The sequence below is a fragment of the Hemicordylus capensis genome, chromosome 1, assembly GCF_027244095.1.
Source record: "Hemicordylus capensis ecotype Gifberg chromosome 1, rHemCap1.1.pri, whole genome shotgun sequence".
NCBI classification, from domain to species: Eukaryota; Metazoa; Chordata; class Lepidosauria; order Squamata; family Cordylidae; genus Hemicordylus; species Hemicordylus capensis.
The window spans coordinates 203506696-203578784 of NC_069657.1; the positions used below are offsets into that span (position 1 = coordinate 203506696).

The following is a 72089-nucleotide window of genomic DNA, read 5'->3' on the forward strand; positions in this document are numbered from 1 at the left end:
GAAATGTATTTAACCCTTGCCTGATTTACACTGTTGAAAGGCTGAGTGGCCCTTAATTGTAGTGGGAATATGCACCACAGTAATAGAAGCGTAGTTGGTAGTACTACAGTGGAGGCTTGCATTTTCAGGATCCAAAGCTGAAGCTCTCTCTTTTACTCCCTAAGGGTCAAAGTGGATGAAATGGCAGAGACTGGATCTCCTGTAGGTTTTGGCAAAAAGCATACCAGGGCATCAGTTCAGGTATGGTACTTTGGGTGCCAGATTAAGGTAATCCCTTGAGTTATTTCCTCAAAGAAAATCACTTCCCTCAATCTGCTATGTGTCCCCTTTGGGAAAATTCATTTGTACCCACAAATTCAGTAAAAGACACCAGAAGAGTTCTGGGGCTTTATAACAAAAGCACAAACAACCTGTTCTAAGAGTTTTTACTCTGTTTTTTTTTCTTTTGTTTTAGCTGCAGAAGCTTAAAAGAAGCAAAGTTTGTCAATAACGATTTTTCACACAATCAGGGTTCCAATGAAATGTCACTTCATGGCTCCAGGGCACTTTCCAGATGACAGGCTACAGCCACTGTGAAATGCTTCAGCTTGGCGGGAGTGAATTGACAATGTAGTTAAAGGGTGTTGCACAAATCCACCAGCAGGAGGAGCAGTCTTTGCTAGTGTGCCCAAAACTCCCTAAAATGGAAAAATACCGCCATTTTAAAACAACGTTGTAGGACTTAAACACAAGAATAAAATCCAAAACAAGCCATCAGAAATGTAAACGGCACCTTGCTGACAGCACAGAGACTGCGATGTCGATACACGAGCGATACAGAAGCACACTTTGCATATCTGTAGTGACACTGTGGTAAGGGTTAAAATCGGGAAAGTGCCTTGCAGGGTTTTCCTTGTTCCAAATATTGTTACACTGCCTTGGGTGCCCCAGTTTTCCAAGTGGTGGAAAGTTCCAGAGGTTTGGAGAGTTGCTTGGATTCTGGTTTCCCTTGGAAGGAGAGTCACTGGAGATTTTGAGTGTTTTTGTAATATTTGATTTATTTATGTAAATATACAGGTTAAATGAATTGCAAATAGCAGAACATTCATAATAACAAGTTGCATTAATTTCCAAGAGAGCAGAAACCTTGCACTCTGAGGTGTATCAGCTTTCTTGCTAGCTCATGCATTTTCCAGGCTTTTTAGATTGTTTCTTAATTTCCCTCTTCTAAAAACCACTTGCTGGGCCAGTTCACACATACACTTAAACTGCAGTTAAAGCTGTCAGAGCTTTTAATTCTAGTACGCCCGAATGCACAAAACCCCTGTTAAGTCTCAAAAGTTAACTCCAGTTTGCCTCAACAAACTCCAGTTCGGACCTGAGTTTTTTTCAGTGGTTCACTGCTGATAACTGCGGTTTTGCCGCCAAAGCGTTATGTCCAAAAATAGACTCTTCCTTAACTGGAGTTAAGCGCTTCTGTCTGACAGCAATCGCCTCTCGGAGATTCAGCACCACCCCCACATTCTTCCCTCTGTTCCCTGAAATCTAAAGATACACAAAGAGATATCTTAGAGAGCGCCTTCTTTTACATGACCCCCACGGCATGTTAAGGTCATCTGGGGAGGTCTGTCTCCAGTTACCACCGGTTCGTTTGGTGGCGACTCAGAGGCGGGCCTTTTCTGTAGCTGCTCCTGGGCTGTGGAATGCACTCCCAGCAGAAATTCGTAATCTTAATTCTTTATTGTCTTTCAAGAGAGCCCTTAAACCTCATCTGTTTGGCCTGGCCTTTCAGGGTTTTTAATTTGTTTTAATTGTTTTAATGCTAACCTGGCTTTTAGGGCTTTAATTGTTTTGATAGTTTAATTGTTTTTTAAGATGTTTTTAAATTGGTGTTTATATTTGTATTTCTTTTTAAATTGTTTTTAATGATTTTTGTCTTTTAGTTGTAAACCGCCCTGAGCCTGCTCGGAAGGGCGGTATAAAAATTGAATAAATAAATAAATAAATAATAGTAATTCCTGCTGCAAGGCACTGAAAAGACTTTTGTTTCCCAGTAAAGTAAAATTATTCTTTCTATATCCATTGTATTTCTTTCAGATAGAAATGCGGAGCTGACATACACACACCTCTAAAAGAAAGCCACACTTTTTAGTCAGATCTATGTTTTTATATTCTAGTTTAATATTTTAATTGTGTAATTTTTATAGTCTTTTTTTAATTTTTTGGTGTGAACCGCCTTGGGATTGTTTTAAAGAAAGGCAGTATACAAATGTATCAATCAATCAATCAATCAATCAATCAATCAATCAATCAGTCAGTCAGTCTCCTTAAAAAACCAAACAAAATAGACAGAAGAAGATGGAGGAAAAAAGGAGAGGAAAAGTTAACTGCTTTGAAGAGAATAAGAAGGGGAGTTTGCATGCCATTTTCACCACCACCCCATTTCCTCTCCTTCCTCTCCTTCACCACCACCCCATTTCCTCAGCACTTCATGGAGGAAGCAGCCCTGGACTCATGTGTGATCTGCCACATAAAACCCTTTTGATTTACTCACATCTATTGGTGCAATGGTGTTATTCCTTCTCTTCTCCCCTCCCTCCCCTTCTAGCTCTCCTTTCTCTTCTCACCTCCCCTCAGCCAGTGCAGTGGAGCGGTGGGAAAGGATGGGGTGGGGTGGGGGGAAGCTGGGAAAGATATTTTTAAAATTCAAAATGTCAAAAAACATTAAATTTAAAAAATTAATTAGGATAACATAACTAGGAGCAGATTGAGGAAAGGGTTAATCCGTCGTCTGCCTGAGGAAGCTAGCGGAGCACAATGGACATGCTCCCTTTGAGACTGTGGCAAAGAAATCATAGCCGCTTTTGCTGACGCTTTGCTCATAGCCGGGCTGCGAAGCTTGCTTGTATGTCTGCAGCGTGATTTGGAGTTTGGAATTTTAACTCCAGTTGGTGTTAACAGCTGTTAAAGTGTATGTCTGAAGCCAGCCGCTGTTTCTTTCACATACATCCCGGGTAGGAGAGCAAGCGGGATGAAGTAATTTTACTCCTTCCCATGAACCTTTGTCATGAGGTGGGAGAAACATGACATTTGTAAGATTCCTAATGGTGGCTGCTTTCTAAAATGATAGAAGCTATTAAGAGAGCTAATCAGGAACACCCTCTGAGCCACCAGGGAGTGACTAACTTACAAAAGAATTGCCATCCAGCTAATAACCTGCCATTTCCTAACAGTGGCTGACATCTGCAGACGCAGTGGAGTTTGTCCCCACACAGAGAGGCTGCTTAGAACTCAGCCAGGCTTCCTGAGAAGCAGCGCACAAGTGGAAGGAAAGAGGGAGGGATGGTTTTCACTCCCCTCCCCTGCCGCCACAAGCATTCTTTGCCTTCCAAAAATATATACCCAAGGATTTTATATAGGGGTGTGTGAGCCAGCTTGATCTGAACCGTGGTTCAAATCAAACTGGCCCGGTTCAACCAGTCTGAGTTCGAACTGGACTGGCCCCCCAAGGAGGGATGCCAGTCTGAGTTTGAACCAGACCAGCCCCAGTTCTAAGAACCAGTTTGTGAGCCAGTTCAAGTATATTTGTAAAGGAGATATTCTCTAATTCTCCCTAAAGGCAGTGGGGGGTGGCAGTGAGAGAAAGGGGCCTCTAGTGGAGGCTGCAGCATAGGTGGTGAGGTGGTGGCAGAGACGAAGTGGTGGGGGTGGCGATGGATCCTTCAAGCCCTGCTCCCACTGGCTTCCCAAATGACAGCCCAGGACAGCTGCAGCCTGGTTCTGACTTCTGCGTATAAGAACCTAAGAACAGTCCTGCTGGATCAGGCCCAAGAATGCCCATCTAGTCCAGCATCCTGTTTCACACAGTGGCCCACCAGATGCAGCTGGACAGCCCATAGGCAGGAGTTGAGGGCATGCCCTCCCTCCTGCTGTTACTCCCCTGCAACTGGTACTCAGAGGCCTTGAGTAGGCATGGAGGCTGTTTGTATCACCATACAACAACTCATGGAAACAAACCAGGCCAGTCGGTTCAAATCTAGTCTGGATTCGAACCGAACCAGCCAAACTGGTTCCGTGCACATCCCTAATTGTATAGCCCTCAGGGATATTTTTCTGGAAAACCAAGAGAACTTATGGAGGCAGGGGAAAGTAGCAAACATCACTCCCCCCACCCACAGTCCATACATGTGTTCTGCTGCTCAGCAAGACTCTCTGGCTGAATTCAGAATAGCCTTTCTGCACAGGAACACATCTCTACTGCACCCCCAGATGCTGCTCTGGATGTCAGTCGCAATATTTTGTCTGAGTCCCATGTAGGAAAAGTGTGTGGGGGGGCGGGGTTTGTTTTAAATGTCTCCATAATTCTTAGGACTGGATTGTTAGACTGATTTAGAAAGCAATATTGGCCTAGGCAGGCAGAATAGAAAAATGGGGAAGGAGATAGCGAGAACCTAATTAAAATTAATAACAAATTGCATCTAAAGTTTATAATAACTGCACACATACTCATCTCAATATTAGATGACAAAACCTAAAAGAAATATAAAAGCCCATCAGTGTTGTAAATGTTAAGACACAACAGGATAATCAATCATTTTCTCCAAAAATAAATATCTGGATTCCTTCCTTCGTTTAGTAATTGACTACATCTAGGCATTCAATAACTATGGACACTGGTTGGCATGATGCACAGCACTCTGATGCCAGAGTTGGGGCTGCAGGTGCACATGAAGCTTTCTGCCTCCTTGCATGGAAGGCTGCTGTGCACAGTTGAGCAGGCACGGAGGGGGATTTTGCACCTTTCCCCTCCCTTCAAAAGTCCTTTACACTAATACAAATCTGTTCCTGAAGCCTTGCCTCTCAGACTGCCTGTACCTGCTACAGGAGAGAATGCCGGCCTGCCCGGAAGGTAAGGGGTAATCTGGGCAGTGTCAGCATTGGGCTCTGATGGCCCCGACTCCGAGCCTGGAACTGACACTGCCCAACTTCTCCACCATCTTCCAGGTAGAGGCTCTCTCAAGGGGCTGACACAGCTCTGCTTGCTGGATTAAGCAGACAATGTGCATCCTCCGGATTCAATGGGAATCTGGATTCAATTAGAACTAGGTGGTACAGCTAGCATCTGATGGCTCTGCACCCCCATATCAGATGCTGGTGTCTGAAACAACCTTATGGGCAATGTGTGAGCTCTCCTGGGGTCGGTGAGAAGGGCAATCTCTCTCTCTCTCTCTCTCTCTCTCACACACACACACACCCTCTACAGGGGCATGACGGGAGGTGGCAGCATCAAGTGGGGATGGGAGGTGGGGATGGAGCTGCTCTGGGAAGAGCATCTAGGCTCCAAGTTTCTTCCCTGGTATCTCCAAGACAGGGCTGAGAGAGATTCCTGCCTGCAACCTTGGAGAAGCTGCTGCCAGTCTGCGTAGACAATACTGAGCGAGATGGACCTATGGTCTGACTCAGTATATGGCAGCTTCCTATGTTCCTAAGTCTGATGTTTTATGCCTGGTATGGGGCATGGTGCCTGCACTCACTGCCTGAGGCTGTTGCCTCCCGTTACCTTATAAAAGAGCTGCCCCTTAACCTGGGAGAAGTTTCTTCCCATGATTTGAAACACTGGGTGGCCCCTGAACATGGAAAGAACAGAGGGTTTGCCTATGGAGCATATTGGCACCAAGGAGCAAGGCGAGTCAGCACACACAGTTCCTCCTGTACCCTGGTTATCAAACCCCTGAATAGGGCTAGTAAGACTCTTGTTTCCCAAAGACAGCAAAGTTCCATTTGCTCCTCAGAGCAGTGCCATAATGCAACTAATGAAGAATCAACTCAACAGTCATGAATGCTGGAAGGTTCATTGTCAGGACAGTTTAACTATTCCTAAGTTATACAAATATGATGAATATTTATAGACCACTTTTCAGCAAAAGTTGCCAAAGTGGTAAAGAAAGGAAGGAAGGAAGGGAAGGGAAGGGAAGGGAAGGGGGTCCCTGTCCCCAAAGAGCTCACAATCTTAAAAAAACAAACATAAGATAGACACCAGCTATAGCCACTGGAGAGATGCTGTGCTGGGGATGGATAGGGCCAGTTGCTCTTTCCCTGCTACATAAAGAGAATCACCACTTTTAAAAAGTGCCTCTTTGCTCAGTTATGTTGCCCCAAGTCCAAATCCATTTATTAATTTCTCCCAGGACCCAATATTATGGTATCACTAATTACAAACAAAGTTTTTGTGCCACTTGTGCAAATCATAGATGGTGAATAAACTAGTGCTTGAGAATTCAGCTATCTGCAATTCTGTCTTGGAGAAAACTTCCTTTTAGAGAAAAGGGGTTGTGTTTTCATCAATGCTTCTGGGTTTTTCTTTTAGCATTTTCCTTTCATGTTCCATTTCCTCCCCTGTTTCCATTCATGTTCTGCTTTGCAAACCCTTCTTCCGTTTCCTTTAGTTCCATTCTTGAGTATTTATTTTCTCCCCAGAGAAGTTTCCTAGACAATTCTGCAATGTCTTCCTCTATTTAGTTAGACTTGATTTTTAAACTGGGTGACTTAAAATAGATTTTTCATTCTTCAGGCAAAGGATTGTGGCCTATGTCTTTGCAAGGGATAAAGTCCACTGATGGACGAATAACTGAAAAACTACAAGTGATAGGAATCATTAATAAAATATTGGCCAAGTGGTACCAGAGAAGCCCTGGCCTTAAAAAATACAAAAACAAAATCTTGCAAGGGATTTTACTCTAGGGTTTTTGTTTGTTTTTATTCAAGAAGCTTCAAACAAGCAAACTCCAGCAGTAACACATTTTTACTATGGGAATGAGGGACAATGATAGTGCAGTGTAGCCTGTGAGCAATAAAATATTTAGAAATCATGCCCTTCCAACCATAAAATATACATATGTCGAAAACTCTGCTAATGGCTTAGCTGCTAGCTGCAGGCGTCTAACATTCTTGTGGCCAGTCAAATCTTAGACTCCGAGAGAGCATCTCTGTGTTGACTGCACTGCTCCACATGGTCCATATTATAATGGAAGAAGAAGAAAAAGTGAGTGCTCCATTAATTAATTTAGTGGCCATTTAAAACTGACTTATGATTGGTTTTTGCTTTCTCCCTCCCTGCTACCTGCTGCTCCACACTGGATTATTGCTGAGTACCATTCTCCATAAGAATAAGTGGGGCAAATACATTCAGAATAGGACAGTACAGAGGGTGTTTCATCAAGTATAGCTCTTTTCACTCCTGTGTGCAGGGATGGCCCTTCCATGAGGCAAGGTGAGGTGGTTGCCTCAGGCGGCAGGTTATTGGGGAGGTAGCAAGATGCATTCCTCCCCCATCCTGCTTTACAAAAAGAGAAAGAGGAGGAGGAGGGTGCATGCAAGGAGGGCATCATTGGTGCCCTGCCTCAGGTACACAGAAGCGTCTCTAGGGAAAATAGCGCCCAGGGCAAACACTGAAATTGCGCCCCCATCCAAACATCTCATACCCATATTTCAGATAACTTCACCATAATATCAGCTGAAAAATACAAGTCAAGCTTGTTAATCTTTTAATATTTCAAAAACTATTTAGCAGTGGACGTAGCCAGACCAAAAAATGCTGGAAAACTACAAATTTCAGTATGCTGGGGCTCATGAAACACCCAAATACTATGTGGAGGTGTACCTTGGAAAACTAAACAGAAGTGCCTGTATAATTCTCTACTATGTATTGTAGCATCACCATTACATAAGTTTTAAAAATCAATGGAGAATTTGACTTTTATGATAAGTCTTTATTGTCATTGTCCCGTACAGAACAACGAGATTGAAAGAATCTACAACAACCTCTACAGGACCTAACAAGAAATAACTAAATATATCCCAATATACCCCCCCCCTCCATATACCCATTGCTCTAACTCTAAAGAACTGAAAACAAAAACCCCATCAGAAACTGTATTTTGCTGCATTCAGAGCTAACACTGCTTTTGGATAGAAACTATTTCTCAAGCGGCTGGTCCTGGCTTTTATGACCCTGTACCTCCTTCTCGAAGGCAGAAGCTGAAAGAGATAATTTCCAGGGTGCGTGGGATCCTGCACTATCTCTACCGCTTTGTTAAAACTCCTGGTGGCATAAATTTGGTCTAAAGTTGGAAGAGTACACCCAATAATTCTCTCCGCAGTCTTAACAACCTTGGACAGCAATGCTCTTTCCCTGACTGTGCAACTCCCAAACCACACACAGATTCCATAGGTTAACACACTCTCTATGGTACAGTGGTAGAACATCAGCAGTAGATTATTTGAAAGACTATTCTTCCTGAGAATCCTCAAGAAGTATAATCTCCGCTGAGATTATAATCTCTGCTGAGACTTTTCCCAGATACTCTGAAAATAATTAAAGGATATGCAGAGTAAACTGTGTCACTGCTTGGAATATATTCTAGTATTTCACATCAAAGCAAACTGGCTGAATTCTTTGCCCCCCTGAACCTTTGCAATGCTCCCATCACACCCCTAGAACTGTTATGAGGGAGCAAGCAGTCACCTTCAGCAACTTGACCTTTAAAGGACATTTTTTAATGTTCCCACAGAATCCAGGGAATGATGCAACTACTTCTTGGATCTGTAACCTTTTGTAAGGCTGTGGCCATTGTCGCAGTCTCAGAATAGAGTAGAAATTGTAGGGGCATCCACATCATTCCCTGGACTCCATGGGAAATGAAAAGGAAATAAATCCTGTTAGATATGTTGAACTGTTGAGTGAATCTGCAGTTACGTTTCCCTCTGTACTGAAATATGTTGAAACTGTTAAGCTCTTGTATTTCCTAGTTCCACTCAGTGTGTTTATTGCTCAGTGGAAAAGGGCTCAGTGTCTGCCTTGAGGTTATTCACATTTGGCTTCAGGCTTTGGTGTAAAGGTTGAGCGAAGCCACTTCGAAATACACTTGCGGCATTGAGGGAAGCAGCCTGTCCCCTCTGCTCTCGGCTTTCGTTTTTGCAAGTACACATGGCAGGCATCAGTGTTTTCCTTCCTAGCCAATGGGAGGGAGAGGGGAGAGAGAATTCCCTGCAGAGAAAGATCTGCATTTCTGAAGAGACCATACCTCTTATCATGCTAATGATTCTACGTCAGCATCTCTCCCTGTTTCCTCCAGAGTTTCAGAAAAAGTCGCTTAAAACCAGCATTTTAAAAATCCGGAAATACCACGAGATAAGCTAGAATTCGCATCACAAAGCCCGACTTGTGTGTGGAGTGGGTCCAAGGATCTTGTCGGAAGTTTGGGGTAGAGTTGGCTGGTGTGTGAATGCACACACTCTCTCCCGAAGGAGATTCGGGGCAGAAGCCCTGTGTGTAAAACCTCCTGGAGTTATTTTGTGTAAATACTACACAAGATCTTACACATTCTTTAAAAGGTCAAGCCATGGAAGCGGGGTGCACCTAGGTAATTTTGGAGCCCAGACCTGAAGGGTTTCAGAGCCCCCCCCCCCACCGCTTGAGGGCTTGGGGAGGGGGGGTCAGAGGCAAGTTAAATCTTTTTTTATTACTTTCTTCAGCCACCGCTATGTGGCGGGGACAGGGGTGGCCGGCAGCATGTGTGCGGCACTCGTTTGAGGAGAGGCGGTGGAGGCAAGAGCTCTTTCCTTGAGCCCACCTGCCTCCCAAATGAGGTCGTGTACACAAAGAGCCCCAAAATGGGCTGAAAATGGCACAACCTCTCATTTGGGAGGCAGGCGGGCTCAAGGAAGGAGCTCTTGCCACCACTGCCACCTCCCCTGCCTTGGTTTCCCCTCAAATGCGAGCTTGCACACCCCACCAGCTACTCCCATCCCTGCCGCAGCGTGGCAGTTGAAAATAATGATTTTTTAAAAATAACTTGCATGGCGGGGCAGCAGGCACGGGGCAGCGGTGGGGTGGGGGCGGGGCAGTGGGGGGTTCTGGGGAGGCCCCCCAAAATTTGGAGGGCCCCTTGGAGAGAGGAGGCCATGGACCCAATCCCCAAGGTTTGTGGCTAAGTCCGCCTCTGCATGGAAAGCAGCTGCGTGTTCCCTCATGGCAGGGAAGGAAGAGGAGGAATAGAGGTTTGTCTCTTGTCCACTATTAGTTTTAGGGGGGTGGGCTAAAGCAAAGTTTTGGTGGGGTGGCTGAAGAATGTGGCCTGGAGCAAATCGGATACCTTCAAAGCTGAGTTGAATGGGGCTGAGCCATCATAGGGGACCCTTTGGAAGCTCTGAAATGGTCTCTGAAGTGAAGCAGGGCTGCTATATTCAGGCCTGCCCACGGGTCCTTTTGGGAAGACACATTTGGTAGATATATGTGCATTATATTGTGATGTTTAATTTACCCAGAAATCTTCATTTCCTATGGCTGTGTTATTGATTTCTGTCCTAAAACTGAATGCAGTCTATTTGACAATGTATGCATTAGTTTAGCCTTTGTATCTTGCTGAAAATGTCAATTATATCTATCTGTTGATTGATTGATTGATTGATTGATTGGCAGAACATCAATTTCTTGGCATGGAGATGGAGTGATGGGAAAAGCTGGCACACCAGGGCAAGAAATGCTACCACTGGATGAACTCTCTGAGTTGCAGCATCCAGCAAACCTGTTGTTGGGCTATATGAATACAAAAGGAGAGATGGTCCAAGATATTTTGCCATCTGATCTGACACCAAAAAACCAAATGGTGCAACCCATGGCCGTAAAGCTATAATAAATAATAAAGCACAGCCCTATGCACAGTTATTCAGAAGTAAGCCCCATGGAATCCAGTGGGACTTCCTCCCAAGTATGTGTGCATAGGACTATAATATAAATCATGAACATTTTGCTGTCTTTTAATGGTACTCAAAAATTCCCCTCCCCTTCGCCTTGTGCGGTGGGGAGGGAGTTTGTCTCAGCCACCCTGGACATGAGGCCCTAGAAGTGGCCTGATTGGCCAATTTGCAAAAAGGGGCGTGGTTTCGGCTGCAGCACGGTCGATCCGCGCCTCTACTCTTCAGTTCTTTTCAGGATCTGCATGAGGAAGGAGCTCTTTACTTGGGCTCCTTCCACTTAGGCCTGGGGAGGGTTCGCCCTGGAGCGGGCGTGGCAGTTCTCCAGCGGGTTCCTTCAGGTCCCGCTGTGCAGGGCATTAGGTAGACAAGTCTCCAGGCTTTGCAGAATACCAGCGGGGCTCTGTGGCCTGTGGGCCCGATCGCAGCCTTCTCCAGCGTCCCGTTCCGGCATCTGCATCACGACAGGGCTTTGGCCCTTTGGTTTGTTGCAGGCCCGGGAGGGCCGTGGGGTGGGGCATTTTGCAAGTTTTTCTACAGCTTTCTTGGCTCTCCTGATCTTTGGAAGGGGTTTCTGGCTGCTTTTGGGGGCCTTGTTGTGAGGGGTTGTTGCTGGGCTTTCGAGTTGGCTTCTGGGGTTTTTTCCTTGAGCTTTGGTATCCCCTGGGGGTGGCTAAGGTTTTTTCCCTTCGTGCAAACCTCTCCCACATCCATAGGGTTGCTCTGTAGAGCAAGAATTGGGGGTTGGCTTCTCCTTCTAATATTGGTTGAGGGCTTGTGGGTGTTTTCACGATGCCCAGGAAAGCTAAGGAGAAAAGGGGTGGGAAGCCTGTTAGGCAGCCCAAAGCCCCCCCCCCTTCTTCCTCGGATGAGGATGATGAAGAAATGGCCCTTATTAGGGACTTGATTGGTAGGATGGAGGCCTTGGAGAAGTCTCGCAGCGCTCCTTCTGATAAGGGTGCTGGTCCTTCTGGCGGGGTGGTGGTGTCCCTCCTCCCGAGGTGCCTCGCAGGACCAGGGGGGCTGCCCGGAATCAGCTTTTAAAATCACTCTCTAGTAGGTTGGAGGCGTTGGAAAAGGGGGGGGCAGCCGGCCTGGCTCCTCCCTCAGGTCTGCAAGATCCATCCATGCCTGATGACCTGGTTCCTGGAAGGCCTGCTCCTGTGGCTCCATTGCCGTCGCCTGAGGACCCGGCTCCTGTGCTGCCTGCTCCGTCGCTTCCACTGCCTGCTGCGCCGGTTGAACCTCCGCCTGTGGACCCTCGAGTACCGGTGGCCCCGGGTGAGCCAGCAGCACCTACACCTCCCAGCGGCACCGGCCAGTGGCCCTATGTACCCTGGCCGATGCCAGCGAGCGGGAGTTGGGGAGTACACTCATATTGGCCTCCTTATATACATCCTTGGGGTTTAGGTCCCCCTGTTAGTATACCGGGGGTTACTGCTGGCCTGCAAGGGGTGGCTGAGCGGGTATGGACGGGCGCTGTGCCCCCGGGTACTCCGGTTGCCCCACCTGCAGGTGTGATCCCTAGCCCGGTTCCAGCGATTTCTGGTACCACCGGTCACTATCCCATGGGGATTCTCCCCGCCGGTTATCATGCCCCATACGGTGGCATGGGGCTGCTGCTTGGTGACCACTTACTGCCTGCTACCAAGGAAAAGATTTTGAAGGGAGAGTATATTGACATTTTTAGTCTCCTTTTTCGCAAGCCAGGAGTAAAACATAAAGAAGGGGAATCCTTTAAGGACCGCGAGGCCACTAAGCGTAAGCCAGTTGAGAAGACGTGGAATAACTGGTTGTCAGGATTTACCATTTATATGGGCGTCATAGTTCAGGCGCAGCCTGCCTGTGGCCCGGCGCTTTTAAAATACATGGATATGATCCATAGGGCAGTGTCCGATTTTGCCGGCTCCTCTTGGATCCGGTATGATGACAGTTTTCGCATGACGGCTGCCTTGGACCCTTCCCTACCGTGGGACACCCCTTTACAGGAATTGTGGTTAGTTATTATGTCCCCGCCCCGCCCCGTAGAAGGGGATCGGTCAGACAGTGGCCACCTGTTATCTAGGGCAGCGGTCCCATCAACATCGGGCGGGGCTGGCCAGCAGTGGGTTCAACCCCACCTGGTCTGCTGGGAGTACAATACCCACGGTAAGTGTACCCGGTCCCCCTGCTGCTTCAAACGCGCATGCGGCGTGTGTGGGGCCAAGCATCCTAGCTCTGTCTGCCCTAGGGCCAAGTTCAGTAGCTCAGGGTCCAAGTTCCGGCCCGGCAGCAACAACAAGAAGGGTGCCTCTCCTCCACCCCCTGCGGGGAAAGGGCCCCAGCCCCATCAAGCTTGATGTACTGGAGCGTTTGCTCTGGGACTATCTGGATCGGGTTGTGGCTGCCTATTTGAACCGGGGTTTCCGGGAAGGTTTTAGGATACCGTCTTCGGCCCATCGTGGGCTTAGTAGCTCTCGTAACTTGAGGTCTGTCATAGGTAAGGAACAGGTGGTTCTCAAGAAAATCAATAAGCAGGGGGCAGCTGGTAGGGTTTTGGGCCCGTTCGAGAGCACTCCCTTCCCGGGTTTGAGGGTCTCGCCCTGGGGGTGGTCCCTAAGAAGGTACCTGGTGAATTTGGGTTAATTCACCATCTATCTCACCCTCGGGGGTCATCAGTGAATGATGGCATCCCGGATAGTTTGTGCTCAGTACGATACGCATCTTTTGATGATGCTGTCTGGGTGGTTAGGGGCCTGGGACCAGGGGCCCTTATGGCCAAGTGTGATATCAAGTCCGCCTTCCACTTGCTGCCTGTTCACCCCAGTGATTTTGAGCTGCTGGGCTTCGCCTTTGCCGGGCGATTCTATTTTGACCGTGCCCTGCCCATCGGCTGCTCCATTTCTTGCGCAGCTTTTGAGGCTTTCAGTACATTTCTGGAATGGGCAGTGCAGCGGAGGGCGGGGCTTATATCCACCTCGCATTACCTAGTTGATTTTCTTTTTGTAGGGCGGGGCTATTCTGAGGAATGCCAGCATTTGCTTCGCTCCTTTATGGAGCTGGCGGACGAGCTGGGGGTCCCTTTGGCAAGGGACAAAATGGAAGGCCCCATCACGAGGCTCTCCTTTTTGCGGATTGAACTTGACTCAGTTGCTGGTTGTTCAAGGTTACCCCAGGAAAAATTGTTGGCCCTTCTGGACCTAGTTAGGGCAGCTGGCCGAGCCCAAAAAATTACCCTGAGGGATTTACAAGTGTTAGTGGGCCATCTTAATTTTGCATGTAGTGTGGTGGCCCCAGGTCGGGCATTTTTGCGGCGGCTGTGTGATATGATGGCTGGCCTTCGGGGCCCCCATCATGGGGTCAGGATTACTGAGGGCTCTAGAGCTGACCTCTCCCTTTGGGAATCCTTTCTGTTGGGTTTCAATGGGGTAGCCTTTTGGAGGAATGAACTGTTAGCGGAGGCTGACCTACAAGTCCATTCCAATGCAGCAGGTGGAGTGGGTTTTGGGGTCTATTTTAGGGGTCGCTGGTGTGCGGCCCTCTGGCCCGTCGAGTGGGTGAGGCAAGGGTTAGGTAGGGATCTTACGTTTCTGGAGCTTTTTCCTATCGTAGTTGCAGTGCACATTTGGGCCGACGAGTCTTCTAACTCGTTGGTCCGGTTCTGGTGTGACAACCAGGCAGTAGTGCAGGTCATCAACTCACAAACCTCTCGCTCCCGGAGGGTTATGGGGCTGGTAGGGGCCCTGGTGTTGCAGTGCCTCCGGGCTAACATCTTGTTCCGGTCCCGGCATGTTCCGGGCATGCGCAACGACATAGCTGATGCTCTGTCTCGTTTTCAGTTGCACAGGTTCAGACAGTTAGCTCCCGAGACGGCACTGCAACCGGATCTCATGCCCGCCTTTCTGTGGCAGCTTGGCAGTTGGAGGCACAACAGGCCATAGCGGCGTCTCTGGCACCCAGCACCAGAGCCAGTTATGCGGCTAAGCTTCAGGCCTTTTCCTTGTTTTGAGGATCTGAAGCTTTGGAGGAGGTTTGGCCTGTTCCAGTGTGCCGGCTGCAACAGTTCCTCGTTATGTTACGTAGGGCGGGGCGGGCTGTGTCCACGCTTGGCGGCTACTTAGCTGCTCTGGCCTTTACAGCACAGGTAAAAGGGGTTAGTGATTTTTCAGCGGATCCTCGGGTACGGCGCATGCTCGAGGGCTGGTCCAGAGAGAACCCGGGCAGCCTCGACTCTAGACGTCCTTTCACCATAGATTTGGTTGCCGCAGTGCTGCAGCAACTTGAGGCCTGCTGTGCTAACCAGTGGGAGGTAACTCTTTTTCGGGCGGCTGTTTTAGTCGCCTTTTTCGGCGCCTTTCGTCCATGTGAGTTGCTATCATGGAACAGGGGCTCCCCGAGGGACCGTTGTTTGCAATTTTCTGATTTGTCACTCAGTGACGGGGTGGCACAGTTTTTTCTACGCCGTTCTAAGACGGATCAACACGGTAAAGGGCAGTTGGTGCGCTTGGCAGCTGCCTCTGACCCTGGCATTTGCCTGGTGATCGCCTTGCAGCACTACGCAGCCCTCGGGCCTGCCTCAGCGGGGTGCCTGTTTGTCCACGTGGATCAGGCACCTCTTACCCAATACCAGTTCCTGGCAGTGGTAAGAAGGGCTTTGGTTGCAGCTGGGGTGCCGCCTGTAGGGCTCACATTACACTCCTTCAGGATTGGGGCAGCTACTGCAGCTTCCCGGTTGGGCCTACAAGAGGCCGTGGTACGGCGGATCGGCCGGTGGAAGTCCGTGGCGGTCAGGCGTTATGTGCACTGACAGCGGACTATATTATCTGGATTGATCAAATTTTCTTTTTGGCAGGTGCTGGTGGGGCAGCGGCTCCTGTACGGGTCCTGATCTGTGGCCATTCGTTGGTCTTTTGGGCCTTCAAGCGGACCAGCACCTCCCACTGGGGTTCACAGCTGGGGGTTGGAGAAGAGCCCTGGTGTATTGGTTGGGCATGCGGGGCATGCTGTGGAGTCAGCTGCTCCCGGCCATTAAGGATCACTTAGCTAGATTCCCTGTGCCCACCGTTCTTGTCCTTCACTTGGGTGAGAATGACTTAGGCAGGCGGACTGGCCTGTCCATGGTGCAGCAAGCCGCCTCTGATTTGACCGTACTGCGCAGGTGGATGCCCGGGGTTTGTATCCTCTGGATCAATTGGCTTCAGCGCAGGGTTTGGCGCGCTGCGTTTAACGGGTTTAAGTTAGAAAAGGCCCGGCGCAAGGTTTCGGCCGCCATAGGTAAGTTAGTTTTGGCGGCTGGGGGGGACATCATTAGGCAACCTGATTTAGCAGCTCGCTTCCACGAGCTATATCGCCCGGATGGTGTTCACCTTTCCAAGGCTGGGTGCGATTTGTATTTACGCAATATTCGGAATGGGCTTGCTGCACTGTTGGATGGCATGGGGCAGGGAGGCCAAGCAAGGGCTGACCTCCCTGGGTGGCAGTAACAGTGCGGGCTAAGGGGTAAGTGGTTGGTTAGAGTATGGTGAGCACCCTTGGATATTGTAAGGTGGAATGGTCAATCGCTCCTTTGTAGCCTGTGCGGCACGGGGAGAAATTGATTGCCAGGAAACCTGCTTAAGGATTTCATCAACCTTTGGGCTGTGCGGTCCGGGGTGGGTGAAGACCTTGAGCTGTCCAGATCCCCTCTTCTCTGGAGGGCGGTTGGCTTTGAAGGAGACAGGTGGGGTATACCCGCTTGTTTCCTGAGCCAGGGTGTGTCGCCCATGTCAGGTGATGAATAGGATGGTAGCATCCTAGCTCACGCCTAGGGGCCCGCACTGTTCTATGTTGGTGATTAATCACCTGGTTTACAGTCCGCCTATGCCTATTTGTTTATTAATAAACGTGGCCCGTTTCATCCATTTAACGTCTCTGTGTCTTCTTGGGCCGGGGTCTGGGGACAATCTACCACTGTGAGGTGGTCTAGCTCATGCTCACGAATGGAAAGGGAGTAAGTGCTCTTTGGGATCAGATTAAATCTTGTCCAGCATCTTGATTCCCACAGTGGACAACTAGATGCCTCCAGAACAGTGCTCCCTCTAAGGCGTGAGCATATGCGTGCGCTCTCACATTTTTAATGTCCACTCAGTTAATTTTAGATCCCGCTCAGGTTGAATCAGGAAGGCCACATTCTGAATGCCTGTGTGCACACACTGCTTTGATGCTGCCGCCCAGAACAAATCTAATTCCGCACACAGATGAAAAATATTAGAGAGAACACTGCTCCAGAACCCCTTTTTTATATAGCTGTCTGAGAAAAGTATCTATTTAAATGCATGCATGCCATTCTTAACTAACCCAAACAAGGTATTTTGTACTTGGGGATCTAGCCATACCTAAGTACCAAAGGGAAAGTTGAGAAGGGGTTCACAGTGCAAAAATTTGATCAGATTTTATTTTTTCTACTGGGGGAAATAGTTCTGATACTAGCAAACATTTGGAATTTGAGTAAGAACTCTGTTCTGTCACTCTTTCCTAATATAATTAAGGATGGGTGGAAATCTTCAGTTTTATATGGATGGATTTTGGAAGACAGGAAAAATAAAAATTAGGCAGAAAGTTTTTTAAAAAATGTTGTTTCCTAAGGCACGGAAAGGTAAGGTAAGCAGAGCACCTCCATCTCTTTGCAGTGGAATCCTCCTGGTCTTTCCAGTAGGGATGTGCACAAAACCGGTTCGCCCGGTTTGATTCGGATTCGAACCGGGTTCGAACCAGTTGGTGGTGGTTCGGTTTTGGTTTTGTTCGAACCACCCCCTGGTTTGGTTCGGATTTGAACTGGTTAGGACCACTTTGGACCACTTTGGACAACCAAAAATTGGTAGGATGGTAGCTGGCACCCAGGGGTACCTGTCACCCAAACCCCAAAGCAATCGGACACTCGTATTATTTTTTTAATGAATTTTTGAAAAATATTTTTTATTTTTTCTCATAGGATATAATGGGACTCGAACCAGGCCATTATACCTTATTGTGGAGCACCCATGGGTGCCAACAACCACCCAAACCCTGAAACAATAGGACAGTCCTATGATTTTTAATGAATATTTGAAATATTTTTAATTATTTTCTCATAGAGTATAATGGGACCCGAACCAGTTCATATCCCCTATTGTGGGGCACCTAGGGGCACAAAAGCGGGGTGGGTGGTAGACAGACAGGGGTGCCTACCACCCAAAAAACCCCAAGGCAAATGGACACCCCTCTGATTATTGGTGAATTGTTAAAGTATTTTTGAATTCCTCATAGAGAATAATGAGGATTGCAGCAAATGTATAGCTTCACGTCGGGGGGGAAAGGGGTGTCGTAGAGTGGAGTGTGGTGGGTGGTAGTTCCTAGGGTGGGCAAGGAAGCTATCAGAATTATTTGAAAGGAATTGGGCAAAGGGCTGATTTTTAAGTGATTTTTGAAGTTTATGCGTCTTTAAGGTTTTTCTCCATAAAGAAGCATGGAGGTGTCAGCAAATGTATAGCTTCACGTCGGGGGCAAAGGGGTGGCCTAGAGCAGTGTGGGGTTGGTGGTAGTGCCAGGTAGGGGCAAGGAAGCTACCTGAATTTTTTCAAAGGATTTGGGCAGAGGGCTGATTTTTGGTTAATTGTTGAAGTTTACGCGTCATTAAGGTTTTTCCTCATAATAAGTTATAATGGAGCTTTCAGCAGCCCCATAAGTGCACTTGGGGGGTGCTGGGGTGGCCCAGAGCGAGTGGTGATGTAGTGCACATAGGGTGCCAACCACCCCCATGGGTTTCTAACCCATGGGGTACTTGGTTCTGTTGTTTCTGAGGTGTTCTGAGTGTGGATTCTATGATAGCAAATGAGATTTTCAATGAGACACCATGAATCCACTCTAATATGCTATCATAGAGTCCACACTCAGAATACCTCAGAAACAACAGAACCCTGTACCCCATGGGTTAGAAACCCATGGGGGTGGTTGGCACCCTATGTGCACTACACCACCACTCGCTCTGGGCCACCCCAGCACCCCATGCGCACAGAGGGACGAAACAATTCAAGCACCCCCAAGAATAGCCAAATCGATCACCAGACTTATGGATTTTGATTTCCAGGTGGAATATCCTCCAGGTCTTCAGAATACAACTGCACATTGTTTATCTCAACTTCCACTTCCAGGCCGAAAGGACAATCCAGAAGACAAGGATGAAGTAATTGTGCAAATAGCTTCATCCGCTTATGGAGTAATCACTTCTTCTGAATGGAAAGTTGCCCTTAGTGCTAATCAAGTGCTTACTAAACTTAAACCTTACACAACTAATGGATGGTCATGCAAAAACAAGGTACCTGAATATCTTCAACCATACATGCATGATTGTCTCTTCTCAATGAGCTGTGGCAGAGGACTGATCATTTGGTGGTGCCACTGCCAACCTCCTTACAAACAAAAGTAATCCAAATTGCCCACGAAAGTCACCTGAGCATGAGCTTGACTAAAAGGCAAATCAGAGAAAGTTTTGGGTGGCCAGGTATGGACAAACACATTGAAAATATAATCAGGCACTCTATGGCTTGTGCTGTATGCGACAAATCACATAAGACTTTTACCACCCTCTTTACTCTAGTAGAGTATCCCAATGATCCCTGGGAAAAACATGTTCTGGATATAATGGGGCCTTTTGATAACCAACCCACAAACCAAAGATTTGTTATAGTGATGGTGGATTACACATTCCAGGTAGCCAGAAGTTTCATTTGCTGACAACATTACTACAGATAAGATGATCCAATCCAATCTTCCTAAAGTACTAATGACTGACAATGGGACACAAAGCTACCACCAAACTACCCAATCTTACTTACTTATTTATTTATTCAGTCATCTATCTATCTATCTATCTACACACACTTTTATACCACCCCACAAACGTGTCTCTGGGTGGTTCACAATGACAAAACAGTTAAAACACATATAAAAACACATTAAAACAATTAAAAACTAACAATTTAAAACTAACAATTTACAAATCAATCACAGAATTAAAACCTATACATTATTAAGAAGCTGAAAGGGCCTGAGTAAAAAGATGGGTTTTTAAATATTTTTTAAAAATTGACAGAGATGGGGAGGATCGTATCTCAATAGGGAGTGCATTCCATAGTCCCATGGCAGCAACCGAGTAGGCCCGTCTCCGTGTGGCCACCGGATGAACTGGCGGCAACTGGAGACGGACTTCCAGAGACAACCGCAATGAACGGTGGGGGTCATAATGAAGAAGACGTTCTCTTAGATACCCATGGCCTAAGCCGTTTAGGGCTTTATCAGTTAGCACTTTGTATTTTGACTGGAATCCTATTGGCAGCCAGTGTAACTCCATCAGCAGAGGTGTAACATGGTCTCTCCGAGATGACCCAGAGACCAACCTGGCTGCCGCACTCTGAACCATCTGAAGTTTCTGGACTACGTACAAAGGCAGCCCCACATAGAGCGCATTACAGAAGTCCAGTCTGGAGGTTACCAACAAATGTACCACTGTTTGAGGTCATTGATCTCGAGAAACGGGCGCAGCTGGCGTATCAGACGGAGCTGATAGAAAACACCCCTGGCCACCGCCTCAACCTGAGAAACCAGGGAGAGGTGTGAATCCAGAAGTACTCCCAGACTGCGAACCTGTTCCTTTTGGGGAAGTGTGAACCCATCTAGAACAGGTAGATCAAAATCATCCCTGGAGTTCTGACCCTGCACAATAAGTACCTCCGTATTATCTGGATTCAACTTCAGTTTATTCTCCCTTATCCAGCCCATTACTGCTTCCAGGAGGGCATTTAGGGAGGATATGCCAGCTCCTGAAGAGGTTGACATAGAGAAGTAGATCTGGGTGTTATCAGCATACTGGTAACACTCAGCTCCAAATCCCCTGATGATCTCTCCCAGCGGTTTCATGTAGATATTAAAAAGCATTGGAGAAATTACGGAGCCTTGAGGGACACCGTACTTAAGCTCAGATTTTGAAGAACAACAATCTCCAATCGACACCATCTGGAATCTGTCCGAGAGGTAGGAGCAGAACCATTGTAAAACAGTGCCTCCCACCCCCGCTCCCCTCAGAAGTTCCAGAAGGATACTATGGTTAATAGTATCGAAAACCACCGAGAGGGCCAAAAGGACCAACAGAGTCACACTTCCTCTGTCAATTCCCAATTGGAGATCATCCATCAGGCCAACCAAGGCAGTCTCCACCCCATAGCCCGCCCGAAAACCAGTTTGAAATGGGTCTAGATAATCAGTTTCCTCCAAGACCGCCTGGAGCTGAGAGGCCACCCCCTTCTCAATTACCTTGCCCAACCATGGGAGGTTGGAGACAGGCCTATAATTGCTCAACTCTGAGGGATCTAATGCAGGCTTCTTTAAAAGAGGTCTAATAATTGCCTCCTTAAGACAAGGAGGCATCCTGCCCTCCCTCAGAGAGGCATTTATGATTTTCACCAGGCCGCCTGCAACAGCCTCCCTGCTAGATAGAACAAGCCATGTTGGGCAAGGGTCAAGATGGCCAATGGCAACAACTGATAGGGCTTTCTATTCTATCTAGTAGTTGAGAGGTTTGCCCCAGTAGGGATCCTGTAGAGAATGGCAGAGGGGGTAATGGAGACAGAAGGGGAAAGGGAGGGAAAGGAGAAGGAGAAAATGGAGTTGTTTATTTGTGTCTATGAGGGAATGCAATTTCTTTGGCTGGATTTAGACATAAAATGAAACCAGAGATTGGCAAACCCACAGTTTCATTATTAAACTGTAAATTGCACTGCAGACGTTTGTCAAACCACTGTCTGCCAACCTCCAGTTCCAGGACGAGGTGCACATCCCAGCTGCTCAGCCACCGAGGCTGATCCCAACAAGCTCCATGGCCAGACTGCATGTCGGCACTTCAGTGGAGCGACTGTGATTGCCACAGTCTTGAAGGGGGGAGTGCTGAGTGCGATCATGCATGGAAAGGGAATTTAAATTCCCTTAAATACCATACCATACCATACCATACCATGCCAGCGCCTCTTCTGACAGCGATGGCACTCCCCCCAATGGCCCTGCATCCAAATAGTCCCATAGAAGCACGACTGGCAGGTGGGGAGGGGAGACTGGTTGGGGTACTATTTCCCTGTTACTCTGGAAAAGTAGGAGAATATTGAGACATACTAAAAAGGGGTATGTATATGAGGGAGGGCAAAGGATGCTGGGGGGGCTGTCCTGCTGTGACTTAGGATACTGTTGCGAGGGATCACCCCATCAAAACAGTCCATGCATACCAAACTAGACCCCTGCTCCACTGGCAGCTCTCAGGAGAGGGCCAGGCTCCTGGAGAGGATCATGCGGCCATGACCCCTAGGTCTCCCTTCAGACTGCACAATCTCCATAGTAAAAAATAGAACAGAAGCACTGCAAATCCCACCCCCCACCACTTCCCTGTGAAGCATTGCATGCACTCATAGGAGATTTTGACTAGGGATGTGCGAGCCAGCCATGAGACCTGTTCACTTCGAATTTGGACTTGATTCGAACACACCTGGCCCAGGCTTGGGCTCGGCCGAAATGGGTCTGATCCAGTTTGGCCATTGAACCAGACCAAATCAACTTGCAGCCTGGCTCGAAGGGTATACTTGTAATCTGATGAGGATTCTCCTTTACAAGTACAGGGGGATTCCCTAACCTAAGGCGGGAGAGGGCAGAGGAAAATACCCTTTTTACCTTTAAATTGTATGTGCCGGGGTGACAATGGCGGCAACATATAATCCTTCATCCAGCCTCCGAAATGACAGACCTGGCTGGCTGTGGCCCACTTCAGGCCTCTGGACACACAGGGAAGCCATTTTCATGACTTCCGCGCATGCGCACAGGCCATATGCATCACCACACAATTTGTGTGGTGACACAAATGGCCTCTGTGCATGTGTGAATGCCACTAAATGGGCTGCAGCCGTCCTGGGCTGTCCTTTGGGAGGCTGTTGGGGGTGGGGGTTGGAGGAGCCTCCACTGCCCCCATCAGTGTTGCCGCCGACATGGCTGCTTATGAGCCCATCTCTGCCATCCCCACTGCCTACAATTTAATGGTAAAAAAGGACCTTTTCCTCTGGCCCTCACCACCTTAGGTTAGGGAATCTCCCTTTACTTGCAAAGGGGAATCCTCACCAGATTCCCCTTTACAAGTATACCCTCCACGCCCTCCAAGCCGGTCTGCGAGCCAGTTCTTCAAACTGGGGGTCAGTCCAGTTCAAATTTGCACCGCCCAAACTGGGCCAGCTCAATGTCGAGCCCAGATTGATGCGAGCCAGCTTGCGCATCCCTAATTTTAATGCTCCATGTGTCAGAGCCAGACTGTGTGTGCAGCCGGGGGTGTGGACAGATCTTTTAAACCCATTTAAAATTCCTGATCTTGGTCGGGCATTGCGGCATACGCAGATCTGACAGCAAGGGGGTTTGTGCAAGAGGGGTGCTCCAAATTCCAGTGACCCCAGCAGAGCAAGGGTGTGCATGTCCACAAGGGTGCACAAGCAAGGATGCACATGTCCACATGGGCAGATGGGCTGTCAGGGGGCATGTTTTTACAGCTCCTTGGCAGCAGTTGCCAAGACAGGGAGAGCAGTCACCAGGGTACTTGTCGCCATGGCCTTCCTGCATAGAGCAATATTTGCTCGATATAGAGCCCCAATGGTCTGCCACTCTTGTGAGAGTGGTCTGTTGGAGAAGGGGCAGTTTTGTTGTCAGGCATCATTAGAGATTTTGCTCAGCTGTTATCTCCTGTCCCTTCTGATGGTCCTTCTCATGAGTTGTAAGGGGCTGTCCCCATGGCTTGGGAGTCTCTTGAGCCTGGTTTGGCATGCTCCTTCTGTTCCTCTGCTTCTTCTGAGCAGTCCGACAGAAGCACCAGGGGTGTAACGATAGGGGGGGGCAGGCAGGGCACGTGCCCTGGGCGCCACTCTGGTGGGTCACGTGGGGGGCGCCAAAAAGTGGCATGCCCCCCCGACCCCCCCGGATCGCGCGGCGGTGGCGGATCGCCGAGTGCGGTGGCGGCGGCGGATTGCTGAGTGCGGTGGTGGTGGCGGATCGCCGAGTGCGGTGGTGGCAGTGTTGCTCTGCTGCACTCGGCAATCCGCCGCCACCGTCGCACTCAGCGATCCGCCGCCACCGCCGCACTCGGCAATCCGCTGCCACCCGCCACCGCTGTGCAATCTGCTGCCGCCCGCCACCGCTGCACTCAGGGGGCGCCGGCGCAGGTATGTGGGGGCCTGGGGGGGCGGGGGGGCACAATTTCAGGGGCAGTGCTTGCCCTGGGCACCGTTTCCCCCCGTTACGCCACTGAGAAGCACTGCTGACCCTGGTGACCAGTGTTCCCTCTAAGAGGGATTCCCAGATAGTGTTGAAACTGGAGTTTGCTGAAGCAAACCAGAGGTTGCTTTTGCCACAAAACTGCAGTTTCACAAATTTGGACCTATTGGTGTGACAACCTCTGCCCTTTTAACTCCAGTTTCATGTTACATCTGAATCCAGCCTGTATGTCTATGAGGAAAGCCACTATAAAACAGCTTCTTGGGCAATGTATTCCATTCTGTAACTGCTCTTCTCCAAAGAGATCTAAATAGACAATGGAAATATTTGATAGTGCTTGATGTTGTATTGCCTACAATGTAATTCATCATTGTGGAACAATCAATTAAGTTTTTTAAAAATATAATCATTAGTGCAAGGTTTTAGATGGCCTAAATAGGATTAAATAATACTTTGGGGAGCCACATTTCCTTTCATATTGCTTCTCTTAAGTTTTCTCTTGACAGGAAACCAACCACTCTGTAGCTGCAAGCAAATATAATGTCCCCTAAAGCAGGGTTGTCCATTTGGCATTGGGCCCAAACAATGACTTCATCCAGCTTGCTTCTCCTTCATGAATTAGAAATAATGTTTATTAGTGCTTTTTGTGTGTGTATTATTGCAGCTTCAAGGCACAGTGTAGGAGAAACACCTGGAAAAAGCAGATGGTAGCATATTTGGGGCTATTACCCAGAATTCATCAGTTTTATCTCTTGCATCATGTTCTCTCTCTCCACCACCCCCCGCCCCACCCCCATACCTAGAAACCAAAATAACTGAATACAGCCTAAAATTAATGGAAGACATTAGCTGATATTCCCCCCCAGAAAATCAGGAGTGACTGTAAAACCTCAAGAACCTCAAGACCTACCTGTTTTCCCAGGCTTTTAATTGAAATCTTTTTAAAAATGTTTAATTTTCTTTATCTTTTGAGATCATTTTTACTTGTCTTTTTTTGAATTTTAACTTTTTTATTGTTTTTCATCCATTATGTTTTAACTTTGTACAGTGCTTATATTATAATGCCTATATCAGGCAGTATAAAATAGAGTAAATAAATAAATAATAAAAGAGAGAGAACATGCAGTTGAAAGATATAGTTGAAGCTTTGTGTTTGCCATGGAAAAGTTTTCTGGCTAAATTTAGGGCTTGATCCACTGACCAAAGCCTACTGCTGTGCTATTACATCTCAACCCTCATCATGTTGTATGCCACACCAGCACAACACTTGGGCTGCATTCAGACATCACAGGAACTGACTTCGAACGGCCGTTTGCAGTTAACATTCTAAACTGGGGATCACATCACAGACAATCCCCCATTCCCAGTTTGGGAAACTCCAAAGGCAGTTTAGAGTTTCCCCTCCCACTTTCTGGTCCTCCGAGCTTGGTTCCGCCCACTTGTACCATACCTGTCAAGTTTTGGATTTGAAAATAAGGGAAATTTTCCGACACCCGCCGCGAGCCATCCCACCACCACAACCAAGCTCCAGTATCTCTCAAATTTTAAGATAGGTGTACAAGAAATCTAAAATAACCACTTGTCAACCACTTACTAACTACAATTAGGTGATCAGAATCCCGAGTTCAAATCCCCATTCAGCCATGAAACTAGCTGGGTGACTCTGGGCCAGTCACTTCTCTCAGCCTAACCTACTTCACAGGGTTGTTGTGAAAGAGAAACTCAAGTATGTAGTACACTGCTCTGGGCTCCTTGGAGGAAGAGAGGGATATAAATGTAAAATAATAACAACAACAACAACAGAGAAAAGGGAGACAAAGAGAGCCAATGATGTCCAGTTGTGCTTATTCAGTTGGGAATGATGGCTGAGGGGTTAACTCAAAAGATTTTTCAGGAAATGAATCTGGGAGAACCATGTTAAGGAGGAGGAGGAACACAGAAGGCAGCCAAGTAAACCAGCTACATGTTGTGGATGGGGCAGGAGCTCAGTGGCAGAGCATTTGCTTGAATTAAGAAAGTTCCAGGTTCAATCCCTGGCAGCACCTCCAGGCAGAAATAGGAGAGACTCCTGCCTGAAACCGTGCAGAGCCTCTGCCAATCAGTGCATATGAACCTGAGCTAAGATCAAACTTGGTGTAAGGCAGTTTCCTGTGTCTATCTATGAAGCCTCCAGGTTCAATACCTGCAATAACCAAGATGGATTATAACTCCCACTCCCACTCCCCCCCTAAAGAAACGTGGACTGGGCTTGAGAGGACGCCCAGCGCAGGGCTACATTCCCAGCTGCGGGCGTGTGCGGGGCAAGGGACGGTTGAAGCTTAAGAGGCGAGAGGCAGGGGAGGGAAGGGGCTCCTACCACTGCCCCAGGTCGCACCCCAGACACGGGGCTCGTCACCGCCGCCCCGGGCACCCCTCGTCTTCCTCGCCCCACTCCCACACACATTACCTTCCCAAGTCATGTCGTATAGCTCCGAGACCTTCGCCATCTTGCCGGCGGCCCGCATCCTGCCTTCGCTGCAGTCACATGAGCAGCCGAATCCCCGCCCACTCCACCTCTGGCCCTGTCTGCGCTCTTACAGAACCGAACCTGATTGGCTGGGCGCATGGAGGGCAGGAATAGGGCGGCCGGGGCTCGCCCGTCTCCACCACGATCACTGACAGAGTTCAGTTTGGAGTAGCAGAGAGGATTTTTAAAAAATTATATAATACAGGAGATTTCCGGGAAAATACTAATACGGGAGGACGGCGGGAAAGAGGGGTAAAATACGGTAGTTTCCCGGCTAAAACGGGAGACTTGACAGCACTGACTTGTACAGCCATGCTGGTGCCAGGCCGTGGGCATGGCTTCACAGCTCCAGGAAATAGCTCACAAGGAGGAGGGGTTTCCTAAAGGTCCAGCATGTCCAGCACAAACCTACCACCGCTCTTGCTGCAATGATTGCAGACATCAAGCAGTGCTCCCCTGGTAGTGCTGCTGGCCCTTTAATTATAAGAGCAGCAGGGCCTGGTGTTTAGAATGTTTAGAATTTTAGAATGTTAACTGCAAGTTGCAGTTCTAACTCAGTTCCTCCAATGTCTGACTGCAGCCTACGTTTTGGTGTACCAAGACCTAAATCTAGCCAGAAAGGTTTTTCATGGCAAAGCCTCCATTCTTACCTATCACAGTATCTCCCAGTGTGAAGAGAGAGAGTCTTGGGTTTTAGAGCTGGCTTACATGGGGCTTTTGAAGGTCAGCTATTTGCACTGGCAAAGGGAGAAGGGAGGAGACAAGTTGTGCCACTGCAACACAACGATTTTGTGAAATGAACAATTAAGTTCTTTTCTGTATATCAGTGCTAATGAGGAAAGGTCCGTCTCTGTCAAAAATCAGGACAGAAAGACTGCTGCTTCTCAATAGATTTGTATTATTTTATTATTTTAATTGATTGATTGATTGATTGATACATTTATACACTGCCTATTACAGAAATCTCAAAGCAGTTTACAAAAAATAAAAACAACCAAAAATTTAAAAACAATATTAAAACATAATATACAATTCAAATTAAAACAACAAATCAGTAAAATTTAACCAAATGCCTGGCCGAAGAGATGTGTTTTAATGGAGCAGCTCTAATCTCAACAAGGAGTGTATTCCATAGCCCCAGGGCAACTACAAAGGAGGCTCATCTTTGAGTCACCACCAGGTGAACTGCTGGCACCCTCAAATGAACCTACTTTGTCAATCTATAGGCAGCAGAGTTCATAATGAAGAAGGTGTTCTCTTAAATACCATGGGCCCAAGCCTTCAAGGGCTTTATAGGTAATAACCAGCACTTTGTATTTTGGTCAGAAACCTATTGGCAGCCAGTGGAGTTCTTTCAGAGCAGGAGTAATACCTCGGCCTTTTGGCTGGGAAAGCATTCTCTACTAAAGTCATCTATTCTCTTCAGGACGTCCTTGAGACCAACCTGGCAGCAGCATTCTGCACCAATTGCAATTTCCAAACTACATACAAAAGCAGCCAAACGTAGAGTGCATTACAGTAGTCAAGTCTGGAGGTTACCAGAACAAGCACCACTGTTTTAAGGACCTGATGCCTAGTCCTGTCCTGGGTTAATTCTCATTTCCATGACTGAAAATTAACTTGAAATTATGCCGGCCGCTGGAGGTGGACAAAGAAAGTTTCACTCATCTGAATCCAGGTCAACTCTGAAGAAAGGATGGCCACTGGTAGCCAACGATCCTGGTGGGCTGATTCTATTCAGGATTTTAAAAATGGATCTCCATTGTTGGCCTGGATTGCATCTCCTATGGGTAGATGATCTTACCTTGGACAGGCATGGTAATTGGTTGTTTGTTTGTTTATTTATTCATATTTTTATACCGCCTGATATGTACATCTCTAGGCAGTGTACAACATTTTAAAAACACATTAAAATACACAAGACACAATAAAAAGTATAAAACAGTTCTTAAAACAAATTATTACAATTATTAAAATTAATTCTAATTAAAAGCATAGGGAAGCATTTTTGCATAGGGAAGCATTCAAACATAGGATCTACTACATTCTACTCTGCCACATCAGTCCAGCCTCATTCTACTGCAGGTGTATACCAGGCCCCTCTAGACAGCTTTAGGGAAAGCACTTTCTCTCAGCCTCGGCCCCTTTCCTGCAAATATAGAGATGATAACGCTAACTCTTGGTTGGTATAGCATTATTAGGACAATGCGTGTGACTCTTTGGACACTATAGAAGTGCTAGGTGGATACTCAGTATGATTATTGTCCATCCCTAGAAGCACAGTACGGCCTTCAAGAACAGGAAAGTTGGGAGCAGGAGTCCATACAACTATCTATGTATGTTTTGTATCAGTAGGCAATTATTGCACTTACTCTTCTGACAAACCTGCTTGGTTTATAAACCGCTTAGCATAAATAAATGAAAAACGTACATCTTGGAATTATCTCATATGGCCTATTATAACCCCAAACCTACTATATTATTTAAACAAGCCTGTAACGAGTTGTTTCCACTGAAGACATTATTAAGTTAATAATATAATTTCATTTTGTATTTCTGTCCAATTACACTTGGATGCTTTGGGGTGTTGTTTTCACAGTGACTTTCTAGGCTATTTGTTTTGATTGGCAAGTGGATTTCATTTTAAAATAACTGTGGGTAAGAAAGAGTGAATCCTATTAAACACTTTTGTATTATCCTTTTTGTTTATTTATAAAGGATTATCCCCCACCCACCCACCGATGTCTCCCTGATTCCCGGAAGCTCTGTTAAGCTCTTTAAAAGGAAAACTTGATTGAAAATTGTGTTGCTTCACTGAATGAGTGTGTGTGTGTGTGTGTGTGTGTGTGTGAGAGAGAGAGAGAGAGAGAGAGAGAGAGAGAGAGAGAGAGATATGCATATTTTAAAGCCCTTTAATTCCCCCGATGTCATAATACAACATTAATAGTTATCATCCTAATCTAAAAGCTGTGTGGCAACAAGAGAAAATGATAATTCATTGCAGTAGATCTGTATATACAGAATAAGGGTCAAAAGATGTTGTTTTCCCAGTGGAAAAATATATGTTTCTGTCAATGGCTTCTAGACCGAACACCTAGCACAGAATTTGCAATTCTCTTGACAACATAGCCATGCTAACATTGTGAAGGAGAGAGGTAGCCAATGTGCTTAATATCTTTTTGTTTCTGTAATTTAAAAATAAAGCAAATAAACAGCATGTAGGATTTCCTCACTGGGACAAATTTCCCTTTCTTTAAATGATAATTCAATTATTTGAGCAGATTCCTCTTCTGTAATAGGTGTGAATAAAGAGCAAGGAACTGCCCATTATTCCCCAGGAAATAACACTGCATTGCCTATGCATCACCCCCTTAGTGTGCCAGGGCTTTTGCAGGATGTGCCTTTTGATACCATATTTTTGTATTGAAATCGATAACATAGATCAGAAGGTGTGGATTCAGAGAAGTCCAGATTCTAGTCCAGCCATGTACAAAGGTGGGGAGAAGAGACAGAGGCACACAGCATGACTTACAGAAGTGTGCCGCAAATTCTCCAAAGTAATCTCAGTCTACTGCTTCATTTCGCCCCTGAACTGAGCAAGTGGCCCCGTTTAAAATGGTGGCGCTCTTATTCTTAGTAGAGGAAGAGCAATTGTCCCTTTCAAGGACGTAACAGGGACCTTTCAGGGACGTAAGGGAGAGTGGGCCTGTGTTCACTATCCTAGATGATTTCACCTTTCCCCACAGTGCCTGCCCTGGGGTGGCGCTCATGCTCACATGCATGAGCACCTCACTCACACAGATCCACACATCCTCCTTCTATCAACCAGGAGTCCGGCCAATGGAAGGAAGCTGGGCAGAGCCCAGCCAACCACTGAAGGAAGTGGCTGGCAGGGGTGATGGACTGCATGAGCACCCTCCTTCCATTGGCCAGGAGCCCGGCCAATTAAAGGAAGATGAGCAGAGCCCAGCCAGCAGCCAAAGAGGGTGGCTGGTGGTGGCAATGGGCTGTGGACCAGCCCTTCTTCAATTGGCCAGGACCTGGCTGATGCAAAGAGGAGGTGCCAAGGGCAGTGGTGGCAGCTGCAGTGGGAGCCCCAGCCAGGTGGGCTTGACAGCTCCTCCGGATGCTTTGTGGCTCCTCAGTGCAGAGCATAATGGGTTATTTTAACCCTTCTGCTCTATCAGAGCTCTGCCCCTGTTCCCCTTTTAACGAAGCATAGCATTTCTCCCAGGGACTGTTACTGGTGTGTCTTCCTTCTGTTTCTTTTTAGATTGTGAGCCCTTTGGGATGTGGAACCATATTCTCATTCCTTTTGCTATGGAAACTGCTTGGTGAACTCTTTTTGTCGAAACGTGGTACATAAATATTCTAATAATAATAATAATTAATAATGTCTGATCTACACACACACACTCACTGAGCCAAACAAGCTGGTAGAAGTCTGCAATACTAGAGTGGATAGTAACACTTCAGGCTTCAGATGGAGGCTGTGTTGTCATCTTCTTTATATATAATTCTCTTAAATGTACCTGTCACTAATCCCATGTGTTGCAGCTCTCGCGAGAGTTTGCGAGCAGCTGCCTGACTAGCGATGGGGATGAAAATAGGGATGCCAGCCAGTGGCTGCCAGGAGCAGGAGGCGGCGGTGGGCCGGGCCGGCTGCTGGGAGCAGGAGGCGGCCGCTGCCAGGATTTGGAGGGCGGGCGAGAGTAGGTGGCGGGCTGGCTTTCCAGCCAGCCTACTAGCCAGAAAGCACAGGGAGGGGGGCGCGGAGAAGTGAGAGGAGAAGAGAAGCGGGTGGGGGGAGAAGTGGGCCAGGTGGGGGAGGGAGGCAGCTGCAGTGCCGGCCTGAGGCACTGTGCCTGGCCCAGCTAGTTTTTAATATTTAATCTTAAAATAAGCATCAGTCCACCTTGGAGGGCTGGGTTGCTCAGGTAGACCAGCTTGCCAAGGTGGGCTGAGGCAAGAAGTTGGAAGCAGAGGTAATCCCAATTGGTAGACCAGCAATCCTGGTTTTCCCTCCACTCTGGACTTAGTGCATCAGCTTGACTCAGAGAGCTGGTCTACCCACTGATTCCAAATGGTAGACCAGATCTCCATGCCAATCATCTAATCACCCCCGATTCAACCTGTATCGACTCATGGTCGATTCTGTTTGCACATCCCTACTGGAAAGTTAGCTCTTCTCAGTGCTTCCCCCATAGAGCTCTTAAGAGAGCACACCATCTCTAGGTCCCTCCTAGTACTGAGAAGAAAGCGCACAGGATTGTGCACAGCACAGTGGGAAATGGTTCTCCCATTGAAAGCTTGTTTGTTTGTGTTTGTTTGCCAAATTGGCTCCCTGAAAAACAATGAAGATTGCTGGCTTATTCTATCACCTCAGGACTCTATAATCTCATTCCCACCCCGTTCTACTGCATGTGTGGCTCTCAGAGGATCTGCAAAGCAGGGTGCATTGTAGGAGGTGCTGTTAAAAAAAAAAATAGAGAATAAACTTCTGTAGGCATGCCAAGCTGATTTTTGTCAAATGCCATTTAAAATCTGCCCTATCTCCTGTAAGATGTATCAAGTTTCTCTGTATTTAAAACCTTCCAAGAAACCTTTCAAAAGGGCCATTGAATATGTAATGGCCCATTTGATAACAACAGAAAACAAACCCAAGATTGCAATTAAGCAATTAATGAACGTACCTGAATTGGAAATAATTCTGGGCAACAAATTTTCTGTGAGAACAGACAAAAATCTCGACTTGGAGCATGGCTCAAACACAGACAATACACTGAATTAAATCCAGTCATGCAGCTGCTTAAATCTTTTGCCCTTCTGCACCTTTCTGCCATTTATATGTAATCACAGCTTTGTATGGTGCCTTACAGACACAATAAAAAGCCAATTCCTTTGCTTCAGACACAGAGCAGTTTGACGACCCTAGCTGTGTGCTCTAATTGGTGACGACTGAAAACACCAGTGCTACACTGGCGTGTGATGAAATGCATTCATTTGCCTGTGCAGTAGGCTGCAATTTGTCCTATGATTGTACCTTATTTTAGCAGAACAGTAACCATTTTCTTTAGCCTAAAATGAGGTATTTTCTGCTTTTGCCAGTACTGTTATAGCTATATGCTTGTTTGCATTAGAAAATGTACATAACACAGTTCAGTACACATTAGCACAGTTGCTAGATCTCTTATGAGTAAGGCCGTGTTTTTACCAAGGTGGCAAATCCTCTGTCTGGGACTGGGCTGTACCACTTCAGAGTGAGGGTGAGTAGGAAACATTACTGAGTGTTCCTCCGTTTAAAAGGAAACATCCTTCCACATGGAAAGGTTAGTTAATTACATATATTTTACTCCTTACATAAAATATCGCTACCTTTGTATCTTTCCTATGATTGGGTGTTTTTTTTTTTCCTTGGATGGATAAGATCTTGTTTGTAAACTTGTATTTTTGTTGAAATCTCAGAGATATAACATTTCTGTTTTTTACTTATATTACTAATAAAAGCATTTAAAAAATCTTTTTTAAAAAGAAAAGAAAGAAAGGTAGATGTGAGGAAGAAAGGTTCCAGTCAAGCCGCCTCCCTCCCTGCTAATTTCTATGTGGAGGGAATCTTTTGTAAAGTGCAAACAGGAGTGTCATTGTGTGCCACCAAAGTGCACACAGACCACTTTCCACACATGTCTGCAGAGACAAATGTGGTTCACTGGGGCAAGATTCTCCCCTTGACTGAGAACATTAGATTCCCACAGCATAAACAATTTCAAAACACTTGAAAGGGGGCATAAAGTTATATAAATGTTATGACCATGGAAATGGTCACTGAAGAAGGTTCTTCTGGGAGGGGGTGGGAGACAAATGGCTGTTGTTCCCCCTCAACAGCCAAGCCAAAGGAGTGAGTCTTACTGTCTGACTTTGTCCTTTGCTGTACCCAGACAGTAGGCTTTACTGTCGGCTTACTGAGAGGCTTTTACTGCGAGTTCAAAGTTGCCTGCGGGAAAATGACACAAAAAGTAGGGTTGGTGTTTTTTTTAAACTCCAGATATAAATCAGGCTACACTCTAACACGCAATTAAAAAACCCAAATTGTGTGTCAATTGCTCCCTGATAGCTCACAGGGACTTAAATTTGGCTAACAGGTGAATGCAGCCCCTCCATTCCAGAGGAGATGCAACCTAAAAGCCAGGTGTGAAAAACTTCCAGGTGAAATGACTACCAACAGAGAAATGTTGGCAGGTGTATGGGTGCTATGCTGGGTGCGCTGCATGGCCAGTCAAGGCCCTCCTGCACCAAACCTACAAGTATCCTGTGGCCTGGTTCTCCTCCCCACTCTTGCTTCTGCTGTGAGTAGCTTGCACTTGGGGGAGGTCTTGTGCGTTGCTTGTAGATAAGGTGCAGCAAGGCTTCAGTTTGGCCTGGTGCTTTGCAGCACGTCTGGCACAGCAAAGAAGTGTCGAGCTAGTTTGTGGGGGGAAAGGTGGTGGAAGGATACACCAAGAGAGATCCTCCAGTGCTGGTGCTTGATGTGTGGAAGGGACCACGTCGTCAACTTGAGGACATAGGAAGCTGCCTTATACCGAGTCAGAGCATTGGTCCATCTAGCTCAGTATTGTCTATGCTGACTGGCAGCAGCTCCTCCGGGCTTCAGACAGGGATCTTTTCTAGTCCTACCTGGAGTTATCAGGGATTGTACCTGAGACCTTCTGCATGCCAATCAGATTCTCTACCGCCTCATCCCCCCAAAAGGGGTTACACTCAAGGACTGTGACTTTCTAAATGGTGTGATCGGAATGTTTTAGTAATCTCTGAATGTTTTAAGTTTACAATTGCTGTTTCATTTTTAAAATTGCTGTAATCTTTGAATGTTTTGAAATGTTAATTGTTTAATAGTTGGTTTTATTCTGTTTTCTATTGTGTTTATTTTTGTAAACCGCCTAGAACCTTTGGAGTCAGGTATATCAAACAAACAAACAAAATGAAAACAATCTGATTTGGGCTGCTTGTTCTTTGTCCTTTAATCCATTGTTTTCCTGAGAATGGGGCAGGTCTCATTGTTCCACAATCATTTACTTGCTGCTAGGTAAAGTAACTGTTGTAAAGGAAGGCTCCTTACTGGGCTGAAGACCTATGCCTTGGAATCATTAGCATAATCGTTAATCTGGTCCTGTACTGAACAGGCATGAAATTAAGGATAATTTATCCCAGCAAGACAGAGAAAAATGCACCCTGATCAGCTGGCTCTGTGTAGCTAATGTATTGCAAGTTACCCTAGTGTGTTGGGATAATTTATTGGTTAGCTGGTTGTTTGAGGGATAATTATGCACCATATTTTTTCCTTGGATCATTATAATATATCCTTAAATTATATGTTCTTGCTGATATTAATTAATGTTGCAGAAGTATAAGAGTTTTAAAAAATAAATCACAGCAAACAGTAATTGAAGAGACTGTTTCAATCATTTAGATTAACCACTGCAAAGAGAGATCACTCAAAAAATGAAGCATAATCTGGAAAAATATAATAAATCATTCAACAGCAAAGGGATACCAAATTTAAATATTCACTAGACAATTAAATTAGAAGTCTTTTTATTTGTTTGTTTGTTTAATCCCACTCTATTCCATGGGCTCAGAAAAACCTACAGTGGTTTTTCCTAAATGTTAATATCAAGTATTTGTTGAGACATCATATTGCATTTCAGCTATGAATAGATAATCTCACCTGAGAACTAATGCAGTGTCGTGGATATAGAGTGTTGGACTTTGAGTTGGACTCAAAAGGCTTGGGCCTGAAACTCACTGGGTAACTCTGGGCCATTTGTTTGCTCTCAGTTTAAGCTATTTCAGCAGGTTGTCATGAGGGGTTAGAAATATAGGGAACTGTGTTGTTGTGGCGGCTTCACACGGCTGCCAGAAAGTACATACTTCCACTCATTTTTGTGTCAGCTGAACCTGCCATGTTGGGATGCAAATGTCAGGTTCCCTCCCACCACACAACACCCCCTGCCCAACTACAATGTAGATTACAGATGTTGGGTAGTGGGAGAGAACCTCACATTGGCAGGCCCAGACAAGATGGAAATACTGGCTCATGCTGTGAGTGCACACTCACCAGAAACTTCCAGTTCCTTACTACTTATTGTGTTTATTCATTATTTATTCATAATATTTCTATACTGCCTGATACAGACATCTGTAGGCGGTGTACAAAGTTAAAAGCATAGCAAATGTAAAACCATATAAAAACAGTTAAAATTTACAAAACAAGTAAAAACAATCTCAGAAGATAAAAACATATTAAATAATTTGAAATTTCAGTTAAAAGCCTGGGGAAACAGGTACATCCTGAGGTACGTATTTTCAAAAAAGGGGTATGTATTTTCCATCGGTTGTGAAACTGCCCATTGAGTCAAACCGTAAGCCCACCTAGATTACTCTTGACCGGTAGTGGTTCCAGAGTTTCAAACAGGAGTCTTCCGTCACCCTACTTGCAGAGGCGCTCTTACCCCTGGACTTTGGGGCTGAAGTCCAAGGCCTCCACAGCCCCTGGGGGCCCCCAAATCCTCTTTCGCCTGTCCCAGGTGGTGTGGCTGCTCAGCAGAGCATGCTGATGCTTAATTTGCGGGGGGGGGGGTGTCCTCCAAAGGCCTTTAGTTCCAGGCTCCAAAATTACCTTGGTGTACCTCTGCCTGCTAGGAGATGTCAGGGTTTGAACCTGGGTCCTTTTACATGCAAAACCTCTGTTCTGTCAATGAGCTACAGCCTCTCCCTCAGGTTAAATGGAGAAGCCCCTGTGTATTGCACCCTAAGCTGCTTAGAAGAAAATTGGAATGGAATGAGTGATTAATTGTGGTGGAGTTGTTGAGGTGTGGGCACTGGGTACGAGACAGACAATGAGATATTGTATTATTATAAGCCTTCAGTATATGATTGAGAATCTCATAATATAATATATAATATAATATAAATTTTAGCACTAAAGCTGGAGAGAAGGAGTGTATTAGACACAACATGATCAGCACTGTTGTCCCTGCGGCTCAGGGGATATAGAGTCTATCACCCATGCTATTCTTTATTGCCAGTTTTACAAGGATCCTCGCACCAAATTTATTGCTCCTATTTTAGCCATTTATCCTGGTCACACAGACCAATTTTATTTGGAAATTATGCTGGCCAGTTTTAAACCTGTAATTTCAGGTAATGTGGCAAAGTTCTGTTTTGTGGTGTCGGAACTCCATAAAGACTGTATTAGTAATTTCAATAGTTTGTGATTTTGTAAACTTGAAATTTTTGAATTTTCTTATTAATGTTATTAATTGTTATTGTTTGTTAATCTGGTCTGTGACTGCAGTAAACATACTACTACTACTATTAGACACAACAATCAAGTTGCATAACCCATGCCTCTGGAGTGATCTTTAATGGACAATTAGGAAAGAAAATATTCGGGAATGAGTTCACCCTAAGTGGGAGGTGGTGAAGGAAGATATCACTGGTTGAAAAGGCATACATATATTTCAGAGAGCAGGCACACGTAGCGCAAAACCCTCTGCACAGAGAAGTTACTGTCACCCTAAAATATTTATTTTTACAGTATATTAAAAATATATGCCCTGTGATCTTTGTGTGCATTCATTGATGAAATATGAAGCAACAGTTCTAAAACACCAATTCTTATCTTGCTAGAGTGAGGAGACATTTTTCAGGAGAAGCCTTATATATGAATGAGAATGAATCGCATTTCAGTGACTAAACTCCCATTGGCATTGCATGTTGATTGCCAGAAAAGCATATCCTGTTCTATATATTCTGAAAATGGAGTAATAATAAAGTAGAAAGCAGGCAATTAAACATAATTAAAAAGCAGCAAGGCAAGATGTGCACGTCAAGAGTCTTATTTAGCAAAGCTTATTTGTGTATGCAAAAGCTCTGATCCAAAGATTGACATGTGCCTGTCGCTGTGGATAGGCCATGCCTAGGCATATGCAGGACAGATGGTTAGTGCTCTCAGACTTGACAGTGATGACTGCGTGTTCAAGGGTGACAAGGAGGGCCTGGATTCCTATTCTGTCCCCAAGAGGTGGTTGCCACTGTCACAGCTGACAGATATTTGGAGTAAAGGGGCCACACATGCAGCCTGGGTGACAAATGCAATGATCCAGAAAGGTTTTTGTTTATTTTTAAACACTTTTCTTTTGTAAGGCCTAAGGTGATTCACAAAGCATATTAAAATATACAGGAATTGCACGCATGGCACTCTGTCTCCACATGGGGATTCCCCGCGATAGATTGGAACAGATGGCTGAGGGTCAATTTTCATGTTCAGCAGCATTAATCATGTGGTGGAATTTTTCCTGAACTTTACCACAACAGAATGCCCATAGAAGAGGCTGGGAACCATCTCACTCATAAATTCCATGCATGTAGGAGACTAGCATATAAGGGATCAAACTAGGGCAGAATCCTTCTCCTGTATGTGCAGCTTTTCTACACACAAGCAGGGCTGTAGCTATAATTGAGTGGATGGGTTCAACGAACCTAGGCCACCAAGCTCCTGAGGGCATCCCAGCTCCACCCCTCCCTATTTTCTTCATTATCTCTCTCACTTTGAGGGGCTGCTGGGGAGAGGGGCAAACATGGGCCCCTTCTCCCCTAGCTATTCCCCTGCACACAAGAACTGCCCCCTGTGCAAGGTAGAGTTAAGCATTACTTGTGGGGGGGGGGCGTAGCTCAGTGATAGAGCACACACTTTGCATGCAGAAGGTCCCAGGATAAATCCCTGGCATATTATTATTATTATTATTATTATTATTATTTTACATTTTATATCCCGCTCTTCCTCCAAGGATCCCAGAGCGGTGTACTACATACTTAAGTTTCTCCTCACAACAACTCTGTGAAGTAGGTTAGGCTGAGAGAGAAGTGACTGGCCCAGAGTCACCCAGCAAGTTCAGGGCTGAATGGGGATTTGAACTCGGGTCTCCCCGGTCCTAGTCCAGCACTCTAGCCACTATACCATGCTGGCATAACCAGGTCGAGCTGGGAAAGACCCCAATTTGAGACCCTGAGAACTGCTGCCAGTAAGTGTCAACAGTACTGAGCTACATGGAGTACATAAGGCAACTTCATGAGATCAAGCTATGTTTTTTGTCCTATTCTATGCATATGTATATAGTAAGAGGACTAATAAAATTCAGATTGACTGAGCTAAGTTTTTGTGAATTTTGATTCTCCTGTTGAAAATCATATGTTCATCATTTTGCGGGGGGGGGTGTCTGTGTTTGTGTGCAGCGCTTTGAATATTTAAACAAATCATATGAATATTGAAAGTGTTTCTTTCATCCCAGTCTTGTACAAAACCCCGCAATGCCTGATTTTTAGCCTGAGGCCCAGTTCAGACATAATGCAGAACCAGTGGATCCGTAGTTCTGTGCTGCCTCTCTCCCCGTTCCCCCATCTGCTCTTGGACATTCAGGAGTGCAGCCTCTCTGCAGTCCGTGAGGTTGCAGAGCGTTGGGGGAGCTGGCTGTGCAGGGCGGGCTTCCTTCTTGACAGAAGGACAGCCCACACAGCCAGTCAGGTCAGAGTGAGGGAGGAGCTTCCTCTCTCCTCCCCTATTCCCTGGGGCTCAAACTGGGGTGCCATCATTTGGATGTAATGCTGGCACCGTAAAACCAGAGTTGAGGGTGGCAAAACTCCACTCTGACTGAAGGATCAGAGTGGAGTTCGGCAAGGGAAACTGCAGGTCCCCTTTTTCTCTTAACTCTGGTTTGCCAAATTTGGATGTCCGGCTACAGAAACCGGAGGTGAAGGGACCTCCCGTTTCCTACTTCGTCTGGGTTTCCTCCAAGAATTTGGCCTGGGTTTCCTCCAAGAAACTGCCTGAGCTAGCCCCCAGGGTGCAGCTTTGAGAATCAGCAAGACAGCTGTGCAGCCCCCCTTAGTCCATCGGATTGCGTTTGAGGAATCTCCACAACCAGGCTGAACTAAAACTTATGTACTTGCTGTGAGCCTCAGCTTAAATGACTGTAGGGCATTCGGCAGTACTAGATGAGCAGGCAGGGCTGGGCTGATTTCCAATCACATGTGCTGGAGGGGAGGGCATAACAAGGGAATATAAACAGACTTGCCTAAGCTTTAACGTAAGTTACTGGGGAAGTGGCAGACCACTGAACTGCAACAGCCTTATCTGAACATGGCACTTTCAGGCCTTGGGGTACCCTGCCCAGCCAGGCTGACTGTTGGATCCTTCCTGAACACAAAAGATATAAAGTCTTTCTGTTTGGATAAAAATCTCCATCAGTGCCAGAGCTTCCTGACTCTGGTATGTAGTAGTCTGCTTTGGCTTTCTGAAATGGGGACCTCACCTGGTTTGTTTGCTTGGATTTGCCCCCTATTGTTGCTTCAGACTCTTGCCCTGTTTTCTGGGCATCCCCATCCCAACAGCAACACTAAGCTCATGCAGATCTCAAGGGAAGCTGGTATTTTTCTAACTTTTGCCTTCAAGTCCAATAAATGAGGACTGCATGTGCTTGGAAATGGGCAGGGGGGAAGCAGAGAGGGGTATCCATTTTCTTTGGGCATGATCACCTGAGAGAAAGAATTGGGTGGAAACAAAGGCATATTTCAGAGGTCAAGAGCAAATGCGATTTCCTGTTCTGTTGCCTTCTGTGGAGATTTCTGTTGACCTTTCGTGACTTCTTCCAGCTTCTTCAGTTTGTCAGGTTGCATATCTCACCATGGAAGGAGACAAGTGCCTCCACGGGTCACTTCATTTTCTGCCATGCCTTGAGGAGGAGATTAGTGGGAAGCAAAAAGGTGGGTGGTTGAATGGGGGTGTGGGGTGTCTGTTGGAAGAGAATCTGCTTTCTCCCATAGATTAAATGCATCTGAGTCCATGTGGAAAGAACTTTCTTGGGCAAATGTGCTGCAGGTTTCTCAGAGACAAGCTTTAGGGTGGCAGAGCTCTTTTGCTTCCAAGTCTTGAGAGTGTCTTCAAGGCCTGCCCTGTTGCTTTGCTCAGGGGCTGCATAATACTAGGGAGAACTGAAAACAAGCCATTAGAGGCTCCTGCATATGTATTATTTATTTATTTATTTATTATATTTCTATACAGCCCCATCCAAAGGCTCTGGGCAGTGTACAACAAGACTCTGGGCAGGATACGACATTTCCTTCTAGTGTGCAGATCTTGGACTAAAAATAGATGAAATTTGAGGGAGACCATGTATGTATTCATTTTGTTTTGTTCTTAGTTGTTATACAATGTTATATCCTGCCCTTCAGTTCAAGATCAAACTCCCAGGGCAGCTGACAAGTATAAAATAAAATCATAAAAGCACAGCAAATGACATTACAATCCCTAAAACATCAAACAGGGAAATAAAAAGCACAGTGAAAAACGGAAGCCTGACACTAGCGAAAGTGAAAATGAAACTTAAGACTTTCCGCTCAGCCCATTGTAAGACACTCCTGCTGACCTGTGTCCCATGGTGGATGCAGGCAGCATGGTGTGGGTCACTATGGTGTGGCTCAAAGTGGTCCCACAGTAGGCTGCTATAGAACTGGGAACATTTTGCTGGTGTGGTACTACTCGGGCTGTGTTTTTCTTCTGGGGGCCACCAATACTGCTGCAGCCCTTAGTCCATGGCTGAGAAGTTCCAGGAAGCAGAAGTACGTCCTCCTGCTTTCCCTCAGTCTAAGATGGGGGGATGGTGAGTTGGGTCAAACTACCAATGAAGATTGGGGAGGATGGAGGGAGTGATTTGCCTGGCCAATGACACCTACTCCTCTGCTGCCATGGAAAGACCCAGGCCATGCAGAGGCCCACAGGGCCTGCATGGGTGCGGCAACCTCCAAAATGGCTGCTGCAATGGAGGGCAGGCCCTGAATGGGCCAAAGACTGCCCAAACTGGACAATTTGGCCATAAACAGAGGACAATGGGGTGGGGGAGAGAGTACCTCCAGAGACACACCTGTGGCTGTGGCAGTGCCCCCCAGAGGGGGGTGAATAAATTTACTTTAAAAACAACAACAACCAGGGGCTTCAGGGGGTGCCAAAACCACTGCTCTGGGCTCCTTGGAGGAAGAGCGGGATATAAAATGTAATTTATTTATTTTTTAAAATGCTTGGTCTGGTTGAGTCCAGTTCAGACTTGAACCGAACTGGGCAACCTGGTTTTGTGCACACCCCTATTGCACACTTCTGGACATTTTTTTAAAAAATGAAGCCGTAACTCCAATGGGGGGAGAGAGATAAGATGCGCCTTTAAGGGGAGTATTTAAAAAGGGGGTGCAGGGTTTGTGGTGGTCTATTTAAGCTGTGTGTGCCACACAGAGTGCTATCTATAGTAGCGTAGTGCACACCCAGAAGCAAGAAAAAATTACCCCCCCCCCCCACAATAAAGAACCAGGCTTTATTGGGGGGAGGTTTTATTTTGGAGGGGAGTGAGCAAGAATGGGGCAAGTCTATGAGAAGGGAAGGCCAAGGGCAGGGCATTACTGTGGCTTCTCTAGTCCAAACCCACCCCTTCTATCCTACTCCATTTTTGCCGAGAAGACCTCATTCTAACTTAAAGTAACCTAGCCCAGCTCATGGATATCACTGCATCTCATGATACTCTCAATCAGTAAGTTCATTTATTGGCTCAGCCAATAAATTGCTGTTCTGCTTAGAGCTGCGTTGTTCAGATTATCAGCTGGTAAACTCTACAGGCAAGCAGAGAGCACTGAGTGACAAAGAGCATGTTGATAGCAAGCCTTTTCTGTTTGATTCCATTCTGAACCCTGTGCTTCTGCATTTGGAAGCAGTGCACAGTTAAGATAATGCTAAGGCCCCTTGTGATTTATGTCCCCGCCTTCTTGTTTTAAATGCAGAACTCAAGAGCGAGACTGGGTGCATTTGATGATCTGCTTTTGTATCACATGGCATTTGCCACTATAATTGGTGTAAGACTCAGTAGCTATGAAAGAAATGGGCAGCCTGGAAGCTTTTGAGAAGCCGGCAAACTGAGTATGCCCCAGTTTTTTAGACTCCCAGAGAAAGTGAAAAAAGCACATCAACTCTGTGATACCCAGAGGCACTTCCAACATAGTGAACACCTTTCTGCATGCAGTACAGTGGAATGCCTTATGATATATTCTCTGCATTGGAATGCCTTTTGATACATTCTCTGCATTCTGGGGCATTTGTTTTCAGAGCAGAGTATGTAGCTGTGTTCAGATATAACATGTAACTATCATTTAATATTATGAGCCAGGACTTTTTTTAATGGGCAGCCAGACACAATAATGTGCAGCACCTCCCTCCAAAAAAGTGCAGTTCCAAAAGAACATTTGTGCAGTTCAAACATTCAAAGAATTCAAAAGTTGTATTATGTTAGATCAGGGTTTCCCGACTTGTGGTACTCCAGATGTTGTTGAACGACAACTCCTGTCATATTCAAACACAATAAATTGTAGTGGAAATGATGGAAGATACTGTTCAGCAACATCTGGAATATCACAGGTTGGGAACACCTGTGTTAGATTATGTAAAAGGTAACTGATACCAAAAGAAAAATAAAGTGAGTAGTCCAGGTTCCCCGAGAATCCAGACCCTAATCAAGCATACCCCTTTCTCTTCCCTCCAGCAAACATACTTCCTGCAGACTCTGCTGCTACTTCCCACAGAGTCTTCACCAATGAATATAACACTCTCCTCTAATAGTTCTGCCAGACTCCCTGTTCTGAAGATTTTCTCCCACTCCATGTAGTCTTCTAAGTGCCATGGGATGTGTCTCTAAGCAAAAAAGTATGTGTGTACAGACAAGGAAAATGTACAGGTGTGTATTGTAGTGATGCACACTCTGAATTACACTCAAACACCATTGTGCAATTCTGAATTTTCATTTAAAATATACCTGTTATGGGCTTGAGTATCACTCAGTTTCAGACTTGCATACTTCCCCATTCCCTGACCCTTTATGTACCACAATGTCCTGGTTTGTGGCAAGCCATTTTTTGCCATTTCATCCTGTACTGACCAGGCTCCCCCCGCCCCTAAAGAGAGAACAGGGAGTTAATCCTGTCTTGACTGACAGGCTGGTGAACTCTAGGGCTCAGCCAATCAGCACACCAGGTGGGTTGGACTTAGAGAGCTGTTGCCAGGAAGAAGGGAGTTCTTTGTTAGAAGAAGCTAGACTGGAGGTGCTGAGAAGGACATGTGGCCATGGAGGTTGGCTGCAGGGGAATAACTCTGCAGATCCTTGAAAGACAGGAGGGCAGGAAGCTTGAATTCACATCATGCATTTTGTGAGTTCAAGGCAAGGAGCCAGGGCTTATGGCTTTGGGAAGTTTAGTCTAGGGAAACATTTGTTTAGTCAGACTTTGCATTAGAAGTTATATTTCTTTGGTGTGTGTGCTTTTGCATATTCCTGATACTGTTCTATTATTGCTTACCTGTAACATAATTAAAATAAGAAACATAAACCTATGGCCACCCTACATAGGGCATTGCAAGAGACTCTATAAACACTTAAGCATGCATTAAGACAACCAATTTTTGTAATCCTACTAAGTATTCTTAGCTGTATGTAAGACTAAGAAAGCCTCAGATGGAAGCAGTCTGCAGTAATTGAATAAAACTCTTTTAAAATTTCTTTTCTTTTTACAAGCCTCTCCAAGTCGGAAAAGCGAGGCGGGGGTGTTCTCTGGTGCAAACACTTCCTCAAACGTTCAGAAACTATCAGTTTTCTCACCACATGTGGGCTTGCATGTGGAAGATTTTTGTACTTGTCCAAGGGCAAAATTAAGAGAGTTTTCTCTGGGATTATCCCACCCCAAGCCCAAAGAGTTTCTGTAGACAAAAGGGGTAGAGGTGGCAGCATTTTGAACTTACTGAGAATATAGACTAGTTTTAGGAGAAGCCTAGCCAGGCAGCTCAGCAAGGATGACTCCGCATTTCTTTCCCTCATATGAGCTTGCTCTGAGACAAAGGCTGTAATTTGCTACACATCCAAACACTACTAGGTGGCATCTCATTAATACAATTTGATTACCAGTGACTGAGAAACAATAGTGGGAGAGGACCACTTGCCTTCATGTCCTCCCTCTGAGCAGGGCTGGCTGCAGGATATAGCACCCTGGGTTAGGAGTGATTAGTTTATCAGTGCTGCCAAATTGTGTGGCCTGTGAAAGCTTAGCACAGCTTAGCCCTTTTAGGAAGGCTTAGCCCTTTTAGGAAGGTGCCTTGGGTGACTGCCTGGCATGCCCACTCCTAAGGCCAGCCAGGGTGAGCTTACTGCTGCTATCATTCATTCATTCAATTCATTCATTCAATTAATGTACCTCCCTTCCAAAGATGGCTCAGGGTAGTTTACATTAAAAACAAAAACAAAACAATTAAAATCAAAAACCTATTTAAACCAGATTAAAATTAAATCATTAGAAACCAGGCTAGAAAAATAGGACTTTAAGGCTCTCCTGAAGGCCTCCAATGGAGACAATCCTCTTATATCCATGGGGAGCATGTTCCACAACCTAGGGGTAACAACACATAAGGCCCTATCCCAGGTTGCCATCAGATGAACTGGTGGCACCCAAAGACAGACCTCTCCTGATTATCTCAATGAGAGGTGGGGATCTTGTAGAAAAAGGCATTCCCTCAGGTAACCCAGACCTAAGCCATTCAGGGCTTTAAAGGTAATAACCAGCACTTTGTACTTTTCCTGGAAACATATTGGCAGCGAGTGCAACTGTTTGAGAATAGGCATAATGTGGTCTCTCCGGGATACCCCAGAGACCTATCTGGCTGCCGCATTTTGAACTAACTGAAGTTTCCAAACATCATACAAAGGCAGCCCTACATAGAGTGCATTGCAGTAGTCCAACCTGGAGGTTATCAGCTGGTGCACCACTGTTTTCAGATCATTCTCTTCAAGAAATGGGAGGAGCTGTCAAATCAGTGGCCACTGGTAAAAAGCACTCCTGGCCACAGCTTCAACCTGAGGCAACAGGGAGAGACCCAGATCCAAGAGTGTTACAAGTCCCATCTTTCAGATTATGACTCCCAACAATGAGTACCTCCATCTTGCTTGGATTCAGCTTCAGTTTATTATACCTCATCCAGCCCATTACTGCATGTAGACAGGCATTTAAGGGGTTAATGCCATTTCCTGATATTGTCTACAAGGAGAAATAGATTTGGGTGTCATCAGCATCTTGATAGCACCAAGCACCAAATCCCCTGATAACCTCACCCAGCAGTTTCAAGTAGATGTTAAAAAGCATTGATGACAGAATGGAGTCATGAGGGACTCCATAGAGTAGCTCTCATTTTGAAGAGCAACTGTCATCATGCTTCACCAACGGAAATCTACCCATGACATAGGAGCTTCCGCTCCACTATAGTACAGTGCCTCCTATCCCCAAATCCCTCAGTCAATCTAAAAGGTTCCCATGGTCAATGGTATTGAAAGCTATGTTTCTAAGATAAGAAACACAAAGGGCAGGAAGAAACGTCTTTCACAGAGTCTAGCATCATCTGATGGTAATTATCAGAATACTTGGCACCTCCCCTTTAACAGATAACATCTGGTGACAGAGAAGAGTTTTGAAGAGAGAGTTGAAGACAGTGAAGCCCTTCTCATGATCAAGTGCCCTCTTTTGCGGGGAGGAAGCCCAAAAGCACTTACCTCCCTACAGACAATTACACTTGGGGTTCTGGGTAGGCAGATTGGTGGCTCAGATGAGCGGCAGCTCTTCTGCCGTCCGCCTGTGCCTTGCCCGACAGCTCCGCGGGTCTAGTGAAAGGAAGCACTGCCACATGGCGCAATGCCCCCCAGAGCCCCAGAAATGTGCTGTGCACATTTCTGGGACCCCCCTCCCCTCCGAGTCTGTGGACACACACTCCACTAACCCATTTTTGGGGTGCACTCGTGCCCAAAACCCAGGTTAAGCAGCGTGCTACCTATGAGGGCTAACCGCCGTGCCACCGCTGGGAGCAGCGCAGCTCCTGGCAGTTCTCATGAGCTGCAGAAACTGGGCTGGGCTCCCTTAGCCCAGTTTCTGCAGTTCGTGAGAATAGCTTCAGTCTGTGAGAGCGATTGTTTCCTGTGGTGTACACTACACACTCATACTTCTTTTTTTGTCCCACTATCACCTTTGATCAAATGGGTTCGTGGGTGTTTGAAGTACTGTCACCTGCCCCAAACTGGGAATAGATATAATAGTGGGGTGAGTGTGCACACATTGGGTAATGGATGCTTTATCATGCTGTGTTCAATGTTCAGAGAAAATTATTGTCTGTTTCCAGTTCCTGTGACTTCTTGCTCACAAGAGGCCCAGGTGATAAAGCGGTGGGGAGAAATATGTGCCTAAAATTATTTCTCAGGCAGCGCTGGATGATATCTTTTATTGCAATGGCCCATTCATGCTGTTATTTATGTCATGACTTTGTATCATTTTGGATTAATGCTCTGTTTGATTGTCTTCTGTATGTTGCCATAACTGATGGTCATTCTTTGTGGTTCTCTCTTAGCAGTTCTGCAAATTAAACTTTTAAATCATGTTAGGTGCAAAGATCTAGTACTTTCAGGGCCCACTATATTTTAAATTGTCTCTCGATAACTCTTTCTCTTAAGGACCAAGCCATTTAACTTCCCATTTTTTGTTCTTCTCTCTTGGCCCAGAAAGGCAAGAGTTTCTAATTTTGTCTGTAACCATCTGCTCAGACACCATGAACATTTCTCCTTGTTCACTTCACACTGGAGTATTTAGAAGTGAGATATGCAAACAGCATTGCTAGGCATTACCTTTTACTCACATTTTTTTAAAAGGAAAGAAGCATGCTAAAATATAGTTCATAGCCCAGAGACGTAAATTTTGAGCGGTATAAAAGTATGTTAAATAGATATAAATAAATTAATTAAATAAATAGCATTTCCACATGTGCGGCATCAATCTGCTTTTTATTAAATTGGTCTTCAATGTGAATGTAAAGCATATATTGGCATCAATGATTTTCTCTTGTACTTTCTGTCCTGTGTGACATAAAAAGCACAAGAAAGATACAAAGGAACATGTTTGTGTCTTGTGCAAGAATCACTGGCAGAACTACAACTGAGCGGATGTGTTCCATGAACATGGGCCCCTCACCACAAGAGGCCATTCTCCTGTTGCCTCTCTTCCAGGCCCCCACTATCTCCCCTCGTTATCTGCCCTGGCTTCCCTCCCCAGGCTACTGCCTCTGCAGTGCCTGCGAGGGCTCCAGGTACTGAAACAGCTTCCTAAGGTTTGCCTGGCCACTGCACAGTATAAAAATGTCATAGCCCAGAAACAAGCACAAGGCCATGGCATTATTATACCACACAGGGGCCAAGCAAAGTTTAGAGCCACTGCAACTGTGGACATGGAAGCAGAGATTTGGTGGCAGGAGGAGAGAGGTCACCACAGAGGTGAGCTGCCATGGAGGTGGCTGGTGAGGAGGGGGCCGTGGGACCTGGGGCAGTGGGGTAGAATGGCAGCTAGTGAGCAGATGGTGTGGCTGTGGCAGCAGCCACCAAGTTGAGATCACAGACTGATGCCAATGTTGTTACACCACTGGGAAGAATGATGACAAAAGGTTTCTAAACTGTGTCTTCTGGCACAGTGTATGATACCAAACCTAAACAACAAACCTAAAACCCCCCATCCCCTTCTAGAACCTCTTTTTCACACCAGTCAATGGAGGGAGCAGATCTGGGTACACCAAGTAATGCTTACATGGATTGTTGAAGTGAACAGGAGAAGCTCTTGTATGTGTAGAAGCTCTGTGTCCATTTAATCCATTTACATATTAGAGTGCCTGAACCCTTAAGAAAACATCCGATTGAATGTAATGAAACTGTCAGTGTCAACTGAACTTACTTCTGCTAAATGGCAAATATCTAAAGAAGCTAATCAATGTGCACTTGAGAGCTTACAGCCACTTTGGGTGATTTTGGACTCTTTTTCTCTCTCCTAAATATCTTCCTCATGCCATATCAAATACCACTATTGGTAACCTGCCTGGCATCCAAAACATATTGCCATGAAACAAGGAGGGTGGTTATTCAAGGCCAAAGTCAATGTAATTGTTGAAAATTAGCTGCATATGTATAGACTTTTGAATTCTGGCCAGTATGTTAATGATGGAAGGTGTTAGAATGCTTAACAACCAGGACTCAAATAAAAAATAATGATATATGGTGCTCTTCTCTTACCACTAGTGGGCATGGGAGCAGCTTTGATCAATGTAATGTGCTTTCTTATATGTGGCCATAGGTTTAAGCTACTTGCTCATGATGATTTGAATGTGTGCACCTGAGTGGAATGGTGTGCCATATATTATGGGCATCCTTAGATGCTGTCAGCAAAGAGTCATGAATCAGAGGCCCAGATGTATATTCTATGCAACAATCTGTATCACATTAGACTGAGAAGATATATAATACAAATTTGTGATCTGGTGCTCTTATTTTATAAATGCTTCTTTGTTCAAATTATTATGTGCTACTATGAAGCCCTTTAATATTTCTTTCCAGACATGTTGGTTATTTAATATGAAATGGCTTAACTCAAGCTGTGGAGCCGCTTTTACATTTCAGCTCCATTTTGCTGCACATGACATCATGACTTCTTAAGAGCAATTACTGAATTGTAAAATAATAATAAAAAACCTTAATTCAGTATTATGGCTCAGAGAAATATCTTATAAATGAAAGGATAATCTGTCTTTTTCAGTGAAAATTTGGATGTGGTTGTTCATAATGCTCATGACCCTACAAAACAAAGTACATCTGATAGTGTGTCCAAGCCAGAGATGTGGTTCACCTTACATAGTTCGGGTCAATGTGCTCACTCCTGCATAATAAGATCTTGAAAACATTTTGGAGCCCCTTTGAAATATGCAGTTATTCGAATCTGTAAAGATAATTCATTTGGTGATAGAATCGGGTGGTTTTAAGATCTGCAGGTGCAGGTGGAGATGGTTCCCAGCCAAATGGGATCCAGGGATGCATAAGACTGTGTGCCTGTTCACCATCAGCTAGAAAGGGTTGGGTATTGGAGAAGTGAAGCCTGATGTGAAAAGGATGCTTGGAGCCTTGCTTCTCTCATTGTGACTAGGGGCAGGATGTGGAAGATAAGCAAGGTCTGCCCATTCATTGTTCATCAGATGATCAATGTAAAGCTAAAACAAAAGTTCACTGAAGAACTGTTTTAGCTCAGATTGAAGGGGGTGGGGATGGGGAAACATTTGTCCAAACAACACGGCACTTTTTTCAAAGCTGCTAATGGTCATGCGATCCTGGTACGGCAGCGTCTTTCCCTACCATGATTGCTGCCCCTCCTCTAGCTTTTAAAAATAATCTGTTCTTATTCAGGAAGGAAGTGTTACTTGATTCTGCTGTCACATTGTTTGGGCTTCAGGATGATACCTTCGGAGTAAGGGTGGAAGAAGAAACCCAAGGTTTCTGTCTGGGTAGAAATGGAAGGAACTTTGGATAATAATGGTGCCTAGCAGTAGTGGGAAGTGCAATACCACCACCAGTAATAGGAAGAGCTTTTCTCTCCTGATCATATTCCCACTGCAAATGGCCAAAATCCACCCCTTGCCCCTAATTCCAAAGCCTGCAAATGTGTGGCAAAGCTGGGGGTGGCATTTCAACTCAGGTCTCGTTTGGTCTCATTGGCTATCTGGAACCAGCAAATTCCATAAGTCACTTATGCATTGTGTGAAGAAACACTCCGTCTTACATCTCCTGAATGTGCTGCCAGAGAGTTTTATTGGATGCTTCTGAATTCTAATATTCTGAGAATCAAAGTTTGGTCTCCGTTTACTTACTCCACGTCATGTTTTGGGCATTGCCCTGGCTTTTGGAAAGAGGCACTATATTGTGTAATGCACATCTTTGTATTGAAAGCCTCGCTGGCTATGAAGCTGCTAGTTATCCTCCATTCCATGTCTATTCTTCTCTCACTCAAATTTTGTTTCATTGACTCTCTGTTTTCTTACTTTTATTAATGCAGGGTATGCTGGAACAAAATTCGCTTTGGTTCATTGCATCCACTTAGGCCAGGAGTTCTCAAACTTGGGTCCCGAGGGACTTTTACACACAGTAGGCTTTGTCTCAAAAAACTGACACAAATAGCGGATTTTTTTAACCCAGAAATAAATCAGGCTACACTCTAACACACAGTGAAAACCCGAATTGTGTGTGAACTGCTTCCCGATAACTCGCAAGGACTTTGGGGTAAATCTAGCCGTTATGTGAATAACAACTCCATTCTGGAGGATATGTGAGTTAAAGGGCTTTAAAAGCCCATGTGAAAAACCTCCAGGTGTTAATTAACTATGGTTCCCATCATCCCCAGTGGCAATGACCTTTGGGATGATGGCAGTTGTAGTTCAACAACATCTGGGTACCCAAGTTGGAGAATCCATGATTTAGTCACCTGGGATGGAAGTTAACGTGGCTGCAAGATCACCCATTTCTAAACCTAAAATCATATACTGATACTTATTTTGCGAGTGACAACGGTTTCACTACCTGCACAAAATCTTTTCCTCGTGTGTAACAAAACCTGCTCAGGACTTCCTCTTGCTCAGCCTCTGTTCTTTTCCTAATAAAACACGAATAAACTTTAATTCATAGGAAAAGTATTACCTAACCGTACACAGAATGGCGTGTCTTGATTTATGGGTACTGCAGTGTGTCCTATGCTGGTTCATGTAAATAGATCCCTGAAGAGCTAGGAAATTCTGAGCTAATGAATTTGGCTAGACTTCATGTCAGTTTTTAAAATGAGAGGTCTTATGTGACTATTCCAAATGCACACAGAACATAGGTTTGATCCCTTCAGTTTTAGGAGTACCACAAAAAAGTTGCCACTGCATTTGTTCAGTGAAGCTGTAGCATTCTGAACGAAGGATACTCACTAGGTTGTGTTGAGCTCTGATGTTCTTAAATAAAAGACTTCTGGGGTGTGTGACATAGAAGATATATTTGAAGCATGCTTCACATAAAAGGCAAAGCTAAATTAAGTGCTTGCAAGTAACTAACTGGAACAAGCAATTATAGAGTAAATCAAGTAATACCTCCTACACTTTCTCCACCCCTTTTCTGTTTCATTCTTCAATGGAATCCACAGTGATATGCTATTTGTTTCTAGGTTGTTCTTTTTCTAATTCCTTCACAAGGCACAAAAAGGTATCCATTTTGGTATCCCTAGCATGCAAACTTCCATTTGTCCCTCTCTGTATCTCTGCCCAGGGTCATGAGCTCTATAACATGAGATCCAATGGCTCAGAAGATGTCATGGGTTTGAGCGGTGGGGCATGTAAGCATTCATTCCATGATTGCTTTTTCCTGCTTGTGATGTTAAAGACATATGCAGCAGGGGACAGAAACAAGGCTGAAGAAAGAAGACGTTTGAATGTCAGAACACTCAGATGAAGGTTTATCACATGCAAGTGGACTCTGGTCTACCTGTTACATATGTAAAACTCACATCTTCAACCATTTATTCTGCATTTCACTAAATATGGCCTAGAACCAACTAAAATGTTTAGGAAGGGCATGGGATAATGTCCTCATGGGATCAAACTTTATGCACACTGAGTAGCATGTTTTTGAATGTGCACCATGCCCAAAAAGTGCATGTGGAAAACACCAGAAGGAAGGCTTGTGTCATTTTGTTTTCCTAGTGAGCATCAGCATCTGGACAGAAGCAAGAACTGCAGTTAGTTGTCTCTGTCTAGAATGAATATCAAATTTGGCATTTCATGAATGTGGCAAAGCAATCAATCTGTGTGCTATATAGTGAATTGTTCACTGGCACATCTAGTAGGGTGTTTGGGTCCCATTGTTATCAGTGCGACATTATGCATTGTCATAAGAATAGCCCTGCTGCATCAGGCCCAAAGCCTGTTTAGTCCAGGACCCTGTTTCCCACAGTGGCCCATCAGATACTCTAAAATGGACTGTGGCCACTGGAATTAAGCTGGCAGAATTCAAAGTATATTGTTTTACCTTTGGCTTTGTTGTAGACTGCCCCCCCTCAAAAGCCCCAAGTAGGAACTATTCAGACTTTACACATGTGCACTTGGATGCTTACTTTTGCACTCATACACACACAAAACCTTCCTATAGACAACTAATATTGAATAACATATCATATCTAAGCTGAAGCCAGGAACTGCCCCCCTCCCAAAAGAACGAAACGCCTAATTTTCCAAAAACCGTGAACAACTTAAAAACCCCCTGAAAGAATGGTGATTTTAACCCATGTGAGCAATTATGTTGCCCAAATATTAGCGGAATCTGTTATGCTATTAAACAAGTAAATGATATCAGTAAGCTTGAAAAGACCCAATGACCAAAGTTATTTTTAAATTAGAAGCAACAGTCAGGAATATTAATTGAATTGCCTATTTCCATCTAAACAAACTGTATTTCCATATTAACAAATTGTGACTATAGCACTAATAATTTGCCAAAACAGAAATTGGATTAGTGATGAGAATCACGGCAGCTTTGTTGATATATTGCAGGAAATGTTCCATGTCATTTCAAAGGGGAATGCATAAATTGTTTTTTTTTTAGGTATGTAGCAAACCTTTTTTTTAAAAAACACAACATTGCCATTTATTTTACTATATGTACAAAGAACCTACAAAAATACCCAACAACATAGGTGCCCCACAGAGTAAATGCTGCTTCTCTTGAGAACTTAAGAGGATGAGAGGGGTCCAACTGGGTCACACCAAAGGACAGTTTAATCTAATTCCTGCTTCCCTCAGTAACCAGCCCAGATGCCTACAGGAAGCCCATAAGCCTAAACTGTTTCCTGCTATTTTCTCCCAGCAACTGGTATTTAGGGGTATACTGCCTCTGAACATGGAGGCTCCATGCAACCATTGTCACTATTAGCCATTGATAGATCTCTCTTCCCTTAGTTTCGCTAATCTCCTTTCATGTGGTGATTCCTCCCTCCCTTTGTGTATTTGGTTTATATACCGCCCTTCCAAAAATGGCTCGGGGCTTTAATAGCTGTATTCAGAAAAATGGGCATGAGTCCATGCCGACAGGACAGGCTGCTGCACGGCGCCCACTTCAACATGCTTGGCATGGCGGCTGCCGCCCTGCCAGGAGCCCTTAGTGAGCATCACCTCAGTAGCCAGCAGACTCAGTAACCAGCAGGATGTGCCATATGCGGGTGGTGATGGTGCAGAGCGTACCAGGGCTGCTGCGGACTTGTAAGGCAGCCTTGGCGCTGTTGAGAGAGAGCAGTTCCACAAGCAGTGCTGCTTCTGCAATTCCTATTGGCTGCCACAGAAATAATGGGGGGAGGGTTGCTTGCACAACCACTCGTCCGTAACAGCATCAGGGCTGACGTAGATGCCTGCAGCAGCCCCAGGGCAGTTCGCACTGCGGTCGGCTGCTGCGCATCATGCCATACCGCCAGATTTTTCTCCATACCGCCAGAAGCGACCCTCCCAAAAGTCTGATCTGCAGTGGTCTAAAGAAACATCCCAAGTGTCAAACCATGCCCCCCAGAATGGCTGCTGTGTAATGACAGCCGCCATGGGGAGCTATTTACAAGAGCCTTTGCCAGCCCTAAGGCTCATTGCATTTATTAGCAGGCAGGCTATCATACATAATGATCGAAAGAGCAGGTGTTGTGTGTGCCCGCACATTTTCTAGGCGCCGGCTACAGCTGCATGCACAGTAATTCGGCTTTATTGAAGGTCCATTTGGAAAGCAAATGCAGCGTTTGAACTCTTTCTTATCCCTTTATTATAACAACACTAAGCTTTTGTAAAGACTTGTCTTACGTTTTTACAGCACAAAGTAAATGAGCCTATACCTGCCCTTGGCATCTCGTAAATTGGCTGCATAAAACCTTAAAGGGTGAGATGGGGTGTTCGGCTTGGAAAGAATGATACGCAGCAATAACTCTTGAGCACAGCACTCCCCATACGGAAAGCGTTTTTCAAAATAATCTCTGCTTTGTACTATTAGATGTGTATCATTGAATTTAAAGGGGTTGAGATCCCTGCCTTGCTCTTTTAACTAAGCGGATGTCTGTTAATGTAATGGTGTGTTATATCTGTGGGCTGACATGATGAAGAAAGTTACTCAAAGTCATCCTAATTTCACTGGGACGACTAAGAATAATTCCCCGCATCATGTCAGCCATTGTAACAAATATAAATCATCTATCCCTTATTTTATGAAAATGGACTTCAATCAGGGGTTGGCATTGCTGGGCCAATGTGAATGCCCCCTGAAGGGCCCACAGCCAATCTCCAAGACCGCCTCTGTGCCTATAGTCTTTGTGAGGTGGTGGTGGTGGGGGACTCTCAGCCAGGAGAGCCACTCCATTGGTCTCCTCCTCTCTCCTGTTCCATCTACCAAGGTAAGTCTCAACGTGGTCCTTCGGGGGCCCAGATAAGAGGGATCTCATTTTGCTGAAGGCCCCCTGAAACCTGGAACTAGCCCTGACTCAAACTATGCCATGTTTGGCACAATTTAAGCTTCAGTGCCAAATGTCCTTCCTGTATGAAAAGGAAGAGCCTCCAACAACCCATGAGAATGGCCTCTGCAGCGCTCGCCCCAGTCCTCCAAGCATGCTCTGTGAGAGTGGTGGGCAGCTAAAAGAGTGGTTCAGCTAGCTGAAACCAGGGGTGCAGACAGGGGAAGGTTTGAGGAGCCTCATTCCAATTCTGGGTGGGTGGAGAAAAATATGTTGAATGATGGAGGATTCAGGGAAATGACAGAGGAGACTCCACAAATGCTGGAGGTAGTGGTGGAGGGACTCTACACCCCGGCTGAAGCATACCATAAGCCAGCTGGTGAGGTTGTCACAGGACACTGTTTTCACAGAGGGGTACCAAAGCAGTTTTTGGGAGTGTGGTGAAAGACCTTTGGAGGAGGGAAGGAGGGAGGGAAGGAGGCACCAGGCAGGGAACTAGGCCAAGTCATGATCATGACCTGTGTTATCCTCCCCCACAAAATGACCAACAATCCCATCCCCATTTTAGCCACCTGCAAACGGGGCAGAAAAAGGGTGGCTTTGGGTCCACATTAGTTCAAATGAAACAAACAGAAGCCTTGAGAGTTTTTTTTAATGCTCAGTGAACCCTCAAGTCAGGCCCAACAAAGCTTCTATAATTTGTAGCTCTGTTCAACTGAGGAGTGCCCCCCCCCCGACCTCTTCTTGTCTGGGAAGAGTGTCGGCTGCAGCCAGAAACAGTGGGGTTTCCTTTGCACTCTATAATTCCCATCTGCAAATGATGGCTCCACACAGTCAACCATTTGCAGCCAGAGATGGTGGGGCTTTACTCAAGCCCATGATCTTCAGTTGCAAAGGGTAGAACTGGGGTGTGAGCTTCAATGAGAACAAACTTGAAAGAACTCAGATGCCTTATTCAAGAAGTGAGAGTTTGCATTTTGGAGCTCTGTTTTCTTGTTGCAGCTGACAGGCAGAGTCACAGTGCTTTGCAAGTGGTCATGTATAGCCTCCCTCTTTGGCACTTTTGCCCCTGAAGCAACTCGATTCTGCTCCAGCTTGTTATGTCAGCAATATGCCCATTGGAAGAGTAAACTGGTTGTCTGATCTTCAACTGATAATGCCATAGGCAATGACACAACCCTAGTATTGCATCATGCCAGTAGCAAATACAACTTTGAAAATGTTGGAGATGCAGCTCTTGATGGCATCAACTCTTAGCATCGGCAACCCTATTGACCACTAGGGGCACTAGGGGTAGAGAGAGTGAGCAAGGGAACCCGCCTCTCTAACTATGCTTCCTCCCCCTTTATTAGACTGATAGTCTCAGGTTTCATTCTCTCACTTGGAGAGAGAGAGACTTCCTTCTTCTCCCTCTCCTCTTCCTGTATGTAGCTAGCAATGAGGCATGCTGTTCTCAGTCTATCTCCCTGATGGATTTCTTAAATAAACTACTTTATTTAGAATGTTAATTCCATGTCTCCAGACAATATTAATTAGCAGTGCTCTCCTTACCTGTGTACTTCGGCTGCAGCTGGAGTAGATAAAGAAATCTCCCTTCCAAGCTCTCTAACAGAAAAATCTAACATTCAGTGTCCCAAAGGTGACAAAGCAATTATGTAACTGAGCTATTTTGGATGGGCAGAATATACATCAATCAATTAATTAATTAAATGCAATGCCAGATCCTTAGCACTTTGCCAAGCACATAATGTGGGAGTGGGGCTATCCCGTTATCCACTCATTGCCTCAGGATGAATATTGGGTACAATTCAGCAAACACTTGCCTTATATAGGAAAATAGGAAGCTGTCCTATACTGAGTCGGACCATTGGTTCAGCTAACTCAATATTGTCTACACTGACTGGCAGTGGCTCTATTAGGTTTCAGGCAGGAGTCTCTCCTGGAGATGCCACGGATTGAGCCTAGGATCTTCTGCATGCGAAGCAGATGAGCTACTGCCACTGAGCTGTACAACCCCACCCTCAAAGGTGGCATACATGGGTCTCCCATCAAGGCACTGACCACACCAAGACCTGCTTAGCTTTAGCAAGGTGGCAGTATCATGTGCCCTTAGACCATGCTCTAGGTCCCTTTATTGGCTTCTTCCTGATATGGACCTTCCTAATAAGGTCTCCATTATGAGCAGGGACTCTGCTTCTGCCTGAATCCTTGTCCTGAGCTATGCTAATGCTTAGAACTCCACCTGGAATAGACTGCATGCAAAATATGTCCTCTATGACTATGTTTCCTGGCATAATAATGTAGTGCTGCCCCAGGGAGGCAGTTCATACACTAAGTGATATATGTTTAAAGCAGATCTCAACATTATTGATCCACCAGGTGGTGCCCTCAATTCAGGAACGTTCTACAGGGGTACATATAGCACTTCAGGCCTTGTTAATCGCTGTATCTGGTCCTCATGAATTTAGATGGTAGCTGAGAATTGTCTAAGCACGTCACACAAAATGGTCACAGAAAGTGGTGGGGAGAAATCGGCAGTTAGTAAATCTGGCACATGTCTTTGTAGTGTTTTTATGTAAATGCTGGAAATGGTTTGGTTGAACTATCATTTTCAAGTTGGGGGGTGGTAAAAAAAAAAAAAAAAGCCTTCTCCTTCCTGCTCTTCAGTTTCCCATATTGGCACGTCTGAGCATGTGGCGATCTTGGTGTGGAGGTGTGCTCACTGATGTCCTTGACCTTTCTGCATGCAGGTCGGTGTGTAATGTATATTGCTTGTCATCTCTTCTTCGGAACGGCACAGCACTAATATGAAACATGTATTCTTCTCCGTGTAGGAGTGCATCTGTATAGTAAAAGAGAGAGCAGAATAATTAGGAAAAGTGAGAGTTCATGTTGAAGCTACAAATGCATATTCTTTCCCTACCAGTCTTTGTTAACAGTGTGAACCTGTTGAGATGATTCAGTTTAATATGATATTTGTTGTTGGGGTTCACACTAATAAAAGCCAGTTTTGTTCATATAGTAAATGGAGGAGGTTAACCCTGGTTTGCATTTCAATGGGAGACTATGTGTGTGAGCATTGTATGATATTCCCCTTAGGGGGATGGAGACACTCTGGGAAAAGCACCTGCATGCTTGCATGCAGAAAGTTCCAAATTCCCTCCCTGGCATCTCCAAGTTAGGGCTGAGAGAGACTCCTGCCTGCAACCTTGGAGGAGCCACTGCCAGGCTGTGTAGACAATACTGAGCTAGATGGACCAAGGATCTGACTTGGTAGAAGGCAGCTTCCAATGTTTCTAAAAGATGCAGTCTCTTTTTCCACTGATCAGTCGGTTAATTATGAGCAATCATCCATTGGGTTGCAAACCTTGATTGTGAAATACTATAATTGGGAAAGCAAACAGCCACTTAGTCTAACATTTAATTGTGAAAAAAAATCTGTTTTTCACACATACCAACAATCTCCAGAATAACTGGGCTTTAAACTGGAAGTGTGATTAAAATAAATTCGGACTAATGGTAAATAACAGCACACTAAGGTCAGATCTGATCTCTCATTAAAGCTGTTGGCTTCTAGTAATAACAATTATTTAGAACTTGAGCCCCTGCAAAAGAAAGGTTGAAAATGTGAGAGAATTCACATTATTTTATTGTAACTCAGAAAAGAGCATACAAATAGAGGTACTGAAGGTCTACACCTATTTCCCGAAAGTTGTGGCTTCAAGATCTAGTTCGCGTTACCCTTTGAATGAGGGAGGGTAACATGAATCCCCCTCCATCAGTCTTGGAATGCGGAATGAGACACCCTTCTACTAGCATCCATTAGAGGCAGACAGGCTAGAGGGGCTTGCGAGAATGGCTTTCTGGGATGGGGAGCACCAGGTTCTGCCAGGCACTGCCACCATCTACTTTGCCTGCAGATCTAGCCCGGTACCCTCCTCTGACTCTTAGGATTCCTTCGTCTCTTGCAACCAAGTATGGCGCCAGAGGGCACCGCCCCCACACTACGATCCCACAGTCAGGAACATCAGGAGATTCCCCAGGCAGGCCCCGGCCAATACCTAAGGAAAAGGGCACAGCTCCCTTAAGAGTGAGTGGAGCTGTGCCCTGGTCCTTAGGTATTGGCTGGGCTGGGAAATCTCCTGATGTCCCTGACTGTGGGATGGTAGTGGTGGGGTGCTCTCTGGTACCATACATGGTTCCAAGAGGAAGGAATCCTCAGCATCAGGAGGCAGGGGACACAGGCCTAGGTCTTCAGGCAAAACTTCCTCAGAGTGAGTGGAGCTAGAGACAACACCCTGCCTGCAGGCTCTCAGATGGCTGCAGACAATTGCTAGAGCCATATCCTTTGCTTCTGCCTGAGTTGCTTTGAAGCCAGCCTATGATACCTGCTCCAAGTATCCATAGATACCCAGAGGATGGATCATGGAGGGTTCCATTTTCAGGTCCTTCACATCAGAAATGGGCTTTGCTCCATCTACAGGCCTGGGCCACAAGATACACCCAGGGGAGAAGCATATAAATTAAGTGAGAGAAAGGAAAGGCAATTAGTGAAATATGCTGGGCACAGATTAATCCCTCTCCACTTAGCCATTTCTCTCTTCTAGTTTCCCCTCCTCTGCCTGTGGAGGTGCCGAATTGCAGCCAAGCTTTTGAATAAACTTTTAAATAAAAATAACATTTATTTTACTGTGCTTCCTGAAAAAAGACACCAGTTTTCTGTTGCAAAAGACCATGTTGTCTGAGGACTCCAGAGGCAAGTGCAGATTTTTTGTTCTCTCCAAGTGCTGTGTACCCTCTGACAAGTAACTGTGTAAAAACGGTATCATGACATTCCATATTGATTTGACCTCAAAAGGCAGCAGCTGTGAGGTGCTTAGGTAAGAATTAAAATGGTGGCATTAACCCCCTAACTGCTTATTCTCAAAGCTGCCTCTGGAAATACTGAAAAAAATCCTCTTCTGAAAGTGAAGCAGAGGATGTCCCCCACCCTATGCCCTTGCTGGCTCATATATCATTTGTGGTAATAATGATTCCACAAGTCTAATGCTAATCCTGACAGAAATCTTCTGAGATACATGTAGAGTTCCCTTGCCATAAGTGAAATTGAAAACGGACTGGAAAGTTTAAGAATATGACGAGGTATAGAAACAAAGATCATGTTTGGAAAAGGTCTTCCAAATCATTTAAAATGCTGTGGATTCATTAGGGACAGGACAAAAATCCAGCTTATATTTTCAGGAGTTTTGTTAGTTCTGCTCTAGCGACAACCCAATGCAAGCACAAAGAGTCTTGTGGAAGTATAACGACAGAGAGAGACAGAGACAGAGACAGAGACAGAGACAGAGAGAACCATCAAGTCGGTGTCGACTCTTAGTGACCACATAGATAGATTCTCTCCAGGATGATTGTTATATATACATGATGTATATTTATCTGTGAATTGTGGATAACACTTCATGTGTCTAATGAAGTAGACTCTGTTGGAGATGGAGTTCCAGTGCATCAACCTTTTGCACCAACTATCCTAATGATCACTAGGGGCATTGGGAGATGAGGTAGCTAGTGAGGGTCTCCTTACCTGTCCCTGCTTGCCTCTCCTCTATGACCCTTGCTTTGACTCATCAGGTACTTCTTGTCGTGAGTCAGTCCTCTTCATTTCCTCTTAGAGAGAAGATGGAAACCTCTCTCTCTCTCCCTACCTAGTCATTGAGGCTATTCCCACCATCACTGGAAAGTGGGCTAAGCTCAACCCACTTTCCAGTGGGAACCACTGGGCTCGCGGGTGAGCCCAGTGCTCCCAAGGTGGCTAGCCCGCCTAAAACACCCTCCCCTTAAACAAGGTTAATGGAGCGAAAGCTCTGTTAACCTTGTTTTCCTGCTCATGTGCTGCCACAGTGCACGGCGACACACAAGTAGATCCCCGACCGGGGGGGTTACCCCCAGAATGCCCCACGCACTCACGCGGGGCATCCTTGGACTTCCAGGTGCTCAGTGGCCCCCAATCCACGCAGCCCCCACCGGCTCCATGACGGAGCCAGTAGTTGTGTGGGTGCCTGATCTGGCCGCCCAGGGCTGCATGACTGCTCATCTGCGAGGAGAGAGGGCTAAGCCCTCTCCCCCCGCAGAACCCTCTCAGGCTCTACACACGGATCATATGTAGAGCCTCATTATGTAGCTGATAGATAGGATAGGTCTTTCCTATCTAAATGTACTTCACCAAAAAATCAATTTAGTTTAGACTCTACATTGATCTCCATGTGTGTTATTTAAACAGCTGCAACAACTAAACTCTGCACTCTGTGACTAGAGTGGTAGCTTCCTTGGTGCTTTGCTAAATAACCACAAACTCCAACAGACTCTATTCTGTGAAAGTTTATAATAAATCTTAGTCTTTCATCCTATTCACACATAACATTCAGTGCACATAAAATCTGCATCTGGTGGCTCACAAGCAGCAGTGTTAGATGTTTGCGCAATTTCCAGCAGTTGCTTAAGAGCTCTCTTGGCCACAGTATCAATATTATTTCCGATTCTTGCAACAGTGCGAATGATGGCACTGTCATCTAACAGTGCACTCTGTGTGTGCCACTGTACCCACACACAGATCTGTACACATGTACAGTTATTCACACATCATGTTCAACACACATACAGTAGTACACTTCCTCTCTGTATCCTGCATTCGAGGGAGCCTGTACAGTCATTCATTTAAAAAGATATACATATGTGCAGACACCTGTACGCATGCAGAACCTCATGTCTGAGTAGCACTTTTAAAGTGCTACAAGACTGAGGTGATTCTCACGATAGCCAGGAACAAGTGGGGAGGGCACCTGGGATGCCCTGAACTTACCTTCCCCCCAGACAACCAAGTGGGCAATTTTCCATGTGCCTCCTTTGCACCCACACAGAGGCACTCTTACCCCTGGACTTCTGGGCCAAGGTCTAGGGCCTCCACAGCCCCTGGGAGCCACCAAACCCTTTTTAGTCTGTCCTGTGTGGTGTGGTTGCCTGCATGAGCATGATGATGCTTAATTTGCAGGGGAGGGGGGCCCTCTAAAGGCCTTTAGGTCCAGGCTCCAAAATTACCTAGGTGCACCTCTGCATACACATGTTCCGCACTCCATGAATTAGAGTGGAAGGATCTTCCGCCAGAACTTGTTGTTCCGGTTGTCCGTATCCCACAATGCACCACACCACGTGAGTGTTGCATGGGGGGATTCCCTTGACAGACGAGTGCTTGAGGTGCTCGTCTCTTCGTCTCCTCGGGCTGAACTCAGCCCAAGGAGACTCACGTTACCCGACAGCCAGGTTAAGAGTGCAAGCGCACCCTTAACATTGGCCAGCAGCCAGGTTATTTAGGAGGGTAAGGCAGGCGGGAAGCGGAGGGATTCGTGAGGATCCCACTGCTTCTCACGACCAGCCTAATCCAGGCTGGGCTGCCCTCGGCTGGGTTAGGCTGGTTGTGAGAACAGCCTCTCTTTGTTATTTTTTGTGCAACAGTCTTGTTGCACGGCCTGCCACACTGGAAGTGGTTCTGGTTTAAATAAGATAAGCAACATAGGCATTTGCTGTGTAAGGTTGTGGAACATCTGGTGCTACTTTTGCCTCTGGGTGTAGGGGCCAGGGGGTCAGTATAGCACTGAATACCAGTTTGCTTGGGAGCAACAGCAGGGGAGGGTAGTTGCCTTCAAGCCCAGCTTGTGGGCTTCCTAGAGACAGCTGGTGGGTCACTGTGGGAAACAGGATGCTGGACTGGGTGGACACTCAGCCAGGAGAGCTCTTCATGGACTCTATGGTTTTACCTTCCAGACCAAGAGTATATTTTAGAATCTCTTTTCACTTTATCTCCATCTTAGCTCAACAAGATTTGGCAGTAAACTCTCTAATGTCGACCAATAAATCAGATTCCTCCAGTTTAAGTATTTTGGTATGCAATTTAATGTTAACTGTGCCTTAAAGTAGGCCTACTGTATAATCCCTCTTTGATTTGGACTTAACAGGGATTTCAAATGAAAGGAGTGCGCATTATTTTTTATGATATGAAATGTGAGATCCAATCAAATTTTATTCTTAGATTGCTTTTGCAGATAGTACTTAACAGTGATATAATGACACCTCAGCCTACTCCCATGTTAATATCTGCACTAATATCGGCAACAAAATTACTGCAGTTATCCCCATGTAAGTGGCTGGTTCATACTGAAGTTTCTCTAGACAATTGTATTGCCAAGTACATGACTGCATGAAGAAAACAAGCACTGCTTGCTTGTGTGAAATAGTCATTATCCATTCTGGTCCAGAGCCCTCTGTGTGTCTTGGTGGTGCACATAAGACATCCCTTTGTATGAAGAAAATTGCTCTTCCAGGCTTTGCTGGTAAAGTGAAGGGGGAAGTTCTTGTGGGTGGAGAGCTCCATTTGCAGCCCCATAATAAGTCCCATTCTTCCTTTTTCACCCTCGATGTTGGTTAGTCTGCCACTGGTTGCCCAGCTCCATTCTGGGTGTGGTGGATTTGCCTCACCCTGCCCTGGACACGGGGCAGGGAAAAGTCCAGCTTGGATTGGCTGGGAGGTGGCAAGGAGGTGGAGCCAAGCAACATGTGTTACACCGGGGCTCCCCCAGCCATCAGGGCAGTCCAAGCTTTGCTGGTCATCCTTTTGGGGCTGGGTAGGGATCTTTTTGGGGCTGGGTAGGAATCTCAGATGGCTCTCCATCTGTGTCCCCTCTAACAGGGATTCCCGGATGTTGTTGACTACAACTCCCATAATTCCCAAGCAAGGGCTATTGCAGCTGGGGATGCTGGGAGCTGTAGTCAACAACATCTGGGAATCCTGTGAGAGGGAAACCATAGCGCCCGTGAGGAGCTCTCCTGACTGAGTGTCCACCCAGATCAGCATCCTGTTTCCCACAGTGACCCACCACCTGTCTCTAGGAAGCCCACAAGCTGGGCTTAAAGGCAACTACCCTCCCCTGCTGTTGCTCCCAAGCAAACTGGTATTCAGTTATTCACCATGGATCGACAAGTTCGGGGAGTCTAAGAGAAACACTGCTTCTCCTAGATAGACAGGTCATTCCTGTCACAACTAGCAGGTGCAACATGGGTCTGTGGACATCTAGGCTAGATGACCGATGTGCATTCTTGGGTATACATTGCATATAAGAGAGGTCCCAGGCTAGCCCTCAAGGCTTCATTACTCAGGAAGTCTTGCCTGGGCCTTTTTAATTAGGAAACATCGCCAGCCTCAAAATCTTCATGGCGTGGGGCTGGCAATGTTATTTGCATGTACCTTGCATTATTAGCTAGGATGACTAGTCCACAAATTATAAGGAAGGTGCCCAGACTGGGCCTTGACACTAGCTTAGACCCATGCTGTTGATGGGTGGAGTGTCAATTCCCATGCTTTCAGTTTGTTATTATTTCAATAAATTTGTGGCCCTTTTCTTTCAAAAATTCCTGCCTCGTGTCTTTATTGGATGTGGGGGCAATGGTTGCTGGTGTGTATCATTGACTGACTCTCGGAGCCTTGAACGAGATTTTCACTTATGTGTCTTCCATGGGTTCCTGGAGAACTCATGCCAGCTCTTCATCCATTCTATAGAGAGCTCTCAGACTTCTTATGACTGAACCAAACATTCTGCCTGATGGAATATGAGAGAGAGAGAGAGAGAGAGAGAGAGAGAGAGAGAGAGAGAGAGAGAGAGAGAGAGAGATGTAACAGTGGCATAGAATCCTGCCCACACCCCTTAATTCAATTAATTGCTGACAGGACCCAGTCTTGAATCTCTTCCAGGTCACATGGAGAGAGCTATGCATACAGGTTGTACATGCAGATAACGCTGTCTGACTACGTACAGGCAATGAAGATTAATGAATGGCGGTTAGAAGCAGGAGTAGCTTCTAAAGGCAGTCAAGACACATTTGTTCACCCAGGCTTTTAATTAGATACTGTTTTAATAATTTGATGATTTTTAGTAGTTTTAATATTTTAAATTTTAAATTGTTGTAATGTTTTAACCTTTTTATTTGTTGTTCTTATTGTTCTGTTGTAAACCACCCAGAGACTTGCGTTCTGGGCAGTATACAAATATGTTACATACATACATACATACATACATAATAGGGGTTGTGTGCTCCTGATTCCTCCCTTCCACCTCCTGCATTGATTCAATATCTATAAAAAGCTACAAAAAGAAAAGGAAGTGCCAAAGTGAGGCAGAGTGGCTCGAAGTACAAATGGTGTGCTATTCTAGCTCTGTTTGAGTCATACTATTTGATGATGGATTAATTTTTATGTGAAAGAGATAGATTGGATCTCATCCAAGAGGAAGGTGCCTCCCCCGCCTCCCACCCACCCGAAACAAACAGACAAATATTAGCTGACTGGAAATTTGAGGCAAAGTAAATATATGCCTCCACCTAGAAACATCATTTCAATCTCTGCATCCCCACTCTATACTTTGCAATAGAACAATAAGTGTTTAACTACCTAACTAGCTTCCACTTTCTGACTTCCTTGTGTGAGAAAGGAAGCGCGCTTTCACAAGTAATGCAAAGCGTGCTTTCACAAGTAATCTTTAATGCTGTTTTTTGCTGCCGGTGGGCTATTCCTCTCATGAGAGGGCCAGTCTACTAGGGAGGACTATGGGATTGTAAACCCTAGGTCTTCTGCCGGACTGCACGCTCATGAGTTGAGCTAGCCCCCAAAAGGGGACCCCACTTGCATAGGGCCCCGTTCTCTCTTGTAAAAGATAGAATTTTTGCACTGCAACCCTGAACCCTCTCCTCCTCAGGGGAGCCTTGTATGCACCCAGAGGAGATTTTGACATTCCATGTGTCAGAGCCTGGCCATGTGCACGGATGAGAGGAAACACCGGACGTAGGGGTGTGTTATCCAAAAACTCCCATTCAAAATTCCAGGGTTCGGTCCGGCGTTGCACCATATGCAGATCTGCAAGTGCAGGAATCATGGGAGAGGGGGGCACCGATTTCCAGCATCCCCAGGAGAGTGGGATCGCTGTTTCAGGGGACAAGCAAGAGTGCACATGTCCACATGGGCTGACGGGCTGGCAGGGGGCATGCTTTGAAAACTACTTGGTGGCAATTGCCAAGACAGGGAGAGAGGTTGCTGGGGTACCTGTCTCTGCAGCTTTCCTCCATAGAACAACCTGGCTTGTTATAGAGTCCCAATGGCCTGTCACTCTTGTGAGAGAGCTGTCTGGGGGGAAAGGGGTTGTTTTGTCATAACACATAATTAGCGATTGTGGCTGGCACCCCTGCCCTCTCCCCAAAGATGGTTCTTCTCATGAGTTGTGAGGGGGGTGTCCCCATGGCCTGGCACTCTCTTGAGCGAGGATGCTCCGCATATGAGGAATCACTCTTTTCACTGGAGCAATGCTGCTGCTGCTGCCCAGCCCTGCTCATGAGTAAGCCTAGGGAGAGCAAACATTCTCAAATTGGAAGGGGCTAGGGCCCCCTTCCCAACCTTTTTGTGGGGGAAAAATAGAATTTGGCTGCTCAAGAATCCCTGGTTGGGGTTGCCTTTTAAACCTTCCCCCCACCAGCCATATGTCCCCATCCTGGCACTGTGATGGGGTGCCCTGCTTATGTTGTCAACGGGAGCGTTTGTGCTCATGGACATCTATTGTTGTCACTTTATTTTCAGGGAGTGAAGCACATTAATGTCTGGCCTGTTATCGCATCCCCTTCCCTCTTGATTGCCAGGAGAGGGGAGCAATGGACAAAGTGGGAAGGGGGAATGTCCCTGTGTGACTGCCGCTTGACAGGCTGACAACCGGGAAAATGGGTCATTGCAGATCCTGTGGGTGTGCATCAGCTCACCAAAGAGGAGGCTGAAGACCATCTGGGGGGAAGGTAGGTCCATTCCTGCCTTCTCTCTCACCCGCCCTCCCCTCCCCTACTTTGATCAATATTTATTTCCTGCTTTTTGCAGATGGTAGCAGCAACTATTCAGCAGTAATATGAATTAACATCATTAGAGGAATGAGACTTAAGGAAATGCAACTGTATTGATGTGTAAATGGGTTGTCTTGCTAGTGCCACAGCTTCACGCGAAGGCTCCTGGTGTGAAACGAGACAAGGCTTCCCTGGACCTTGGACTCAGAAGGGTTTATCACAGAACCTTTTATTTCACTGTGCTAGGGTCTAGGCTTGGCACATCTGAACTAACAGTAAAGAAGAGCACAACTGAATAAACACAAGAAGTCCCTGCATATTTGGGTGAATCAGTGGGTGTGACTGAACTGAATCCTTTCACTTCACTTTTTAGAAAGCAAGCCATTCTGAAGACCCCTAGAAACATGTCTGGGTTTTGCTCTGGGCCACACTTGCAGAATAGACATTTTCCATAGTTGCCCCTACTAACTGGGCAAAGAGGCACCTTTTTAACATGGTGATTCTCTTCATTTAGCAGGGGGAGAGTAACTGGCCCTATCCGTCCCCAGCACAGTACCTCCAGTGACTGTTGCTGGTGTCTATCTTATATTTGTTTTTAGATTGTGAGCCCTTTTCAGTACACAGCTGTATATACATTAATGTTAGTTTACATTTTCCCCCTGCCCTTCCTCCAGGGACCTCAGAGTAGCAGACATCAGTCATATTATGGAACATCTGTTTTTACAACCTTATAATTCTCTTTGTATCCACAAGTAGCATGGGTTTCATCAAAAGGCATAAAAACCATTCCACTATGCTAGCAGCACAGAGACAAAGTTCAGTTTCATAAAAGTTGCTCATGGACCTCAGAATTCAATTCTAAAGTCTCCCATGTCTCTTATAGTCTTCTCCTGCCAGACAGACTCTACCATTACTTCAGAAACTTAAATCAGAGCAGATCAACCAATGACATTAAGAGAGGCAGAGTGGGAAGAGAGAACAGAGGTTGAATAGGAAATGGCAAGAGTGAAGAATTTTGAGGAAAAGATTACATAAGAACAACAGCCCTGCTGGATCAGTCCCAAGGCCCATCTAGTTCAGCATCCTGTTTCACACAGTGGTCCACCAGATGCGTCTGAGAAGCCCACAGGCAAAAGGTGAGGGCATGCCCTCTCTCTTGCTATTACTCCCCTACAAATGTTATTTAGAGGCATCTTGCCTCTGAGGCTGGAGGTGGGCTATAGTCACCAGACTAGCAGCCACTGATAGATCTGTCCTCCATGAATTTGTCTAAGCCCCTTTTAAAGCCATCCAAGCTAGTGGCCATCACCACATCCCATAGCAGAGAATTCCATAGATTAATTATGCATGGTGTGAAAAAGTACTTCCTTTTGTTGGTCCTAAATTTCCTGGCATTGTTTCATGGGATGACTCCTGATTCCACTTTCTCTACTCCATGCAAGGGATGTGCAGAACTGGTTTGCTCGTGAACCGGACTGCCGCAAACTGGTCCAGTTCAAGTGGTTTGATCCGAACTACTTCGAACCAGTTTGAGTTGGTGCATCAAACCGACCGGCCCAGCCAATCAATTTGACTGAACTGCTTCTCTTTGGTGCAGTTCAGTCCAAATTCAATCCGAATTCAGACTGAAATGCACCAAAAGGTCCATGCAAACCCCTACTACATGCATAATTTTATACACCTCTATCATGTCTCCCCATAGTCACCTCTTTTCCAAATTAAAAAGCCCCAGATGCTGTAGCCTAGCCTCATAAGGAAGCTGCTCCAGGCTCCTGATCATCTTGGTTGCCCTCTTCTGCACCTTTTTCAGTTCTACAATGTCCTTCTAAAGATACGATGACCAGAACTGTACGCAGCACTCCAAATGTGGCCGCACCATAGATTTGCATCAGGGCATTATAAGATTAGCATTTTTATTGTCAAGCCTAAGGATCACTAGCATTGGCCTTTTTCTCACACACTGAGTTGATATTGGTTTGATACCAGAGATGGGGGCTGATGATGATGTCAAGAACCATCCCACTCCAGGACTCTGAGGCCAAAAGTAGGGGATAGCTGACATGAAATATATCTATCCTGAAGTGTTATCTTTGCTGATGATAGATGATTAAGAGGTGGCCTTAGCAGAATGTTTATTACAGACTCCAGAACATTTTTATTTGGTTTGAGTAAGGACACTTCGGATTCCTGACTCTTTGTGCAAAAGGGTTGTCCAAACGAGACAATGCAAAGCCATTTTATTTCCCAAGACAATGGCTGCCTTTGTAACATCAAAGTGGGAAATAAGTGAATAGAAATATGTACATTATTCCAGTTCATCAGTGGTTTGAGAGACTATTAAGAAAATTCAAATCACTTCCTTACCAGCTTTTCTCACTCAGATTGCCTACCTTTACCTGCATCACCAAAGAACCATTTAGTGAAATATTGGTGTGTATGTCAAAGAACAGCAGATAAATTCTGCTGCTTTAAGGTCACAGTGATTTTAGATAAGAACATGTGGCTAGAATGAAATAGACTTTTAGAATGAATAGAGAAATTACCAGATGGGTTTTTGGAGGCTGAGAATCCTATACCACAATGCAAAATCAGAAATAAATGTGGGTTATCTAGACATCTACATACAAATGGTGGAATAAGAATGGTGTGTGTGTGAGAGAGAGAGGGGTGGGGTGGGGGGAGGGGAGAGGAGAGGAAGGGCTAGGGGCAGAGAGAAAGGGAAGAGGAGAAACTATTGCAAATAATGGTTATTTTAGAATATAGCACACTTTTATTAAACAGTGATTTGGGGTATAGAAATAGCCAAAACAAAGGAATAAAAATGTCTGAAGGTAACTGGTAGCATTCAGATGATATATCTTCAGATGGTAGTATTCAGTTAGAGATTTGGGGTCCAAATCTCTAAGAATCTCTAAGAATGGGCTCCATCCACTTTGCCTATTAAGCATCAAGCTCCGCTAACCCAAGCGCTCCACTAACCCAGGCTCTATGATCATGAGTTGCCGCGGCACAGCTCTATGCCAATGCAACTCACGAGTAGACCCCTGACCGGGAGGCTGAAAAGCAGCCTCCCGGCTCAAGGGTCTCTCCAGCATGCCCTGAGCACTCGCGCAGGGCATGCTGGAGCTTCAGGGGCTGTGTGACCCCTGAACTCCCAAGCCCACGTCGGCTCCGTGACAGAGCCGGCAATTGTGTGGGGGCGTGCTGCGGCAGCCTGGAGCAGACTGACTACTCGTCTGCGGGGAGAGCGGGTTAAGCCTGCTATCCCTGCAACACCTCTAGAGGTGAGTCTCACCGATCGTGAGACTTGCCTCATTATGTACAGCGAGGCAAGTGCAGACTGCTTTTCAGAGCTCTTGCTGCTGGCTGTTTATTAGCCCCACCCCTACTCCAGGACTGGAATACAAGTAACTAAAGCTCCATTCAAAAGCTGGCCTGAATCACGGAATGGGTTAACCAAAAACACCCACCCTCCATAAGCAGAGTTGTTCTCCATCACAGCGATAAATTGGGACAAGATTTCACAAGTAGCAGTGTGTGCTCGGAATGGGAGGTAATTAACCGAAGCAGGACCCTTCCACCATTATTCCCAATGGAAGTTGCACGCAACATGAGATTCCACAAGAGTCAGCTCAGCAGTGCTGGTACGGGCCTCTTGCAAAGCAGCATTGGCAGGTGATTTAGAGCTCTGCAGCAGTGAGGGCACTGGACAGCTTTGCACCGCCCACTTTATGCTGAAGGGCATGTAAGTCAATGGGACTTACTTCCAAGTAGACGTGCATAGTAGATAATGCCACAGGTTTTATTGGGATTTACTTCCTAGAAGAGTGCTTATTGACTGCAGCCACCATACTGTGCGGGAGATGGCAATGATAAACCCCTCCTGTATTCAACCAAAGAAAGACCACACAGCTCTGTGGTTGCCAGTAAAGTGTGCTGTAGTAAAAGGTAAAGTGTGCTGTTGAGTCAGTGTTGACTCCAGGCGTCGACACCGACTCGACAGCACACTTTACCTTTTCCTTAGCAGCATTTCATTTATCAAATAAGTCAAGCATTTACCTTTTTTATATAGCCAGGGCTATCCAGTTTCTCAGCACAGATCTCTAGTACTGAAACAACATTTATACAGTATTCCTCTTACACATGATCTTTAAATATGCTTGCCTTGCTTATAGAAATATCTGAGTGACCTAAAATCCTGTTTGAAAGAGAACTTTAGAAGCTGGTGTTTGTTTGTTTGGGTTTCTTCTCTCCCCCTCCCCACTCCCGCATGCCATGCTCAGTTATATCCTCTCTTGTTAAATTAATTTTTTTAAGAAGCCTATTTAAAGTGCAGAAGACACCGAAGGCTAAACATTCGCAGCTGGGTATAAGCTGACTCTTAACTCCACAGACATCAATGGAGCTAACTAGCTGAGGATCAGTCTTTGAGTATGTCTTTCTTTCATTATCTCTAAGTAAAGCAGATGAAAAACAGTGCTGAACTCCAAGGCAAAAGCAAATACCACAGAGATCCAAAGACGGTCTGCTTGCAGGGGTTTCTATCAAGTCACATTCATCTTACAGTCTTTCGGTATGGAAGTGTGTCTGAAAAGGCACACAAATAATGGAATTAGCTATTACAGAGATGCTTCCTGGGACCACCTCCTTCCTGGCATGCCTTCTTGTAAAAGTGTAAGGAAGGCTATGTCTCATACCAATGTTTTGCATTACATCAGATGTAGGAACAACATTATTCGAGGGATGGCACCAGGAAGACTTCTTTGGGGAGGGAATTCCCCAACAGAAAATGCCTTAATCCCGGTTACCATCTTCCTCACCTCTGAATATGACCTTAAGCTCCAGCAGGTTCATGCTGGAGATGGTGATTCTTTAAATATCCTGGTCCCAAGCTGGTTAGGTTTGAAAGGTCAAAGCCAACATTTTTGGGAGTGGAAGCCACCTGCTGTCTCAATGCAGTTCATAGAAACATAGGTTGCTGCTTTATACAGAGGCACTTCACATGACACATGTGAAGCACCTGATGGGGTTTTCCTGGAAGGGTGGGTTTAACCCGCTCTCCCCACAGACGAGCAGCCACTTGTAGCTGGGCGGCTGGATCAGGTCTACTTGTGTGTCGCCGCATGCCATGGTGACACACAAGCAAAAAAACAAGGTTAACGGAGCAATC

At 45.8% G+C, this 72089-nt stretch overlaps 1 long non-coding RNA gene across 1 annotated transcript; it reads right to left on the reverse strand.

Annotated features, from left to right (window-relative positions):
- Nucleotides 1-374: 374 nt before the first annotated feature.
- Nucleotides 375-26560, reverse strand: LOC128336321 (uncharacterized). The gene is made up of 2 exons (XR_008311915.1): nucleotides 26465-26560; nucleotides 375-677 (listed from the first exon to the last, which is right to left on the reverse strand). It is a non-coding gene; the product is annotated as an uncharacterized LOC128336321 (long non-coding RNA).
- Between the last annotated feature and the right edge of the window lie 45529 nt (nucleotides 26561-72089).